The 66,104-nt window shown below is 62.8% G+C and overlaps 4 protein-coding genes across 9 annotated transcripts in view; 1 reads left to right on the top strand and 3 right to left on the bottom strand.

Annotated features, from left to right (window-relative positions):
* Nucleotides 1–4,582, bottom strand: part of MYO1A (myosin IA) — an 18,775-nt gene extending 14,193 nt beyond the window's left edge. For both annotated transcript variants that reach the window (XM_074979567.1, XM_074979568.1), the window contains exons 1-7: nucleotides 4,457–4,582; nucleotides 3,885–4,000; nucleotides 3,364–3,458; nucleotides 2,872–2,976; nucleotides 2,581–2,627; nucleotides 1,277–1,340; nucleotides 484–582 (exon numbers count right to left, since the gene is read on the bottom strand). In XM_074979567.1, coding sequence (XP_074835668.1) covers nucleotides 484–582; nucleotides 1,277–1,340; nucleotides 2,581–2,627; nucleotides 2,872–2,976; nucleotides 3,364–3,458; nucleotides 3,885–4,000; nucleotides 4,457–4,582 — 652 coding nt within the window. The remainder of the gene's footprint in view (nucleotides 1–483; nucleotides 583–1,276; nucleotides 1,341–2,580; nucleotides 2,628–2,871; nucleotides 2,977–3,363; nucleotides 3,459–3,884; nucleotides 4,001–4,456) is intronic.
* Nucleotides 4,583–9,010: 4,428 nt separating this feature from the next.
* NEMP1 (nuclear envelope integral membrane protein 1) lies at nucleotides 9,011–21,690 on the bottom strand. Its single transcript, XM_074980411.1, has 9 exons — nucleotides 21,594–21,690; nucleotides 17,672–17,793; nucleotides 16,043–16,262; nucleotides 15,328–15,400; nucleotides 14,312–14,405; nucleotides 13,630–13,744; nucleotides 12,479–12,704; nucleotides 11,407–11,580; nucleotides 9,011–10,833 (listed from the first exon to the last, which is right to left on the bottom strand). The coding sequence occupies exons 1-9, from the start codon at nucleotides 21,688–21,690 to the stop codon at nucleotides 10,647–10,649; spliced, it is 1,308 nt and encodes a 435-aa protein (XP_074836512.1). The 3' UTR covers nucleotides 9,011–10,646.
* Nucleotides 21,691–30,567: 8,877 nt separating this feature from the next.
* On the top strand, nucleotides 30,568–37,677 carry NAB2 (NGFI-A binding protein 2). 3 transcript variants are annotated; one of them, XM_074979499.1, is made up of 7 exons: nucleotides 30,568–30,879; nucleotides 32,714–33,519; nucleotides 33,768–33,901; nucleotides 34,595–34,646; nucleotides 34,945–35,077; nucleotides 35,240–35,422; nucleotides 36,535–37,677. In XM_074979499.1, exons 1-7 carry the CDS (start codon nucleotides 30,798–30,800, stop codon nucleotides 36,627–36,629), a joined length of 1,485 nt encoding a protein of 494 aa, XP_074835600.1. In that variant the 5' UTR covers nucleotides 30,568–30,797; the 3' UTR covers nucleotides 36,630–37,677. The 3 variants fall into 3 exon arrangements, with proteins under 3 accessions (XP_074835600.1, XP_074835599.1, XP_074835601.1); XM_074979498.1 differs by having other exon boundaries at nucleotides 30,569–30,879; nucleotides 35,240–35,440; XM_074979500.1 differs by lacking the exon at nucleotides 35,240–35,422 and having other exon boundaries at nucleotides 30,569–30,879.
* Nucleotides 37,678–58,793, bottom strand: STAT6 (signal transducer and activator of transcription 6). Of its 3 annotated transcripts, XM_074979495.1 has the most exons (20): nucleotides 58,548–58,785; nucleotides 52,184–52,322; nucleotides 51,801–51,939; nucleotides 49,472–49,555; nucleotides 48,833–48,962; nucleotides 47,494–47,555; nucleotides 47,155–47,303; nucleotides 46,723–46,854; nucleotides 46,049–46,237; nucleotides 45,865–45,952; nucleotides 44,063–44,185; nucleotides 43,485–43,577; nucleotides 42,874–43,080; nucleotides 42,564–42,658; nucleotides 41,940–42,076; nucleotides 41,690–41,836; nucleotides 40,827–40,890; nucleotides 40,192–40,344; nucleotides 39,441–39,527; nucleotides 37,678–39,077 (listed from the first exon to the last, which is right to left on the bottom strand). In XM_074979495.1, exons 2-20 carry the CDS (start codon nucleotides 52,297–52,299, stop codon nucleotides 38,759–38,761), a joined length of 2,514 nt encoding a protein of 837 aa, XP_074835596.1. In that variant the 5' UTR covers nucleotides 52,300–52,322; nucleotides 58,548–58,785; the 3' UTR covers nucleotides 37,678–38,758. The 3 variants fall into 3 exon arrangements, 2 of the variants coding, with proteins under 2 accessions (XP_074835596.1, XP_074835598.1); XM_074979497.1 differs by lacking the exons at nucleotides 52,184–52,322; nucleotides 58,548–58,785 and adding an exon at nucleotides 52,041–52,169; XR_012642754.1 differs by lacking the exons at nucleotides 37,678–39,077; nucleotides 40,827–40,890 and having other exon boundaries at nucleotides 58,548–58,793.
* Nucleotides 58,794–66,104: the final 7,311 nt, after the last annotated feature.

Genomic DNA, 66,104 nt, shown 5'->3' with positions numbered 1-66,104 from the left:
GGACCCTGGCCGGGCAGAGTGTGGGCCTGAGCCTCGGGCCCCAGAGTGCAGTGCCCCACCTGGCCTGGCTGATGGGGCCTATACCTCATTCCCCCAGCGCCAGCCCCACAGGGCCTGAACCCTGTCCCTCCCCCAGCCCCACAGGGCCCAACACCACCCCCCACAGCCCCGTTCCCCAGCCCCGCAGGGCCTCAACCCATCCCACACAGCCCCAGCCCCACAGGGCCCAACACCACCCCCCACAGCCCCGTACCCCAGCCCCACAGGACCTCACCCCCATCCCTCCCCTCCCCGGCTCGGCAGGGCTTCACCTCCATCCTCCCACCCCACAGGGCCTGAACCCCGTCCCTTTCACAGCCCTGTGCAGCATGTACCCCATCCACCCTCAAACCTGCTCCTCCGTCCTACGGGACCCAAATCCCTCCAACCCCACCCAATGGGGGGCCCACATCCCATCCCCCCTGCCGAGGGTCCCAGCCGTACTCAGGAGCTGGTCTGATCCTCCGTCCAGGAGCTGGTAGAAGATGTGGAAATTCCTCTCCCCTTTGATGTGCCTCACCACACGGGACTTCTCCAGCAGGTCTGCAGGGAGGCAGGGAGTGGGGTTAGGGGCACTTGCTTCCCTTGCCGGAGCTGGGGGCCAGTGCTGGGGAGGCTGCTGGGAGGGACGGGGCGCTCAGGGACCCTGCAAGCAGGAACAGTTATGCCATGAGGGCTCTTGTGGCTGGGGAGAATCGGGGGCCTGGGAGGGGCCGAGGGGGGCTGCTGGGCCTGGGCACAGCACAGCCCCAGGTGGTGCTGGTGGGGGCGGGAAGCTGGTGGGGGGCGGGGGGGGCATCAAGGGCTGCATGGTCCCATTATGTGGCACTGGGAGCGGAACTCCGCAGGAAGCCGCAGCACCCTGGCCTGTGTTGCTGGGGGGCACGGGGCCCACACACTGCCCAGGGGGAGAGCCCTCCTGTGGCCAGCCAGCACCAGGCCTGAGCCCGGCCGTGCCCTACGTCCATGGGGAGGGGGCTAGGAGCAGCATTCTCTGTCAGCATCTCCCAGACGGCAGAGGTGGTGCACATCCACACAGGCCTCGGTGCACGTAGCAAAACTTATTCCACACGCGGGAAGCATTCGGGGGAGCCCTGGCTGGCAGCTATGTGAGTCTGGCTGCCCGCAGGCCACAGAAAGCGGGGCTGGGACCAAGGGCTGCGTCCCTGCGTCCGGCTGCCTGCGGCCATGGAGGGGAGGGATTGAGGCGCTGGGGAGGGGGGCGAGAGGCACTTACAGTTACTGATGACACCTCCCAGGGGTTCACCCTTGAAGTCAAACTCCACATCCATGTACTTGCCCTGGGGGAGGCAGAGATGAGTCGGGAACAGAGTGGGTGTGATGGGGTTTGGGGTCCCCCAAGCTCTGCACCCCGTCCGGAGGCAGGAGTGACTCTCACTCAGCAGGAGAACAGCGGGTTTATTAGCCGACAGGACACAGTATTGTACAGAGGAGTCAGAACAGCCGGCAGAGACAGCCAGTCCCATCCACGTTGGGGAGAGGAGGCCCCGAGGGGCTCCCAGAGCCGGAGTCTTGCCCCCTCCTTGGTCTCACTCTCTCTCAGCCCAGACTCACTGCTTCCCAACTCCCAGTTCCAATTCAAACCCCTCAGGCTCCACCTCCCCCTTTGTCTGCAGTACAAAGGTGTTACCTGGTCGTCAGGGTTACCCTCAGCAAGAGCCCCACAGCCTCTGTGAACCACACACACACACACAGGTATCCCCCACTCCATCACAGCGGGTTCAGGGGATGGGGAGGTCACTGTGGGCGATGGAAGTCAAGAAGGTGGGGGGCAGATGCTGGGGGAACAGGAGTTGAGGGGGAGGGGCACTGGGGGAACAGGAGTCGCAGGGGAGGGGGTGTCAGGGTGACGGGAGTCGCAGGGGGGTGTCAGTGGGGAGGGGGTGTCGGGGTGGTGGAAGTCGCAGGGGAGGGGGTGTCAGGGTGATGGAAGTCGCAGGGGAGGATGTTTCGGGGGAGGGGATGTTGGGGTGACGGGAGTCGCGGGGAGGGATATCGGGGGGAGGAGGTGTTGGGGTGATGGTAGTTGCAGTGGAGGGGTGTCGGGGTGAGGGGGTGTCAGGATGATGGGAGTCGTAGGGGAGGGGGTGTGAGGGGAAGGGGTGTCGGGGTGATGGGAGTCGCAGTGGAGGGGGTGTCAGGCAGGGGGTGTCAGGGTGAGAGGAGTCGCAGGGGAGGGGTGTTGGGGGGAGGGGGTGTCAGGGTGATGGGAGTCGCAGGGGAGGGGGTGTCAGGGGGAGGGGGTGTCGGGGTGACGGGAGTCGCAGGGGAGGGATGTTGGGGGAGGGGGTGTCGGGGTGACGGGAGTCGCAGGGGAGGAGGTGTCGGGGTGACGGGAGTCACAGGGGAGGGGCGTCGGGGGAGGGGGCGTTGGGGTGACGGGAGTTGCACGGGGGGTGTCAGGGTGACGGGAGTCGCACGGGGGGTGTCGGGGTGACGGGAGTCGCACGGGGGGTGTCGGGGTGACGGGAGTCCCAGGAGCAGAGCACGGGGGGCCGGGCTGGAGGCAGAAGCACTCACGAATCGGGAGGAGTTGTCGTTGCGGATGGTCTTGGCGTTGCCGAAGGCTGCAAGGACAGCAGGAAGCGGGGGGTCATTATTTGTACCTTTTGAGGGCTCCACGCACGGCAGTGCCGCCCCTGGGGAGGGGTCTGGGGCTGTGCATGGGGACAGCCAGAGGAACGCGGCCTGTGGGGGAGCAGCAGCTGGACGCCCTATTGCCTGGGTTTCTGCAGCCCCCCCAGGCCGGGCCGTAGGCACTGGTGGAAGAACGGGGGGTGGGGGGGGCTCTGCTCCGGCCAGGGGACCCACCTTCCAGCACCGGGTTGGACTGCAGCAGCTGCTCCTTCACCTGGTTCACCTGCTCGCCCTTGCCACACACAGCTGCCACGTACGACATCACCTGCTTGCTGGCCTCTGCGGGGACAAGAAACAGGGGCCACTGGGGCCCCGTTGGCCCCTGGCTGCTGGGGGGTGATTGCAACAGGGCCTCCCCAGGACCTCCCCCTGCAGCACCCCTGGCTGCCCCAGCCCGGGCCCTGCGCCCTGTGGGAAGGACTCAGCTGAGGACCCCTCCAGGGCCCACCCCTGCCGCAGCGCTCTTGTTCTCGGCACGCGAGGAATAAACTTTCTTATGCGCACCAAGGCCTGAGCAGCTGCGCACCACCCGGACCCCAACGCTGCCGGCTGCGGGTGCTCGGCTCATCAGCTGGGTGGCCCCCAATTCCCTCCTGGACCGTCGCCCCAGCCCCGAGCTTACAGGAACGGCCCTGCCAGACCCGCTGCCCTGTGTCCCCTCCTCACCTGTCTTGCCCGCGCCACTCTCGCCGGTGATCAGGATGCACTGGTCCCTGTCGCGGTCCCGCAGGGAGCGATAGGCATCGTCCGCGATTGCGTAGCTACAAGGGGAGGCAGCCCGGGGTCGGGGGGGGGGGCGGTTAGAAAAGGGCAGATTCCCCCCGCCCCCACTCCCCAGCCCAGCTACAGGCCTGAACTCGGGGTCTCAAATGAATTCCAGGGCAGGGGCTGCGGGTCAGGAGTGAGGGGCACCAGCAGGGTTAGGGTGAGGGCCCCACTCCCGGCCCCACTGAGCCAGCCAGCCTCCCACCCTGGGGGCAGATCAGAGCTGGCAGACAGACCCTAGAGGGGACAGGCCCCTGCCCCATTCCCTGCCCCACTGCACTAGCCAGGCCCTGCCCCGGGCCGGGTGGGAGCTGGCGCCCCCTAGAGGGGACAGGCCCCTGCCCCATTCCCTGACCCCCCAGCACTTCCCCCTCCGGGCTGGCTCAGCGACGGCCCCACCAGCCTGCGCCCGGCCCACTCACATGTGCGGCTTGAGGGCGTAGAAGCTGCAGTTCCGGTACTCCTCCACCGCCTGCGGCGAGTAGATGGGCAGGGGCTGGTAGGGGTTCACGGAGATCACCACGTTCCCAATGTAGGTCTAGGAGGGGCGGCGAGGCCGTGAGGGGGGGATGGGGCAGGGCCAGGCCACGAGGGGCTGGGTGCCAACTCCTGCCAGACCCAGGTACAGGGACCCCCCCCTCCGCCTGACGGGCCCCTGGCCAGGCCCGCGCCGGTTCCTCCCTGAAGGGGCCACAGGAGCTCCAGCCCCACTGCGCCCCCTCGTCCCACTTCCCCCCGCCCCACTGCGCCCCCAGCCCCACTGCCCCTCGCCTCACTGCCCCCCCGTCCCACTGCCCCCTCGTCCCACTTCCCCCCGCCCCACTGCGCCCCCAGCCCCACTGCCCCCCGCCTCACTGCCCCCCCGTCCCACTGCCCCCTCGTCCCACTGCCCCCCGCCTCACTGCCCCCCAGCCCCACTGTCCCCCCTGCCCCTCCACTGCGCCCCCTCGTCCCACTTCCCCCCCGCCCCACCGCGCCCCCCTGCTTCACCTACATAGATCTCCTTGTGCTTGAACCGCTCCTTGAGGTTCTCCAGCAGCGATTCCTCCGACAGGGGGTCCACCAGCACCAGATCCCCGACCCCGACGGTGTCCAGCAGCGGGGACTGCTTGGCTTCCATGGCCCCAGGGGGGGTGAGAGCTGGAGGGAGAGAGCAGAGCCGTGAGTGGAGGGGTCCCTGCTGCGGGCGGACCCCCCAGGGAGCAGGAACGCCCCTCCGGACAGGAGCCGTCCCCAGCCCCCGTGCGAGCCTCTGGTGCCATCAGAATCCATCCAGGAGAGCCCAGCTCGCTGGCGAGTGGTTGGGGGCTGGGGGCCAGGACTCCTGGGTTCTCTCACTGAGGGGAAGAGGGGGCCTGGGTGCCAGGCTCTGGGCTTGTCTGTGCTGCCGGGCTCAGCTCCCCTGCGCCAGGAGCCTGGCTGCCCCGCCCGGCTGCAGGGAGCTGGACGATGGGGTCTGGCAGGCGAGGACCCGTCCTGACACTCGTGTCCTGCTGAGCTGTCTGCAGGGGACCGCAGTTTGCATGTCCCAGTGGTACCAGAACATCCGACCCCAGCCCGGCCAGATGGCGAGGGGAGGGCAGAGGTGCTGGGCAGCAGGACCCAGGCATGTGGGAGGTCAGGACAGCAGGGCTCCGTGTCCTTCCCCCACCCTGGTACCCCACTGTCCCCAGCTGTTGACTGCAGTAGCCAGCCGTGGAGCTCATTTGCTCTCCGGGCACAAGTGAACCACTGAGGGTTTCAGTTTCCCATCCGTGTGCAGAATGAATTTTATTCTGTGCAGCAAAGCGTGTGCAGACGCGCACCACCCTGGAAGCAGAGGCTGCCGGCTGGGGGACGCTCTGCTAACCAGCCGGGCGGCACCTCCGTCTCTTCTAGGTGGCCGCCCCGGGGCTCAGCTGTTACCCCACTGCCCGGCCCCGAGGGAAGACCTGCAGCAGGAGGCGGCGGATGGGTGCGGGGAGGGGGACTAAGGGCTGGAAGAAAGCGAGGGGAGATCCCACCAGAGCAGGTGGGCAGGGCTCCAGCGGGGTTAAGGGCATCCGGGACAGGAGTGATTCAGGGCAGGAAGCCAGCTGGCACTGGGCAGGATGCAACCTGGAGAGAAGAGGAACCAGCTGCCGGTCGCTGGCTCTTCCCTTCCAGCTTCCCCACCAAGCGAAGGCTGGGGGGCGTGGGGGCTCCTACAGCCAGACAGGCCCTGTTCTCCCGGCCTTTCCAGTGCCCCCCAGCCTGCTCCGGCCCTGACCCTGCAGCCTGTCCCCCGCCCTATCTGCTCCCTCCCCAGCACCCGCAAGATACCCGGCCCCAGGCCACTGGCCGCCCAGCCCAGCCCAGAACAGCCCAGGCCCCAAAGAGGCAACTGACCAGACCCTGAGTTCTGCCCGTGCCCCCTAGAGCCTCCCATGTGCCCAGTAGAAGTTAGGGGTCCACAACACAGCCCCAGGTTAGCAGACGGCTCCTGGCCCAGCTCTGTGTTTGCAGCCTCTGCCCCGTCCCCTATTTTAATCCCGCTTCGCCTTTTATAGGGAGGTTCGAACAACCCAACCTTCACCTTCGATTTACAGCCTCCCCCGGACTCTGCCCCCAGCCATAAACTGCAGCAGCTGTTATCAGGCCTGCTGGAGAAAGTTCATTGGGGCTCCCAGCCACCCCCAGCCACGGAGATGCAGGGGCAGAGCTGGGGCCTGTGTTGGGGGGGGGGGCCACAAGTGGGGCTCAGCTGCCACATCCTTCTTCCCATTGCCTGGACTCAGGCTCAGCCCAGGGCGTTCAGTCCCTTGCCAGAGTGGGACCCTCTCCTGTCTCGCCAGGGCAGAGCAGGCCCCATGAGCGTCGGGGATGTGCCATTCAGGCCCACGGCTCCAGGACCAGAACTGGACCAGCCCAGACGCAGACAAGGCCTCCTGCTGGCCCAGCTGCAGGCCCCCCACCCCCTGCCCCCACTGGCAAGGCCCCCTGCTCCCCACCCCCACTGGCCCAGTGCCAGGGCCCCCCATACCTGTTGACCTGGCTGCCAGCCCCCCTCAATACCCACTGGCCCAGATGCCAGCCCCCGCAACCCCTAGCCTGGCTGCCGCTGCCCCCTGCATCCCATGGAAACCCATGAAGGAAAAGAAGCTTCCTGGACTGCCTTGGGAGCAGGGGCCAGCCAGGACATGGGGGTTTTCCTCCAGCTGGGAGGAGGGCGGTGGCTGGTAGGGATGAGAAGATGCCCTCCCACTGGGGGCCAGCAGCAGTGCCGGTGGGCAAAGCTGGCCCTGGACTCACCTCCACAGGGACACGGCCCTGCTAGCACCTCGGTGCGACGGGTGGGGTCTGCGGCAGAAAGGAGGTGGCCGTGCCAGCCTGTCCCGGCTCAGCTGGAGCTGTCCATGATGGGCCAAGCCCCGAGGCAGGGCCACCCTGCCTCCTCCTTCGCCCCACCCACTGCCTGCCCAGGCTGCCAGGCAGGCCTGCCCCCGCCACAGCGCCACTCTCCGCTTCTTTATCAGGATCATTACGGTAGCACCTTGCCTTGCCCGGGGCACAATGCACAGCTGTGTTGGGGCTGTAAGAGGGCCCCAGGCACTGTGCCCCGTCAGCAGGCAGGAGCGACTCTCATTCAGCAGGAAACCAGCGGGTTTTTTCGCTGACAGGGCACAGCCTGGCATAGAGGTGTCAGTGCAGCCGGCAGGGACAGCCAGGCCAGTCCTGACGGGTGCCTGCAGCTGGGGTGTAGCCTCCCCTGGCTGGCTCCTGCCAATTCCCACGTCCAGTTCAAACCTCTCAGGCTCCCCCCCACTTTGCAGCCCAGAGGGGTCACCTGCTTGCCTAGTTACCTGCAGCAGGAGCCCCCCCTCCTTCTGTGAGTGCCCTCCCACCCCACATCACAGGGGCACCGCTGGGTCTTCACATCCGACCCCAGCCTCCTCCAAGCCCTGCTCTGCGGAGAGGAACTGCGATGTGACAGAGCTGAGCTGGGAAAGAGCCATTGGAGTGGCCAGGGAGCCATTTACCAGGCAGGGGCCCACCCCAGGGCCGCACGTCTGTGTCCGAATTTCTGAGTCGACAGGACCCAGGTTTCAGTCGTGTGTGGGTGAAGGTTATAAACTCATCTCTGACCACTGAGCCCCACCACTGCAGCTGGCGGCAGGCACAGGGGGTGAGTTTAAGAGTACTACATAGCGCCCCACAATCAAAGTCAGGTCTCCCCCACTCCCAGCCGTCTGGTACCCTCACGCCTGCCCCCTGCAAGCTACCCACCCGCCGCAACTCTGCCCAGCGCCTGGCCTGCAGCAAGGCACCCTGCTCATCCCCCAGGCCGGACAGGCTCCGGAGAACAGACACTGGGGGACACCCCCTGCCTCGCAGACATGGAAGGATCCACAAAAGGGCCTCCCCCAAGTCCACCCACCCTGCTGAGGCAGGAACCAGTGCTCCCTGCCTGCAGAATGGCACAGGGCAGAGAGGTGGGCTTGGCTCAGAAGGGCGCTGGCCCCACTGCCCTAGGGCCCTGCCCACCCTCCGCAGCCACCCCCCAGGGCAGCCCAGTGCCGCAGCTCAGGGTTCACGCAGCCACAGCAGACCTGGCAGTGCTGCACCCTGGGGAGATCCCCGCTGCAAATGACACCCCAGGGCATCTGGGGGCTGGGCACTGTCCTGGCAGGCAGCCTGCAGAGAAGCCAGGACAGCTCCGCTCCTCCTGGGTGCACTGGGGAGACAGGCAGGTTTTATGATCCACTTAACAGCTGGGGCCAGCTGGGCAAAAACCACCGGAGTGAGTCGGCTGAGGGCACACAGGGCACCAGCCTAGGCCAAGCCAGATGATCCCAGGCCGTGGCTCTGCTGCTTGGCTACCAAGCTGCCATGCCACGAGGGGATGAAAGCTGACTGCCAGGTGCTGCTGGGCAGGGCACAGGGGCTGTGGGCCCAGAAGAACAGGCTGCCCGTCCAGCCTGCTCCTGGTGCACCCCCAATGCCCCAGAGCACTGCCAGGAAGGGCTCTCTGCAGCCTCTGATCACTTCTCGCAAGAGCAGGGCAGTGCTGGGACAAGGTACACGGCCTTACGGCTCACACAGGAACCCCTGGCAGCTGCTGCTCAGACAGGGCCCCTTGGCGGGCAAGGGAACCCCCGATGCTGAACCGCTCCACCCCGCCACGAGCTCGTTCACCAGCCCTGTACAAGCCTCGTTCTCACCGCCCAAAACTGGCCCCTAAAGCTGTGACCCACCCCACGCAGGCCGGCTAAGAGCCAGGCCTGTAATGCTGTCACTGGGGGTAGGAAGGGAAATGGCTTCACCTCATTGAGCAGGAGGCAGGATCGTGCCTGGCAGTCTAGCCAGCGCTCCTGGGTCCTGCCAGCACCTCTTACCCCAGCCCACTTCCCCCCAGCTTGGCTGGTCCTACACTTGCCCCAGCTGAGAGTAATCCAAGTAGCCAGTGCATTAGTCCACAGGGCTCTCCTGCTTGGGGCAGGGAAGGACAGTGGGGGGCTGTAACAGGCTGGAAAGAAACAACTGGTGAGAGCTGAGGCCAGTGCGCAGCCCCAGTTCCTGCCAGCCGAAGTGGGGTCCCGCATGCCCGTCAGCTACAAAACCCGACTTTATTAAAACTCAAAACATTAACAGCATTAACACTGGCGAGAAAAAGAAGTTCAAATGAAGCAGCTGGTACGGGCACCCCGGAGGGCTAAGGGGGTTCTTCACCCAAGAGAAACACTGACAATTAACCCAGGAATTAGCCCCTGGGGACATAACCTCAGGCAGCGACGTGACCTGTGGTCACCACCAGGCCAAAACACAATGCACGGCCTTCCCTTGGGCTACCAGGAGCAGGCCAGCTCCCCGTGGCTCCCTCGCTTGGTGGGGCAAGCTGGGCCCGGCGGGGCCACGCAGGGCAGTGATGGCTCAGAGAGTTGCATAGAGAGTGAGGGAGCCCCCCAAGGCTTGTGCCACAGCCCGGCCCAGTCAGGCCTGGGGGAAGAGGCTGGCAGAACTTTGCTGCCAGTTCAGAGCTGGAGCGATGGACGGGACAGGCAATTCGGCCAGCTGCAGCATGCCCGCCCCATGAGAGCAGCCACCCCACTCCGCTCGCAGGTGCCCATGTACAGGGAACAGCCCAGCTCCGCTCAGCCTACCAAGCAGCCAGCCGGGGGCTCAGCGCGTGGAGGCCACTGGTCTCTTTGGCATGAGTACAAACAGGAGCTGAACCTGCCGCTACACCCATTACTGATGGGGGAGGCACCAGCAGCCCTTCCTAGCAGAACAGGAAGTCAGCTGCACGACCACACACCTGTCAGGGCAGCAGGTCCAAAGTCCCGCTCTTGTGCAAACAAAGCCCAGCTCCCCCAGGAAGAGATCAAATTGCTGTGCCCACGGGAGAGCTCTTCCCACCCCCACGCTCCTAGGGCAGCAGGCTCGGAGCTGGGGCCAAAGGACGGTGTAGTGGGGATTGGGGGAAGCAGGCCGGGAAATAAATGGGGGTGTTTTCTTCCCTGCTGGGGGACAGCAGGGGCAGATAAAGGGGCCAAGCTGTCCAGCTGGGCTTAAGAGGGGGTGAAGCTGCTGCCCAGGAAACCACACTGCTACGGGCACTGGCAGCACCTGAGTGTGCCAGCTGGATCCAAAGCAGCAGCTCTTTGCCCACAGCTCTGGGTGGAGCATGAGCCTGGCCAAGGCCTGGCTGATGCCCGACTGTGGCACAGCTCAGCCCGAGGGGAGCGGATGAACAAAAGCCACGGGGCTCATCTAGGCGGCTGGACACAGCCAGCGCACTGCAAGCAGGGGGGAGAGGGGAACTCCCCCAGCACTAGGAGAAATACAAGTCACAGCAGGGGCCTGCATAGAGCCCTCCAGCTCCAGGCCCAACCAGGGTCCTGCCCCCATGGTCACTGACCCCCAGGCAGGACAGGACAGGACAGGCGGAAGCCCCGCTGAAGGCTGCAAAGCAATGTGCCAACTTCCCAGAAGGAAACCGCCCCCCAGACGTGCACACGTGCCGCCAGGAGAGGGGCCGTGGCTGGGTTGGGCTGGTCTGGGCTAGGCTGGCAGAGTTCAGTGCCAACTGGCCCCCGTGCGCCCCACCTGACAGCCGGGCTATTCACACACAGGTTCATGGGGGCGCCCAGAGCAGCAACTGGGCCCCAATGCGGGCAAGGCGCCTCCGCCACCAATTCAGTCTGTGCAGCTCCCGGACTGCTGCCTCAGTCGGCGCCCAGGTGGTTAAGGGACAGGGAGAACCCCGGGTGCCCCTCCCCTTCCAAGGACTCATCTTCATCTTCCTCGAAGAGCTGGTCCTCTACGAACGAGCCCCCCAGCCCATACTCCTGCTCGTGCACCGAGACCTCATTCGGGGTGAGGTGGGAGGCGCCACCCACAAAGTCAGCAAACCTGGAAATTAACGAGGAGCGGGAGCAATTAGCAGAGTCCCCCCCGTTTCCCAGAGGGAAGACAGGATACTGGGCTAGAAGGATAATTGGCCTAACCCAGTGCCTGTTTGTTTCCTTAAAGGCACGATTAAACCCATTGTAGAGATGGGGAAACTGAGGCGCAGAGGTCGGGGGGGTGCGATCTGCCAGAGAGCAGACAGAGCTGGGACTAGAACTGGGGAGTCCAGCCTTGCTGTCTCAACCACCAGGCCAGCCCAGCCCACTCTGGAAGTTTCATCATGAGGGCAGGCCAGGGCGTCCGCCACCCCGGCCTCTGGGCTGCAGACACACGCAGCCGGTCCGGGACAGCACAGCCAGTTCATAGGTAGCTCTGGCCCCAGGGGTTTATACAGCCCCCGGGCAGGTCCCGAGCTGAGCTGCAGACTGCTGGGCTGAGAGAGGACAGATTGCCACAGCAAGAGCACAGCGCAGCCCCAGGGGAGCTGCAGAGGTGTTCCCTTGGAGGGGTGCGGAGCCACGGTCCCCCCCAGTGGTGGACCTGTAACGGGCTGCCGGCACCCCGGGGGCGTTTTACCTTTTCGGAGTCTGGATGCGGGAAACCACCGTCCAGGCGGGGAACTCAGGGCTGCTACAGTAGCCTCGCAGCTCCTCCAGGGCCCGGCGTGTCTCCACCTCCCCCTGGAGCCGGTACTCCTCCTCGGTCAGCAGGCGAGGGGGGCTTGGCTTGGCTGTGGCTTTCTGCACCTTCCTGCCAGCAGAGCAGTGGCATTAGCAGGGGCTCCCTGCCTAGAGGCTGTGCTCAGGAGCCTCTACCCCCGGTCAGCGCGAGGCCTGAGGAGCCAGAAGGCCGGGGCGGAAGTTATGGGCTGGAGGCACCGAATGGATCGGCGAAGCTGATCGCCTGTTTCACCCCGCCGGCCCTGGTCACAAGCCGGCTTCCCTGCCCATGCCAGAGGAGAGCTGGTCGCTGCTCTCCACAGAGAGGGGGTCCTGCAGCACCCCAGAATATACAGGCAGCACCAAGGGGAGGGAGGGGAGGAAACTCCACGCGCATCCCCGAGCAGCTGCTGGCGCCACACAACGGCCGAGCTGGGTGCGACAGTTTCGTGGAGGCTGTAATTTTCAGACACCCCCCCATCCCCCAGCAGTCTAACCTGGGCACCCAGGGCAGTTTCAGCCTAGACAGAAGAGCTGGGCCCAGGCTGGGAGCCTGAGAAAACCCACTTGTGGCCAGACAGCCCTGGAAGTGCAGCGCCCGAGCGCACACAACTCTACACAGCCCCGGGCTCAGCCAGGGCCCAGCTGAGCCCTCCCTCGTGTTCAGGCTGAGACAGGCCATGGGACTGAGCAGGAGGCACCAGCTGCCCTGTTAACAGGAGCACCTGGCAGATTTGGGGGCTCACCTCTGAATTGCAGCCCCGCAGTTCCCCTTCGAGGGCCCAGACCCCCCCACGCCGCCCCGCACTGGCCCTTGTTTGGCTTTTGAGCTTTCCCGTTGGTGGAACACGCCCAGGGCCCAGCACCGCCCACGGCCGTGGAGTCACACAGCAGGGGCATTGCCCTGCTGCTACCCTGGGCCAAACTCCTGCTGCTTGACTGCCGGCTGTCCCCCAGCTCCGGCTGGCTGCGACCCACGGCGGAGTCACCTGTAGGTGGCGTAGAGCCACTGGACGGGGTACTCCAGGTTCTTGGTGCAGACTGCGATGACGACCAGCGCCAGCGCAATGGGCCGGATCTGGATGCCCGAGTACAGGAGCAGCAGGCCCAGGAGCTGCAAGGACCACGTCAGCAGGTTGATGTTGCGCTCGTTCTCCAGAGGGCCGTAGCGGTAGCACACGGCGAAGCTGGTGAAGCCGACCAGCAGCACGTAGCCTGAAGAGAGAGCGGGCACGGGGGCACTCAGCCGAGGCTTCAGGCAACGGGCCGGCACTCAGACACCCGGCTCCTTGCAGGCTGCTGGTCACTGCCAGGCCCTCCGGGAAACCAGCCAGGAATCCCAGGCCTGCCCTGTACCAGGGAACAAGGCAGGATGTGTCCTCTCCATCGGGCCAGCCCAATCCAGGAGGTGCAGAGTAGCACAGAACAGCCCCTTCCCCCTACATTGCACCACTCCTCCAACAGTCCGGGGAAAATGGCTCAAAAACCTACGTGGACCGGGGCTGCTCAGCTTGGCCCAGGTGTCTAAACTGGCCTGATCTGCTGCAGTAAAGTCTGAGCAACTCCACCATCCTGCCACTCCACCGTTCCCTGGAAGCGGCCGCAGACAGCTGGCCGATCGCCCCGTTTGTGGCCACGAAGAACTCCCAGCGTCTCCTGCACAAGCGCCAGACCCAGGGTGAACCCGTGTGATGGGGTGGGGGTGTGGGAGTGTGCGACAGGCAGAGCAGCTCACAGTGGCGGGGGGCGACCCCCTGGGGCTGTAACCTAGGCTGGCAGGTAACACCTCTGACCTGAGCACAGAGCAGGGAGGAACCAGCTGGGTTTGAATGAGAGATGGAAGTTAGAAGCTGTGGGGAGAGAGAGTTGGCAGGCAGCCAGCCTGGGCTGAGAAGGAAGCTAGATCCCAGATGAGGCACCCCTCGGGCTCCTCTCCGCAAAATGGATCAGCCTGGCTGTCTCCGCCTGCTGTACTGACACCTCTGTACGATACTGTGTCCCTGTCGGCTAATAAACCCGCTGCTCTCCTGCTGAGCGAGAGTCACTCCTGCCTGCAGATGGGGTGCAGAGCTTGGGGCACCCCAAACCCCATCACAACCTGCCTGGGGGGAAGGCCGTGGCGGGAGCGAGACTCACTCACCCAGAAGGTACTGCCAGTACGACTTGCAGATCTCGCGCAGGTTTCTGAAGACCAGCTGGATGAGGTAGAGGGAGAAGGACCAGCCTCCCACCAGGATGAAGTAGATGGGACTTTTCTAGGGCAGAAGGGGAGGGGTGAGCAGATGACAGGCGCTTCCACGCGGCCGCCAGGGACCTGCCACCGGGCCGCCACTTGCCACTAATGCAAACCCCTCACTGCCTTCTGCCAGAGCCAACCTGCCGCTGTTCGACATTCTCGCCTGAGTAGTTCCACCCACTACAGAGGCCCATGTCCAGGGGCAGCACAGCCTAGCAGGCCAGGCACTGGATCTGGGCTCTGGTCCCAGCTGCCACTAAGCTGCTGCGTGACCTGGGGCAGGTCACTCCATTCTCCAGCCTCTCCTTCCCCTGCCACTCCCGCACCCCTGCCTGCTTCACACTACGGCCCCGGGAGAGGTTTTTGCCACCTTCTACTTTGCTCAGAGCAGGGGTTAGACCCTCATCTCCCTATGCCAGCGATCCTGCCACTGGCGCATCAGCACCGGAAGGCTCTTACGAGCTTCCCCAGGCCTGAGAGCACAGTAACCCGGTCACAGCAGTTCAGCCAGTGGCAGAGCGGTCCACTGCACCTGAGTACCGCCCTGGTTGCCTAGCACCGAGCAGCACCAGAACCGTAGCCTCACCTTGGGCATCACCTTGGCCATCACGTAGATGAGGATCAGCAGCGAGGCCAGCATGCCGATGCTTATCCCAGCCGAGTAGTAGAAGAGCTGGCTCCTGCGGAGAGCACAGCCAGTTTGACAGACACAGCCTGCCTGCCCGGCAAACCAAGCGTGAAACAGCCATGCCCAGGGCGTGGGGAGCCAAGGTGCCGTCTGGCACAGCAAGCGCTCAGAAGGGCGCTCAGATGGCATCCCCTGAGTCTTGGGAAGAAAGCAGAAACCGAGCTCCATGGAGCTAGAGATGTGAGCCAAGGACACATTCAGTCTGGGGAGCGACCTCCCTGATTTAAGCACCAGGACACCAGGCCATGAATCAGCAGGAGGCCGACCAGGGGCAGATGTTAAAAGCCCTGGGATTATGTCAGGCTAGGCTGGAAAGAGGCACTGCTCCGAGATCCCGGTTGCACCCTGTGATGGAGTGGGGGGTGCGTGTGTGACAGGCAGAGCAGCTCACAGCGGCTAAGGATAACCCCTTGGTGCTGTACCCTGAGCTGGCAGGTTACACCTCTGACCTGAACACAGAGCAGGCAGGAGCCAAGCTGGGGTTTGAATTGGGGGTGGCAGTTAGAAGCTGGAGAGAGAGAGACTTGGAAGAGAGCCAGCCTGGCTAGGGGGAAAAGCTACACCCCAGGTGGGGCACCTCTTGGGCTCCTCTCCCCAGGGTGGGTTGGAATGACTGTCTCTGCCAGCTGTACTGACACCTCTTTGCTGAGCTCGGCCTCTGTCGAGTAATAAACTTCCTGTTCTACCTGCAGAGTGAGAGTCACTCCTGCCTGCGGACGGGGGTCCAGTGCTTGGGGACCCTTAACCCCCAGCACACACCCGCAGTGCAAATCATCATCAGCCTGCTCGAGGTCGCGTTTCCTCCATGGAGCACAGACCGTTAACAACAATGGTGGGGGGAAGCGCCCCGGACAGCAGGTACAGTACCGTGCAGTGGTCTGGTCTTCCAGCACAGGCAACAGGAGGTAACCCACCTACTCAGCAAATCCCCGCAGAAGAAGAGGACCAGGCCCAGGAAGGAAATCAGGAAGAGCTTGGGGTCAAACCCTAGAAGAGAAGAGGGCATGAGCGAAGCCCCAGGCCTGGGCACTTTGTGCTGGATCCAACAAGAGCCACACGGTCCCAGCAGCCCAGGAGGAGCAGCTGGGACGTACCCATCCCCACGTAGAGGCAGAGCCCCAGCCGGAGTTGGGGCGCGTGGATCCTATCTCAGCATAAACTGCCCAGAGACGTCTGGAAACCTGGTGAGTCTCCACCCACAGATTCTAAGGTGGCTTTGTTGCGGGCGGCACCAGATGGCCCATGCTGTGTGAGCGCTGCTCTCCCACCCCGGCCCCTGCCTCACACCTGGCCAGGGCTAATACCTGCAGTAACTCCCGTACCAGACACCACCCGGAGGCTGTTCTAGACTGCAAGCAGCTGGACTGAGCTACCTGCAGAGCTTAGTTCCACTGACTGTCCTGTCCACCCTCCTCAGACCTCCTCCGTCAGCCCAAAGGGCGGTTTCAGGGCGCTAACCCCAACACCCCCACATAGATTCTTCGCACTAACGTGGCACCCAGCAAAGAAGAGACAACACAGCCAAGCCAGGCAGGCCTAGGTTCCCCCAAGCAGGGTGAGCAGCTAGCGCATCCTACACTAAGGCCAAGCCTTGCACCTCCTTCCCCGAGCATCCCCAGCATGGCTTACACCGGAGGAGGACGACGCTGTACGTGGTGTTCTGCTCCAGTATCTCAACTTTCAGGCAGGTTTCCTGGCTGTAGAGGTCCACAGGGACGCAGGTGTCGTTCAGCTTCTCTTTCAAGAATGAGAAGACAAAGTTCCACAAGTTGAATTCCTCCAGCTCCTGCAGCTGCTCCTCGTTCTCCACCTGAGTGACGCGGACCATCTTGGAGCTGACGACGCGGATCTGCGGATGGGAGAGAAGAGGAACTTGCAAGCTCGCACTGCGTGGTAGCAGCGGCCGGGGTCTTCAGCCAAGCCAGAAGGAGATGAGGGTTGAGCTGGCCAGGTTTAACAGTGCTCAGCACCTTGTGAAGTGCTCTAACTCACCCGGCAGGGGCCAGGTTCCCTCTCCTCCCTGATGGGTAGCCTCGGGGCAATGGAATTTCTGCTGCCAGGAGGGAAGGGCCTGGAAATGCTTTGAGAGATAGAAGGTGTGACCAAGGGGGGATCTTATTCCCCTTGTTACGCTGCACGTGATTTCTACTGTCCGACTTTATGTGCCTCAGTTTCCCAGTACTAATTCCTAGATGGTGATGGGAATTTTGCCATGACAGCCTCCCCCATTCACACATGTGCACTGACTCATGCATCTGCTGAAGCGGGTCTTTGCCCATGGAAGCTCATGCTCCAAAATATCTGTTAGTCTATAAGATGCCACAGGATTTCTTGTTGTTCCCCATTCATACAATGGCTGATGACCTTCATGACCTGAGAACCTGGAGCGAGGGAGAGGACCTGGGAAGCAGGATACAGGCAAGAGGGGCCAAGAGCAGCCACTGGGAATGTGTCAGGCTGAGCTGGCTGGGGAGGCAGAGGAAAGGGCCCTGCCCCACCCCCACTCCTAGGACGGATTGTGCTGACGGCTTCTGGTCTCTGTTCTCTGCTGTGTCCCTGTTGCCTGATAAACCTTTTTTGGGTTTTCAGAGATTTTTAGGGGATGAGCTGAAGGATGTAGGAGGATTTTAAGGCACAAGACCATCTGCCCAAAAGTCTAGAGTGTCCCTGTCTTTGCTGCTTGCGTTCTGCTCGCTCTGTTCACACTCAAACACAGCCTGTTTTTTAGCAGAGGTCAAATGACTTGCTCAAGGATACACGAGCGAGTGGCAGCGTGGGAGAAGGAAACCCTGGACTTCTGAGGCTCACCCGTTACTCTAACCACTACACAACACTCCCTCCCAAAGCTGGGACTAGAACCGAGGAGTCTTGAAACCAAGCCTGCTGGCTCTGATCACTGCAATGCGTTCCTAGGACAACCGTGGTCATTCTGCGCTCCCACCTCGCACGTGCCAGCTGCTAACGCCATGGAAACCACAGGATGGGATGGGCAAGGCCAAGGATCAGGACACAGCTGGCACTAGCCCGGAACCAGGAGCACTGAGTCGTAGGCAGGACATTCTGTCACAGCGACCAGCCCGTGCTTCGCTGGCAACCCTCACTGCCCAGCCCAGGCAACAGAGACAAGGGGTTTGGTATTAGAGGCACAAAACCGACAAAGCCTCTTTCTTTAGGACTCTCTATTCAAAGACAAATGAGGCGGAAGCGAGAGACGGGCCGCGAGTCGCAGCAGCGTACAAAGCGCTCGCCGCTTCCTACCTGCATGCGGGTCCATGTGTCGTGCCATCTCGGGGTCACCCTGTTCATGTAGCAGAACTGCTGTGAAGTGTTCTCATTCCGTGCCCGTCCTTCCTCGAGCCAGACCACTGACGTCTTGCGACCTTCGTTAGGCAGGGAGAAAGGAAGGATTGAGCATCAGACCAGGCACGATACAGCTATTCTCATATGAGGGAAGCTGGAGGCCTTGGCATTTCCAGCGGGTGGCCCCTGTGGAAGGGGCCTGTGATCTGTAGGCAGATACCAAGCTCCTGAGCAACAGTTTCAGGCCACCTGCAGACTCAAGAAGGCATCACAACAGCACTCAGCACCTAGCTCATGTTACTACAGGTTTCCTTCATGCTCACCAGGAACAGAAACAATGATCAGTGGCTTGTTTTAAAGGGAGGCTTAGAAGCCAGAGAGGATCCCCGCCAGCAACAGGCGGACCCCGTAGCTAGGCCTGCAGACCTGGGACTCATGGGGCTCTGGCAGTGAGACCTCTGGGAGCAATTCTGTTTAAAGCACGAATAGGTACGTTCCCCCCTGCCCAAGAGGCAGGATTGGGCACCCAGCAATGGTCCCCACTAATCTTTGCCACCCGTGTGCAGAATAAATTTTACATGCACTGAGGCATCTGTGAATGTGCACAACCCATCAAAACCCAAAACCTATCTGTGGGTGCTCTGCTAATCAGCCACACAAGCATTCATCTTACAGGGAACATTGCAAACCAGCTGTCTTGGGAAGGCCACAGCAAAGGGAAACACCAATTGCGGGGGGTCCTCAAACGTGGCCTTGATACTGAACTCATTGGGGCAGCTTCACTGATTCCAAAGCAATTACTCCTGATTTACACCAATGTGACAGCAGGATCCGGGCCCATTGTACATCCCACGACAACCCCCAAAGAGGTTAAATGACAATGGCCGTACTGGGCCAGACCAGTGGTCCGTCTTGCCCAGCTTCCCGCCAGACGTAGCACCTGAGTGGGACTGGAGTGTGAGAAAAAAATCCTTTTCCTGCAGTCATCCCTCTGACCAAGCAGCTCTGAACCCAGTGGTCTGTGGCTCTTCGCTTGTGCTGGAAGTACGCTGGCTCGGTGAGACACAGCCCTGGTGGAATTTATTCAGCAACCAGATCACCAAGAGCTGAAGGCCAGAAGGGACCAATACAGCCTCTCATGCGTAACACTGGCCTTAACTTCCCCATATTTGTTCCTGCTTCAGGCCCCATGTCTGTGGGTAAAGGCCTTGAGTGGGGTGGGATGGTGGGGGGGAATCCCCCATTTACACCAGTACTGAGTCCTATGTCTTGTGAGGCCAATGACAGATTGTTTTCTCGCAGCTGGGAGAATGAAACACTCATCAGTTTCATCTTCACATCCAGAACGAGGCCTGATTTAGCTTTACAATCAACCGCAGCCTTAGATCATGTCTCACTACGCCCTCTCCCGACATAATGCAGAACAGCTGCAGGCAGAGGACAGCAGTGGAAAGGGGAAGGGTACTGGAATTCTGATCAGCTAGGAGGCTGGCCATCACTTTTGGTCACTTTGTTTGTTTAAAAGCTATTCCACTGAACCCCTCCTGTTTTATAACCAACTTGGCATCTCCAAGCACCTTTGCCAAGTCATCCTCTCCTCTGTCTTTCTCAGGAAGGGCCCAGACACCAGATTTTCATCCACACAGACGTGTCTTATGCGGAGGCTCCTGAGATAGTCTCAGCAGGAGCATGTATCTCCCACAGAGACAGCTCAGGCATGTCGATTTCACTGCAGAGCGTGGGTGTTGGAATGGTGCTCTGCGACTTTAAATTATTTACCAACATGCTTAAGTTCACAGATAAGTTTTATTCCCCAAGAGGTGAGATGTTAGATGGACGTTAAAAAAAAAAAAAAGGTGCCCATTTAGCTACCTACATTAGTAGGGACAAACTGTGATTTACAGCAGCAGAGGTACAGTCACAAGCTCGTGCGACCAGACAGCCTGCTGCACTCACAAGAGCTACCAGGTGTTTGCTGACCTCTGTGCTAGGCCATGCTCTCAAAAGCAGCCCGATTTTTAGCAGGGGAGCAGTTGGTGCCTAACCAGAAAGCCGTCATGAAAACAGATCCTTGGGGGTTGCTAATAACACCACACTCGTCTAGAACACGCCTCCATCCACGGACCTCAAAGCACTTTACAAAAAAGGGAAGTCTAATCCACTTTTATAAATGGGGAAACTGAGGCACAGAGCAGTGCCAGGACTTGCCCAAGGTCAGCCACCAAGCTAGCAGCAGAACCAGGTCTCCAAGTCCAAGTTGGTGTCTCTACCCAGTATGCTGCACTGCCTCCCAGTCAATGCTGTATTCTAGCACCTTTAAAAGTGATGGCGACAGATTCAGTAACTCACACCCTTCACCACCACGGCAGGCAGACTGGAGAGCCTGCTAACCCCATGACAGACCTCACTGCCATTCAGTCTGCGCTCGCTCTTCAGAGGAGCAGACAGCCAAACGACTAGACACACACTCCCCCAGAAGCTAACAGCACCCTGGGCACCTCCTCAGGCACTCGCGAGGAGAGAAGTACAAACACAGCCACGACGGGAGACTGTCGCCAGCAGGAACCGGCAGTCTGTTTACAGCTCAGAGGTCAAAGAGCACAGCCCGGCAGCAGAGATTTCACTGTACAGAAGTAACACGCTTTGGGGCTATTCCCCACCACTGTCTCACACACCCCAGTTAGCATCAAACATGATAGATTTCAGTTTTCCTTTCCTCGGGCTTTGACACCTCTTTGTCCTGCCAGCACCCCACCCACCCCACACTGCCTCCCACCTGCTCCGCTCCACCCCTGCCATGCTAGGACTTACTGCCCTGCATCAACCCCCATCCCTACACTGCCTGCCAGGGCTTTTCTGCCCTGCCCTGGCCACCCTCCCCTCCCCATACCAAGCCCCTGGGGGCTCACAGGCTCAGGGATTGTAGACTGCCACGCATAAGTCTCCCTCTCAAGTCACTGCATATGAACCCCAAAGAACAGCCTGACCATGGGGTGGGACGCACACCAGTGCTGGCATTTGGGGGAAGGTGGTAACTTCACAGAGCAGTAGGCAATGCTGAGGAGAGCCCAAGTAGGGTGAAAGAAGGGGCCCCAGTAGGGTGGGGAGATTTAACCAGTGCAGTGTGTGTGTGTGGGGCAGGGGAATGACCGTTCCCCATAGGCTTATAGTCAGCCCCCTCCCACTGGTTGCCGTATTTGACTTTTCAAAAAAGAGGACACCTCTGAGAGGGGGTGTGTGTCTGTACCCAGATCAACCAACTCCTGTTGTATTAACGTAGGATGTAGACTAGAACATGTGACTCTGACACTGGCTGGTAGATTCAGATACAGACGTGTGGCCCTCTCAGGGGCGTCCTCTTTTTTTTTTTAAACAGCAGCCCTGCAATGCCCTCCGGGGATTGCCCCATCCCCTCTACAGGCCTCTCGCAAGTGCTGGCTCCCAGCCTCTCTGGGTTGCCATCCACTGCCTGTGGCACCTGTTCCCCTTTTTCCCCCCACTACCAGTCCCTGCCCCCCCGCAGTCCCTCAGGCTGTCTCGCCAGACTTCAGGTCCTACTATCTACCCCTGGTCCCTTGGGATGTCCCCCTCACAGGACTCCAGTGCCTGTCCCCCACCCTGGCCCCTTGGGGCATCCCCCCAGTACTCCAGTGCCTGCCCCCCACCCCAGCCCCTTGGGGTGTCCCCCCAGTACTCCAGTACCTGTCCCCCACCCTGGCCCCTCAGGGCATCCCCCTAGTACTCCAGTACCTGCCCCCCACCCCGGCCCCTTGGGGTGTCCCCCCAGTACTCCAGTACCTGCCCCCCACCCCGGCCCCTTGGGGTGTCCCCCCAGTACTCCAGTACCCGCCCCCCAGGGTGTCCCCCCGGTACCCCGTACCTGCCCCCCCCAGTCTTGGCCCCGCCCCCAGCGCCAGCAGCAGCGCCAGGGTCGCCAGGAGCCGCCGCGGCGGGGCTGCTTTCATCCCTCCCGCCATCGCTGCTCCGCTCACTTCCGCGCGCGCCGTCACCAGCCCGCCCTAGCAACCAGAGGGCGGGCGAGCCCCGAGCCTATGGGCGCCCGGATCTAGACTGACGCAAATCCCAGGGCCCCGCCCCAGCGTCCTCAATGACCGACAGCCACAAGAGCCTATCAAACAGCGCCGCTCTCCAGAGCCTCGCCCAGTCTCCGCCTACCGTTGGTCATACTGACAACCCAGACAGCCTATCATAGGAAAGATGAGCTGGACGGTTGCATTCCCATTGCAACCCTTAGGCCCTCCCCTAGCAACTGTCTTGACGGACGGCTGCCGCAGTATATGGGACTATAGTACAGCCCACACACTAGCAACCAGACTGATTGACAGGCGTCTCCACCTATAACGAGACTTCTTTGCCCCACGGCGACGTTTGAATTGTCGGGTGTCCCGCCTATGGGCGGGCTTGTTATTGTAGGGTCGCGGGGGTAAGGGCGGGGTAGTTATTGTAGGGTCGCGGGGGGGCTAGGTTGTTATTGTGAGGTTGCTGGGGTGGGCTGTGTTGTTATTGGGAGACCCGTGGGGGATAGGCTCGGTTGTTATTGTAGGGTCTTCGCGAGGCTGGATTGTTGTTGAACACTCCTCACAATGCGGCCTTTCTGAGTCCTTCCAAATCCTGCCCGTGATCAATGCACTGGGGGCAAACTTCTTCCCCCACCTCCCTCTTCTCAGAGCCTCACTCCGCCTTCCCTGCCAGCAGCCCCAGCCCCGTCCTCCCGCCCGCTGCTCACAAACACCTCCCCTGCCCGCAGGCTGGAAGCTCCCCTCTGCGCCACTCACTGCTGGGTCCCCCACCGAAACGTGACGCCGGCGAAAATCAGCCAGCCAGTGCTGGCGCAAGTGGGCTCTTCCTGCATCCCTTTTTGAGCTGACATCCACAGCCTGACAACTGCAGCTATTTATACAGCCGTCACACCCGACTGAATCCCCCCTTCCTCCCACGCGCCCTGCACAGCCCACCTGGCTCCTGCAGCCCTCGACCCAAAGAGCTCACGTGCACTAGCTCCGTGCACGGGAGTAGTCACGTGGACTTGGAAAGAAGCACATGCATGAGCGTCTCTCGGATCAGGGCCTTAGCTGGAGCGTGGGCCGCTGGGGGAGAGAACGAAGCGGAGATTCGGGAAGCTTAGGTTTTATTCCCATGACCTTCAGCAGATCGAGTCCCCTCATTGTGCCTCAGTTTCTCCTCTTGCTAGTTAGACAGTGAGCTCTTGGGTTTCTTAATATTTGCCCCCTCTGGGTTCAGACAGGGCCTAACCTCTGGGGGGTCTGCAAAGGAGGCTGCCAGACCCTGCAAACAGCTGCCAAGCAGCTAAAGAAATCAGCCCTGCAGATCAGAGCAGGGTACAGCTTCTGCCTAGTCCTGCTCAGGCTCCTGGTTCTCTCCCAGCCTTTAATGGAGATCCAGAGTCCAGGAACTCCTGACAGCAGCACCAGCTTGCAAGGCGGCGTGTGGGCGGGCGGACGTGACGCTTTAAGGGAGCTAAACGGTCTCACCAAGCGCTTCAGGCTGCATTCGCCCCCAGCTGCAAACTCCACTGAGCCCAGGGCGGGCTCACCCTGCAGCAACGGTGGCCCCTGGAAAGCTGAGATGCAGTCGACGTCTCTATACCTCCACGGAGAGGCAGCTGGCTGTGTTCCTGGCATGAGCTGTGCTACCCACTGCATTCAGGAGGCTTCTGCTTTCTGCAAAAGGGGCTTTGAAGAAGGACAATTAATTTGGGTTCAGCAGGATCATTCCAAGCATGGCAGTTACTCACTGCCTGCCTTAAGTGTGGAAATATGACTCCTCTGGGCTAAAACAGAGCCAGGGACCTGGGCTTTGTCAAGGGGAGATGTATTATGAAGCTCTTCCTGGGACCTTTCCCAGTTTTCTGGCTGTTGGCGTTTTTATTCTGCTCTCAGCTGCAGCTGCTGGGTAGAACAAGGCACAACAGTGTGCCACAGACCCATGCATGATGGAGCAATGAAACATGGGGCCGCAGGGCGTCTGCTGACAGAGGCGGGGGTTCCCATGCAGAAACGCACCTGTGTCCAGGTCCTGGGCGGGCTTTTTTGTCCTTTCAAGCATCTCTGGGGCTGCTGGACCTCGTGGTTAGAGGGCAACAGGCAGGCTGCTGGGCAGGCCCCTGAGTTGACAAATCCTGCGCTTGCCCCCTCCTGCCACCTCCATCGAAATCTCATCCCAATTGCCAGGAGGGAATGAAAGCACCAGTTGGCCTCTCAGTCGCTGTCACACGGGGGTGATCCCCTGCCAGCCGCCAGCAGTGACAACCAAACCACCACGCGGGACAGCCCTTGCCAGGGGCTCAGCCCTGGACGTAACAATCCTGCTTGAGCCTCCTACAAAGTGAACCTGGGGCAGAGGCATAAAGTGCAGTTCACAAGCTTTTCCCTTGCCTGGGGCCGTTCTCTAAGGGTAATTTCCCTAGGCCAAGGTGCAGCATGGGGGGTGGGCGGCAGGAGGGTTGCGTGTCTTTCTGTCCCTCCCACTCGCTGCTGCCATTTGTGGCTCTGCTCCGGCCCCCGCTGGCGGGGAGATGGGGTGTGGAACACAGGCATTTGCAGCTGGGGTGGAAATTAGCAAGGAGGGCCTGGCCCAGCGCTCACAGGGCCACCCCCAGCAGAGCTGAAAAGCCTGGACCAGAGAGCCACTATCTCCAGCCACACCCATTCAAGTTCAAGTGCTGCAGGGAGAGACAGGCCCTGCCCCAAAGCACTTAGCACTGACAAAAGCCAGGAAGGGAAACTGAGTCACTGAGGTTGTAGGGGGAGGAACTTGACTCAGGTCACCCAGTAGGTCGGTAGAAGAGAGCCGGGAATAGAGGCCAAAACCTGGGAGTCTGAGGCCAGCGTTCTGTCCGTTAGACCCTGTGGCCTGTCCGGAGGATCAGCAGTGTTATGATTTTTGGTCTTCATAGTATCCCAGACCAGGTGTGTAATAAGCACTAATTAAGCACTCCTGTGTGATCCCCCAAATGCCCTCGCTACCTTCGACATAAACTCCCACGTTCCAGCCCAGAAACGTTTCTGCTGCTGAAATGCGCTGCTTCCAGAAAGTGGGGCAGCAACGGGCTGTACAGCAATCTCTTCCCCCGCCCTGAGATGCAGCCACTTCTGGGGTGTGGCATGGTACCTACTTATATGGCTTTTTCCTCCCTCCCCTCCCCGCCCCGTGCTGGAATGCAGCTGCCTCTGGGTTGCAGCGCGGTCGTTGTTTGGAAGAGGAGCCCTCTCCCAAGGCTGAAATGCAGCTGCCTGTGAGGTGGGACAGCAGCCGGAAACGCAGAGGGATGGGAGGTGGGTTCATCTGTGGGTGGGGGGCAGGGGGAAGGAAGGTTGGGGCTGGAGGAGGGAGAACTGGGTCGGGGAGGGAGACATACCAGGAAAGAGAGAGCAGAGGGGGAGGGGCACCCCTTGGCAGATTCTTGGAGATCCTGCTGTGCCCAGCCCCCGCCTGGCACTTTCATGCCAAATATTTTCTTGCTCAGGGAGCTCGCAGGGCTGTGCCCACACACTGCCCACGGGGCTCAGCTCCCTCTGGGCATCAAGCCGGGCCGCCGCTTCCTGCCAGCTGTGGGGCTGCTGAGCTGGCAGGGAGTTGTCCCCCCTTCAGGCCAGGCGCATGGGAGGAGGGGGCTGTGGCCCCTCCTGGGGGCAAGTCCTCCCTACTCACCCCCTACTTCCGCTCCAGCACCAGCGTGAGCCGTGCAGAGTCTGGGGGTCTTCTGGTCCCTAGCTGGGAGGGCCCCATCATCCTCAGGTGTGGGGAGCTTGGGGGCATAGAACCCAGAGTCCTGAATTGCCAGTGCCCCCCCGCCCCCGAGCTGGGAGCTGTGCCTAGGAGTCCTCTTAGTTCCCTGCTCTAAGCAGTAGACCCTGCTCCCCTTCCAGAGCCAGGACTCCTGGGTTCTAGCCCCAGCTCCAGGCAGTGAGTGTGCGTGGCAGGTCTAGAATGATATAGCAGAGGGGCAGGGGGGAAGGCTGGTGGTAGGTTCCAGGGCTCCTGGGCTCCAACCTGACTGCAGGAGAGAGCGTGGTACAGTGGTTAGAACAGGGGTGGCTCAGGGGGGAGGGTGCTGGGAGCCAGGACCCTCTATCTACCTGCTGCTCTCAGAAGGGGGTGTGGCCCAGTGGTTAGAGTTGGGGGAGGGTGGGGGCTGGGCCCCAGGACTCCTGGGCGACTCGGTGGCTCTGGCAGGGTAGTGCCACCCAATGGTCAGAGCCCGAGACAGCTGCATGTGCAGCCGGGGAGCAGAGCGGAGCGGGAGCGGCTCGCGGTTGCAGGGGCCGCTGGTCACCCCCTCTCCAGCTGGGCCCGGCCCGTGGGCGGCAGCCGGGCTCTCGCGGAGCCAGCTCCGGCCGCGTGGGCGGGGGATGTGCGTCATCGAGGGGGCGAGGAGCACGTGGGGACGGGCCAGTGAATTCCAGCCCGCCCGGCCCCAAATAGCTCCCGGAGCCGGCGGGAGGGGGCAGGGTGCGGGGGGACGCTGTGATCCCCCAAGCCCCGGGGGTGGAAGCCCAGATGGGGAGGGCTGATCCCACAGCTTTGGGGGGTGGAAGCCCAGATCACTCAGAGGGGCCCATCCTACATTCTTGTGGGGGGGTGGATCCCCAGATCGGGGGTGGTCTGATCCTACATGGGGGGGGAAGGCTGGAGTCCCAGATCCAGGGGGTGTCTGATCTCACAGCCTGGGGGGATGGAACCCCAGATCACTCATGGGGGACTATCCTACAGCCCTGGGGGTCACACTCACATTTTCCTTTGGGGTAAAACCCCACATCCCCGGGGAGGACTAGCAGCCCTCAGCCCTATGCAGCCGCCCCAATCTCCAGCTGCAAGGGACGGACTGGACTTCTCTGCACTCCAATCTCTACAATGCTTTGGGAGGTCCCAGTCCCACATCCTCCCAAGGGCCTGGAGCAGCTCAGCCCCCTCCACCCTGGACACGTGGGTTCCAGGCCCAGCACTGGGAGAGGTGTGGGAGCTACTGTGTTACAGCACCAGGAGCCAGGACTCATGGGTTTTATCCCCAGCGCTCCCTCTGACTTGTCCTGTGCCTTCTGTCGGGGGGCACAGCAGGGGGAAGAGTCCAGTGCCTCAGTTTCCCTTGCTAGAACACAGGGGTGCTAATGAGAACACAGCTTGGGGGAGGGGCCTATGTGGCTTTTCCATATGTGGGTGCCCATAGCTAATGAGGATGGAGGAGAAGCCACATGGGGCATCACCTAGTCTGGGAGGCAGAATCTGGGCTTCCTGACTCAGCCCAACAGTGTGGTCCTTGCCTGAGAGCGCGACCCCACACCAGGGGCTATTGTTGGGTCTGGCGCAGGGAACTGCTGTTGATCAGGAGTGAGGGGCACTGGAAGAACTGCAGGAGCCCAGAACTGGGCTGCAGGCCAGGCGTGAAGGACACCAATGGACCTGGGAGGAGCCCAGGGCTGGGCTAGCAGGGGCTGTGGGTCGGGATCAACAGGCTGAAGTGAGATGCTATGACAGAGTTTGTTCATTCTGGTACCCAGCTCCCCTGCCAGCTGCTGGTCCCCAGCAGGCCTTATGTCCCAACTCTGGCCTCTCTGAATAAAGTCCTTCCCCTTGCAGTGTCTTCTTGCCCATATTGAAGCTGGAAGCAAGAATCCAACCAGCAGCTCACAGCCCACTCCTTTCCCTGGCCCAAGGCATGGCAGCTCCCGCCCCCAGCCTGGTAAGGGGTGCTGCAGTGATCCACGACATCTCACTGCCCCTGTGGCTGGCTGGTGAGGAGCTGCAAAGCCAGGGGTGGTGAGCCCAGGGCTGGGCTGGCTGGGGCTGCGGGTTGGGAGTGCAGGGCACCACAGAGCTGGGGAGCCCAGGCACTGGTAGAGTGGGGGAGAACCCGAGGCTGGGCTGGCAGGGGGCTGTGGGGTTCAGCATGGGAGCAATTCTGCTCCCCAGAGTCACAGTGAGTCACACTGTTAGTCCATCGCACAAATCCTCCAGGGCCCTCACATCATCCCACCTCCCCACATTCCAGACCAGCCTGCGCTCGGCAGAGGCCCTGGGCACTGGGACCAGGAAAGGCTGTCCCTGTGGCCTGGTGGTGAGGGGGTGGGTTTGGGCAGGTGCCAGGCAGCCCCAGCCCTGCCACCTCACTGAGCCACCAGCCTGCGCCGCAGCCCAGAACAGGGCTATAAATAGCTGCCAGATCATGGCTGCATGCGCTCTGTGGGCACAGTGGAGCAAGGGGCAGGAGGGAATGGGGGATGGGCAGGGGTGGCATAGGGGGGTTAGGAGGGGAGGGGAAAAGGGCGGGGACGTGGCTGGGAGTGGGGAGGGCAGCAGCAGGGAGAAGAAAAGACAACAGTGGGCAACTGTTCATCAGCCAGCTGCTGCTCATCCCTGCTCCCTGATTTCCCCCCAGCTCAGCCCTGTCCTGCAGCCTCACAAGGGCTTCCTGCTCCCCAGCCCTCCTGCAACAACAAGCTGGTGCTCACAGGCAACCCTACAAGAATCACCCAGCAGCAGGTGGGGGCTGCGGTATTATCAATGGAAAAAAATACTTAAACCCAAGAGGAGTCGAGACAGCAGATGGTGGGGGAACGGCAGGTGGTACGGGTGCACGTGATGGGGGGAGCCTGGGGACTCCAAGGGGTTACCAACAAACAAGGGGTTAGACCCTCAGCTGATGTATCATCACCAACTTCAGTGGAGCAGACTGCATCAGCACCAGCTGGGGACCCAGCTCCAGAGACCCCCATGCAGCAATGGCCCACTCACCCAGCGAGATCCAGCCTCATTCACTGCCATGGAGTAATGGCCTATTCACGCCAGCGGGGACCTGAGCCCATTGATCTCCCCCCATGGAGCAACAGCCCATTCAGGCCAGCTGGGGATCTGGCCCCGTTGCCTTCAATGGAGTTGTGGCCCATTCACGCCAGCCAGAGATCCAGCCCCACTGACACCGATGGAGCAACAGCCCATTCACAACAAATGGGGTTCTGACCCCATTGCCCTCCATGGAGGGATGGCCCATTCATGCCAGCCAGGAATCTGGCCTCATTGACTCCAATTGAGCTATGGCCCATTCATGCCAGCCGGGGATCTGGCTGAGCATTTTAGGAGAACCAGATTCACACCCTGGCTGCAGAGACAGCTGCAGATTCCGGAGTGCTGGGGGAGAATGTGTCAGGAGAGGCCATTCCAGAGTGGGGATATTTCTCATGCTGACCAAAAGCGGGTGTCCTGGGGTAGAAGGGGGAGACAGACCAGAACAGGATTCACCAGCACCCTGCCCTGGGCACCAGTGTTTGCACCATGACCCTGGGGTGTGACAACACGACGATGGACTGGTGCCCATGGCTGGCATGTGTGGCAGCATCCTGGGGAGTTGGGCCCCGAGCAGCTGTTCCCGGGAGGCTGCCTGTTTGTGACAAAGCCCCTTTTCTACCCAAACCACAGTTTGGCATCTAGCCACCACCAGTAGCACCGAAACCCACCCAGCCTGAGTCTGCCGACAGTTCTGGGCGGGAGCGTTGACTCTGAAACTTAATGAAGACCACCCTTGTTCCTAGCTGGTGGCGATATGCTACCAAGACTGGGTGCCCAGCAAGTGCTTGATTTCACTTTTGCCCTGGTGCTGTGGGTTCCCCCATTTCTTCCCACCACCCCTCAAAGCAGCAAAATGGGCTGAGGGTGGGCATTGGCCATTCAGCCCTTGCTGTCTGGGCTGGGCCTAGCTGCACAGGTGTTTCTCAGGGCACCGTGGCAACCACATCACCGTGGAGATGATGATGATGATGATGCTCAGGGTTACTATAGCAACCAGGGATGCACATGAGCCAAAGCCTCCACACAGCATCAGTCCCATCACCAAGCCCCTCCTCCCATTCCGAGCCCCTTGTTGTGGAGGCCGCCAGGAAGGGGTGAGGGCCTTGTGACCCTCTCAGCTGCCCTAGCCCCACAGAGGAACCCTGTGAGACCCTCCACCCCACACAGAGGCCTCTCTGGCCTGCGGCAGGTGGAAGGCAGGGCCTGAGCATAGAACACTATGGGCATTCTCTGCAGTCCCAGTGGTGTGGGGAGAGGAGCGTAAGTGACAGCAGCCCCAAGGCTGCTCTAATTGACAGTAAGATTGCCTGGTATGTGAGAGCTCTCCTCACGCACAGGAGTGGAGCCATCCGGGTTGTAATTCTCTGTGCCAGCCAAACCACCCGCCCTCTGGGGGCACTTTCTGGGCCCTGTGCTCGGCTGTTACAGCCAACCTCCCCCGCGCAGGTGCTGCCTCCCATATCTGGCCGCGCCCCCCTCCCGCCCTCCACTTAGGGCGGAGGGAAGGAGGGGGCAGAGCCAGCCCACGCCCTGACCTCTCTGCTAGCGAGATGAATCACTGCTCCCTCCCCGCAGCAGAGCCCGGCGCTCAGACAGTGCGTGTGGGCTGCTTGGAGTGCTGGGCCGGGCCCTGCTCCCGCCCCTGTGGAGGGTCTTACCCAGGCCTATGCGCTTGGAGCCAGGGGAGCAGCACCATTGCCTGGCAGCAGCAGTATAAGGCTGTTATCCAACTAGGCCGCGCCGCTGCTGCAGGGGGTGAGGCGACACAGGGCACCCAGCAGGATGCTGGGGGCTCCTCAGGCACTGCCCCCCACCCACGCGCCACCCCCTGACAGCCCCCAGCCCGGTCACCAGGGCAGGCCCCCGGGGCTTGCTCAGGCTGGGGGTGGGCTCCCCCAGGCCTCCCCCCGGGGAGGCGCCTTGTGACCCGGGGGGGCTCCCCAGCGCTCTGGCTCTGCCCCCGAGAGCTGCCCTACCTGCAACTGCCACTTCCCCGCTGGGGGTCCCCATTGCTCCCCACGTTCCCCGGGGGGGGGCCCGGCCCGGCGGAGGGCGGGCGGGAGGGAGGCGCCGCTGGAACCCGCCCCCGCAGCCGCCCCCGCTCCGCGCAGCTCAGCCGGGCGCTCCTATTTCTCTGTAAATCCGGTGTGGGCGGCGCGCAGAGCGCAGCGGCCGGTGCCGAGCGGGGAGTGCGGCGCGATCCAGTCGGCCCGGGGCAGCGGGGACCCCGCCGAGCCCCCGCCCGGCCCCGCCGCCCTCCATGCCCGGGCGAGGCGCCGCGGAGCTGGGAGCGAGAGCGGCCGGGCGCGGCTCCGGCTCCGGCTCCGGCCCCAGCCAGGCCAGTAAGTGGGGGAGGGGCTGGCACGTGGGGGGCTGGCACAGGGCGGGGCTGGCGAGGGGGGGGGCTGGCACGTGGGGGCGGAGGGGAGCCGGGGGCATTTGGGGGGTTGGCTCAGGGGGGTGGCGGTGGGAGGGGGCTGGCACGTGGGAACAGCAGTGGGGCAGGGGCTGATAGCGGGGAGGAGTTGGGGTGGGGGGAGCTGGCACAGAAAGGGGGGGTCCTGGCTGCAGGGTGGGGGCGGGCGCTGGCAATGGGAAGAGTTAGGGAGTCCCCAGGGGAGAGCTGGGGGCAGGGCTGTCATGGTGGGGGGTGGCGATGCAGGGTCTGCTGGGACGGGGGGTTGGTGCTGGGGGCTGTCACGGGACAGGCGGTGCGAGTCAGGGCTGGCGGAGGGGAGGTTGGCCTGGTTCTGTGGGGATGTGGGGAGATGCCCCGGGGGCAGGGGACACTCCGGGGGTCTCCAGGAATGCGGGAAGCTACCGGTGCCCTTTCCTCCCCCTCTGGATTCCCCCCACGTCCAGGAATAGTATCTGCCCCTCGCTCTCCTGGTGCTGCTGTCGCTGTGGCTGGGGGGCGGGAGGCGGCTGGCTGCCCTGCTGCAAAGAGTGGCACTGGGGGGGCCCTGTGAGGACTGTGCCCCTATGTTACTGCTCTCAGCTTCTTGTGGGGAGGGGCGATGAGGCTGAGCACTGGGGAAGGTGGTGGGGGTGGGGAACTGGGAAGCCGCTGGCACCTCCCAGCCCCAGCACCCCGTCTGTGCTGGGCATTGCCCCCGGGGGGGGGGCGGTGCAGAGGCTGGGTGCCGGAACGTATCTTGGGTGCGCCTCCCCCACGGGCACTGAGACATTGCCACTGCCTCTGCAGGCTACTTGCGTGATGGCCAGAGACCCTCCAGCTTGCAGGGGCTCTATGGTTGAGCTGCCAGGGCCTGTGTGCTGGGGGAGGGTGTGCGTGCAGATCCCTGGAGGAGCCCCCCCCAACCCTGCACACATGCACTCCAGTCCACCCGCGGGCGGCTCAGGTCCCAGTGGCACAGGCAAAAGCAGGACTGGGGCACCACCACTGACAGGGGTCCTGCTGCGAAAATCCCAGGCCCAGGAGGCGAGGGCTGGGCCGCACAGGAACGTGCGAAGGAGGCGCTGGGTGTGGGTGCAGTGGGAGATAAGGCCGTGCTGTGCGGGCAGGTTAGGGCGGTGGGCAGTGCAGGGAGGCTAGTGGAGAACAATTTGGAATGAAGGGGGGGGCAGGAGGGGCTGCAGTCACTCAGTGCAGGAAAGTTAGGGTGCTGGGAGCCTGTGTGCAGTGATGGGGGTGGAGTTTGCAGCCAGGCACTGCAAGGAGGTGAGGGTGCAGTGTGCAGGGTGGGTGGTTGGTGGGGTGCAGTGAGGGGTTACAGCCCTGCAGTGCAGGGAGGTGACGGTGCTGCATAGGTGGGTGCATGGTGGCGTGCAGTGGGGGGTTACAGCCATGCAGTGAAGGGAGGGGAAGGTGCTGGATGGGTGGGTGCAGTGTGGCATGCAGTGAGGGGTTACAGGCATGCAGTGCAGGGAGGTGAGGGTGCTGGGCTCGGTTGGTGGAGCTAGGGAGGCCATGGCACAGGGTGGGAGGGTTGGTGGGGTACAGTGTGAAGTGCAGTGTGCGTGTGGGGGGGGGTTACAGCTCTGCAGTGCAGGGAGGCGAGGGCACTGGGCAGAGCGGGAGCCCTTGGCTCAGTGCCCCCGGCTCTGACCACTCCCGTCCTGGGCTGGGGCCAGCTCGGTGGCTCCAGGGTCCTCGTTGGACTCATGCACCCCACTCCCGGCTCTGGCCCTGACGCCTCCTCTTCCCCCCCGCAGGCCTTCCCCTCACCATGGCCCTGCCCCGCACCCTGGGCGAGCTGCAGCTCTACCGCGTGCTGCAACGGGCCAACCTGCTGGGCTACTACGAGACCTTCATCCAGCAGGGCGGGGACGACGTGCAGCAGCTGTGCGAGGCGGGCGAGGAAGAGTTTCTGGAGATCATGGCGCTGGTGGGCATGGCCAGCAAACCCCTGCACGTCCGGCGCCTGCAGAAGGCACTGCGGGAGTGGGCATCCAACCCCGCCCTCTTCAGCCAGCCCGTGGCCTCCCTGCCCGTCTGCAGCATCCCCCTCTTCAAGCTGGCAGAGCCCGGCGGGCGCAAGGCGCTGAGCAACGGGCACGCCAGCCCCAGCGAGGGCCCGGGCAAGGGGGGCAGCGGGCAGGCCACGCCACCCGCCCGCAGCCCCTCGGAGCCAGGGGAGAAGCTGTCCCCCCTGCCTGGCCCGCAGTGGCCAGGGCGGAGCACACCGGAGTTGGAAGGGGGTGGGGGGGATGAGGACGGGGGGCCGCCACCCTTCTCGCCGGGGGGCGGGGAGCCGGCGGCCCCGGAGCTGCTGGAGCCGGAGCTGGTGCGGGCAGTGGCGGAGGGCGTGGAACGGCTGCTGGGGAGCTGCCCCCGGGGGGGCGAGGCCGAGCTCCGGGCCCTGCTGAAGCTGAACAAGAAGCTGGCCAAGGCCATGGGCCACATCTTCCGCATGGAGGACGGGGACCGGCGCAAGGAGGAAGAGATCCGGCGGCACAGCGCCATCTACGGGCGGGGCGAGGCCCGGCGCCGCGACGGGAAGCCGCTCACGCTGCACGAGGCAAGCCCGGGGAGAGGGGGCTGGGCGGCCCTCGCCTGGCCATGCGATGCAGCCACCTCTGGGGTGGGATGGGGCAGAGGGGCTGGGAGCCCGGCTGCCTGGGTTGTCTCCTGGCCCCTTGCCCTGCCTCCCTGGCGCTGCCTGTCCCTGCCGCCTTTACTGGCCTTTGGCCCCTCTGCCCCTCGCTGTGGTACTGGGGCTCCTCGGGTCCCCTCCCCCCCACTCACAGACCCGTCTCTGCCCCCCAGTTGACCATCAACGAGGCGGCGGCGCAGTTCTGCCTGCGGGACCAGACGCTGCTGCTGCGGCGCGTGGAGCTCTTCTCCCTGTCGCGCCAGGTGGCCCGGGAGAGCACCTACCTGTCCTCGCTCAAGGGAGCGAGGTGAGCCCCTCCTGGGGGGGCCCTGCCAGGCCAGGTGTCTCCTGGCAAGGAGGGGGCAGCTGGGGCTGAGCAGAGGCTGGAGAGGGGCTGGGGGTGCAGGGGCACAAGGGAAGAGGGGAGGACAGTGGGGTGATGAGCCGGACACAGGGGACATGTAGGTCTTGGGGGGCTGCAGGCTCTGCCCCACAGCCCTGCACCTGCCCACAACACCCAGCAGAGCTGCTCTGCCTGCTCCCTCCAGGTGGGTGGGACGGGGACCTCCCACCTCTTCCCAGCCAGCCACCTGTGCCCCTCGCTGTGCACCTGCCCCCAGTGCTGCTCCTCGGGTGGGGATGATTCCTACCCAGCTGCTCACAGCCTGAGCTCCCCTTTGGCTGGGGCTAGTTTCCCAGGTGCAGTGTTTCAGGGTGGGCAGGGGAAGGTGTCAGGAAGGGCCGGGGGAGCCAGGTTGCAGGCATCAGCGTGGGGCTGTCACGGCTGGGGGGGGTGTTAAAATCCCCACGGCCCCCCTGCAGGGTGTGGCTCAGGCCCCTGGCTTAGTCCCTCCACCCTGGCAGAGGAAGCGACGGGCAGGCAAGTCGGAGGAGTCCCTGGCCGGTTGGCTCTGCTGTCCTTTGCCCCAGGCTGCAGGGTCTGTGCACCGGGGCCTGAGCCCTTCTGCCCCTAACACCATGTCCTGTACCTTCCCTGCAGGCTGCACCTGGATGAGAGCGGAGCTGTGCAGCCCAAGCGGCTGAAGCAGGAGGTGGGTGCTAGGCCCAGACCTGTGCCCTGGGCGTGCATGTGGCTGAGCGCCGGGCAGGGGGGGACAACCGCAGCTTTGGTGGTGCAGGGGAGGCAAAACGGAGCAGGGAGCTGGCACGGCTGGGGAGTTGCTTCCCCAGGCTACGAGCTGCCGGCTGCCCCAGCTGTCCCCAGCAGCCAGGGCTGTCGGACAGCGCAGGGCCAGCAGGAGAGCGCTGCCTGGCACCCCTGCCCACATGGGACAGGTCTGGCTCAGCTCGTGTCCCCGCTCCCCACTCTAACAGCCCCCTCGCCTGCAGGTGGGGGAGCAGAGCCGCCCCGAGCCCTTGCAGCTGCCGGGGGCGGCGGAGGCCTACGCCCCCCCATACAGAGCCAGCCTGGAGGAGGATGCAGCTAGCCTGTCTGGAGAGAGCCTGGACGGGCACCTGCCGGGTGAGTATCGGGGGCAGGATGTGGCTCCTTCCTTCTGCCTTGTTATGAGGGGTAGGGGGGGGGCTGCCCAGGTTTCCATCAGCTGTGGGGGGGGGCAGAGACACCCCCCCAGTGCCTGCTGCGTACCTCCCGTCCCCCCACTGACACGCTGACTCTCTGCAGGCGTGGGACCCTGCCCCCGCCTCACGCCGCCCCCCAGCGCTGCCCCTGACCTGCCCCTCAGCCTCCCCCCCCACGGGCTCTGGAGCCGTCACATCCTGCAGCAGACGCTGATGGACGAGGGGCTGCGCCTGGCCCGGCTGGTGTCCCACGAACGGGGGGGGCACCTCAGCCCCTGCCTGCCAGGCAAGTCCCCGGGCCCAGGTGAGCTCCCCCTCGGGGGGAGGACGAGGGGGGTCTCGGGGCCTGGGAGAGTGGGGGCACGGCAGGCTCCAGGCAGCCCGGGGGAAGAGATCGGCCCCGCCCAGCATCTGTGTCCACTTGGGCTGTTCCCCTGCCCGGGTCAGGCTACGCTGCCCTGGCGGGATCAGATGTGCTTTGGGCTCAGGGCAGGGCCGGGCTGTGGGTCGGGAGTGAGGGGCAGGGCCAGAGCTGAGAGGGTGGGGGGTGTAGGGGCTGTGGGTTGGGAGTGAGGGCACTTGGGGGGCAGGGCTGGGCTGCAGGGCCCAGGGCCAGGCTGGCAGAGGCTGTGGGTGGGGAGTGAGGGTCACTGGGGGGCAGGGCCGGGCTGTGGGTGGGGAGTGAGGGTCACTGGGGGGCAGGGCCAGGCTGCATGTGGGGAGTGAGGGGCATTGGGGGGTGCAGGGCCTGGCCGGGCTGGGAGTGACGGGCACTGGGGGGCAGGGCCGGGCTGCAGGTGGGGAGTGACGGGCATTGGGGGGGGCGCAGGGCTGGGCTGTGGGTGGGGAGTGAGGGGCGCGGGGGGCAAGGCCGGGCCAGGCTGGGGGAGGGGAGTGAGGGACACTGGGGGGCAGGGCTGGGCTCTGGATGGGGAGTGAGGGGCACTTGGGGAGCAGGGCAGGGGATGGGGCTCTGCTCTTTTCTTTGCTCTCAGTCTCACTAGTTACTGAGTGGAAAAAGGAAAGGACGGGGGAATTCCCCCTGCCGGGGTGGGAGGAAGGAGGGGGTGGTGGGCAGGCGTGGGTGGCTGACGTCCTGGGAACCCCATTCAGCCAGGTCGGGGTGGGCAGGCTGAGGCGGGGGAGGGGGTTTCCTCCAGAGAAGGCTGTTCAGTGGGGGCGGGGGGGGGGGCTGCAGGCCATTTACTGAGGGGCTGAGGACTGGGCAGCCCCCCCAGGAGTGCTTGGCGGGGGGGGCCCAGCTCTCTGCATTGCAACCCAACCCCCGCTACCCTGTCAGGGAATCCCTGAGGGTGAACCTGCAAGCAAGCGCGGGCTGGGGGGTCCGAGGAGGGGAGCTGCTGCTCACCGGGCTGACCTTGGCCCTGTCTCCCCCAGAGTTCGAGGACGGGCTGGCAGAGAACGGCCCCCCGGCCCAGCCCGAGTCCCGCCGCAGCAGTGTGAAGGTGGAGCCGGAGACGAGCCGGCAGTGAACGGCCCCCAGGATCCCCTCTGCACTAACCAAGCAATAACGTTTCTGGACACGTCCTGGCTGCCCCAGGGGCCTCTCGCGCCCCAGGGCAAGTCACAGCCCAGGGCTCGGGGAGAACTGGAGCAGGGACCCCGCGTGGAGCCAGAGCCTCCCCTGCCGGTCGGACCCCGGCGAGCCAGGGCTGAGAGTGCAGTGCCCATGGGCCCTGGCAGCAATATCCCCAGTCGTCTCCCCTGCCCCCGGCCCCTCGCAGCCAGCTGGTGGAAGGAGGGTGGGCCCCCATCTCCCCCACCAGCCCCCCTTTCCCCCCCCGGGGAAGTGGTCAGTTCAGGGGGAGCAAAGGGAGGTGACTTTGCCATCCCCCGGGCAGGGTGTGGCCAGGGCAGCAGTGGGCCCTGCCCGGCAGAGAGCTGCAGGCAAGCACAGTGGGGCTGGGGGTGCAGCTGTGAGGGTCTGAGGGAAGGAGTCACAGTCCAGACCATCGTCGGGGTGGGGCCAGCTGGTGGGGGGGTGCCAGGGCTGGGCCGAGCCAGGCTTTCCCCTCCTGGCCTCTGCTAATGCCGAAAGAACGCTGCCCCCCGCGTCTCCCCCCCCTTGCCATTGCAGGGGGGGTGCGTGCAGTTGGGGGGGTATCTTTTACACACCTGCCCTGCATCACACACCCAGGCGCCAGCTGCCCCCCACCCTGGGGACCTGGTGCCCCTTGCAGTGCAGACAGCTCCCTCCCCCATGTGGGAAGAAACAGGTGCCCCCCCCCCATAGCCCCACCAGGGATGCGTGGGGCAGAACAGCTTTAAAAGCCTCCTGGGCAGCACCCCCCAGCTGCAAAGGGGAGGGGGAGACCCCACCCCTGAGCACCAGTGCCACTTCCCTTCTGCTTTTTCCAGGGCGGGCAGGGCTGTCCCCTCCCCCCAGCTCCCAGCAGCACGGGTTTGAGCCCCCATCCCAGCAGGGGCACCAGCTTAGAGCATTAGTGCCGTTTCCTTTGCGCGGTGTACAGTAGATTATTTATTTTGTTATTTTGGAATAAAACTTTATTTTATGGCTTACGCTCCTCTCCCAGCTGCTAGGCTCCGAGGGGGCAGGAGGGGGCACCAGCTGGGGGTGGGGGCAGCAGGAGATGGGCACCATAGTGAGGAAAAAGAAGAATCTTCCTGTAACGAAGTAGCACAGGGGGCGGGAGGGCGCTGCTGGCCCCTCTGCAGTTTGGGGGAGGGGGGCTGAGGCCCCTGTAAGGCGGGGGGGGGGGGGCCCAACAACTGAATGGGGAGGTGAAGGCAGGAGTACAAGTGATCAGGGATGGGGCAGGGAAGTCTGGGGGAGGTGTAGGCCCTTTAACCTGATGCCCAGGAGGGCCCACCCAGCTCCTCCAGGAGGGTCTTGGCTCTACCCCCACCTCCAGGGAAAGAGGGTGTCTGCTGCCCCCGCAAGCTCACCACACAGCTGGGGTTTATTTTAGCACCAGCCAGCCATGACTGGGGGGGGTCGGTGCATTCCATGCTGTGGTGTTGGAAGTGAGTGGGGGCAGGGCGAGCCCCTCACCGCTACGCAGCCCCCCCACAAGCCCCCCCACGGCCACAAGCGCAGGCTCGGGTCTGGCAGGCAAACCCCAAGCGACCCCAGGGCCTTACCAGGCATCTCCTATGTGGGCGCAACTCCCCCAGCAGCCTGCCCTCGGCCAGCAGGGTGCCTCCCTCCTTCAGCATCCAGCAGGGGGCGGGGGGCAAGGCACCATTCTCCCAGCGTCCAGCAGGGGGCAGGGCACTGTTCTCCCCCTAGTGCCCAGCAGGGGGCAGGGCACCGTTCTCCCAGCGTCCAGCAGGGGGCGGTGGGGGGCAAGGCACCATTCTCCCAGCGTCCAGCAGGGGGCAGGGCACTGTTCTCCCCCAGTGCCCAGCAGGGGGCAGGGCGCCATTCTCCCAGCGTCCAGCAGGGGGCAGGGCGCCGTTCTCCCCCTAGTGCCCAGCAGGGGGCAGGACGCTGTTCTCCCAGCATCCAGCAGGGGGCAGGAGGCTGTTCTCTTCCTAGTGCCCAGCAGGGGGCAGGGCGCCGTTCTCCCCCAGTGCCCAGCAGGGGGCAGGCAGGGTGCTGTTCTCCCAGCGTCCAGCAGGGGGCACTCCTGCCATGGGGTCACCAGCTGGGGTTGACCATGGGGTCGTCTAGGAAGCTGGAGGGCGGGAGCGCCTCCTCCATCTGCGTGGGGTGCAAGAGCCGTAAGAACTCTTCCTCCGTGGGCAAGTCCACGTTGTTGCCAGGGGAGAGGAGAGGCGGCAAGTGGGGGAGGGAGCCCCGGCCCGGCAGCAGGTGAGGCGGCTGCAGTGGGGCCTCGAAGGGCGAGACATGGTCGAGGAAGGGGGGGATCTCCAGCATCTCCTCGTCCGTGGGCTCAGGAGACAGGCCCTCCAGCTCCGGGAGCATGAAGTCCTCTGGCATCCAGGGCTGCAAATTCCTATGGGGTACGGAGGAGCAGGTGGGGGGGTGGACACCAACTCCCAGCTGGGCAGGTCCTGGCTGGTTCAGGGGGACAGGGAATGGGGCACAATGGCTGTTCCCCATAGGGGGCATTGGCCCCGATCCAGCCCCTAGAGAGTGACAGGCTCAGGGGATGGGGAGTGGGGCCAGGGCCTATCCCCGATAGGGGGCACTGGCCCCAATCTGGCTCCAGGACAGAGCCTGGCTGGCTTGGTGGGGCAGGGGAATGGGGCACAGGGCCTGTTCTCTGCAGGGGACGCTGGCCCCGATCTGGCCCCAGGGTTGGGGGGGTCTGGGGAGCTGGCAGGGGCCGGGGAGGGCTGGGGGGCCCGTGTCTTACTGCTGCAGAAACTGGCTGGCGAGTCCAGAGCCGAGAGACAGCGGTGGGGCTGTGGCACTCACAGATGTTGGGAGCAGCGGTGGGGGGCTGCGGCGGGGAGAACAGGGGGAGCTGTTAGAGGGGCTGCGGGATGCAGGTACGCTGACATTCACCCCTTCCTCTCCAGGGACCAGGCAATGCCCCTGCGCCCTTAGCAAATGCCCCTGCCCAGGAGGTACATCTGCCCCCCGCAAGCTGGGCTGGCTGGCTCAGGAGGGTTGGGGGAATGGGACAGAGCTTGCCCCCTCCCTGGAGGGGGCCAGCCCCGATCCCACTCCAAGTGGGGGACTGGCTGGCTAGTGGAGGTTGGAGGGAGACACTGGGTCTGCTCCTAGGGGCGCTGGCCCCGATCTGGCCCCCCAGGGTGGGGGACTGGCTGGCTTGGGGTGGTGGTGGGAGACACAGCGCCTGTTCCCAGGGGCACTGGCCCTAATCCAGGCCCCAAGGTGGGAGACTGGCTGGCTGCGGGGGGTGACTAGGGTCTGGGGCTTTCCCTCTCCCAGAAGCTGTGGGGCTGGAGGAGCCGCCCACACCTGCTTTGCTCAGGACACAGCTCATGCACCCGCTCGTCCCTGGAGTGGGATACAGCTCTGCGTCCGCACCCCACAGCCCCAGCCAGCTCTGGGCCCGGGTCTGTCGCCATCTTCCCGCAGCAGCCCTGCCCTCAGTGTGGGGCAGGCCCAGCTGCCCCCAGAGCCTGGCTGGCACCTACCTTTGGAACGGGGAGGTGCTGGGGACGCTGCCCTCCTTGGGGGCCCGGAAGTGGGGCACGGCCATCAGCGGACGGAAGCCCTGTCCCAGGCGCTGCTCCGGGGGTGGCCTTGGCAAGCTGTACGTGGGCGCCGGGGTGGGCAGCGTCTCATCCCTGCAGTTCAGGCAGTGGCGCAAGGGGCGGGGGGGGTCAGACACCAGCCTGGGTTTCATTTGTCCTGGGTGCCCCCCACCCCTCCACATTGTACCCCTTCCCTGCGACCCCATCCTCTCTCTGCCTGCCCCCCCTCCCCAAACACCTCCCCCCAGCGGCCTGGGAGCCCAGTGACCAGCTGTGCCTGGGGGGTGCAGGGCCCCGACCCTCCCCAGTGGGGTGGATGCCTCTGGGTGTGCCTGAATGCGGGGGGGTGTGTGTCTGCCTGAGCCCCATGCAGCAGGGAAACAGAGCAGGATCTGGGGGGTGTCCTCTCCCTGGAGGTGTTTGCCAGCTGCTCCCATGACACAGGGACCGGGGTTGCGGGGTGGGGGGGGGGACGACGACTAGGCGGTTGCTGTCTGTAGGACCCCCAGGTGGGGCCACTCCAATGCAGCGGGGGTGGAGCGGGGCTGCCCTGACCCCCCAGCCCTCCCACCCACCTTTCCACTGTCATCTTGATGGTAGTGGAGACATAGCCTCTCCCGTCCTTCCCTGTGTGCTCCTCTGCAGGGGGAGAAAGCAGGTGAACACCTCCCCCTTAGCCCCCCAAGCCAAACCCCTGGGAAGGGGGTGGGGCCTGCGAGCAGGGGTCCCTTAAGCTCTCCCCCCGCCCAGGAGAGAGTCAAATGCCGCCCAGCATGTGTTTCCCTGGTGGTGCACAAAAACCTCCGTGCATCTAAAAGAATTCATTCTGCACACGAATGGGAAAAACGCAAGGGGACCTTGCTGCAAGGAGGTTCAGGGGTCCCCAGTCGCTGCCCCCGTCCGCAGGCAGGAGCGACTCTCACTCAGCCGGGAGAACAGGAAGTTTATGAGTTGACAGAGACGCAGCTGAGCACAAAGGGGTCAGTGCAGCCGGCAGAGACAGTCATTCCTACCCATCCTGGGGAGAAGAGCCCGAGGGGTGACCCTCTGGGGTGTAGCTTCCCCCCTCGCCAGGCTGGCTGCTCCCAACTCTCTCTCCCCCTTCTAACGGCCGCCTCCCATTCAAACTCCAGCTTGGCTCCTCCCTGCTCTGTGCTCAGGTCAGAGGTGTTACTTGCCAGCTTAGGTTACAGCCCCGGGGGTCATCCTTAGCCACTGTGAGCTGCTCTGCCCGTGACATCCAGCCTAAGACTCTCTCACACACACACACACATACACCCACCTACCCACCCACCCACCCCACTCCATCTCACCTGTCTGCCACTGTGGGTGCAGGGGGGGCAGGGCCAGGGGACCTCCTCTGCCCCCCAAGCTCTTGTGGTCTGGCCTGGAGGAAGGCCCTGGAGGTGTGCGAGACCCCCCGCCCCCGGACACTCACTGTTATAGTGGATGCCAAAGGCCTGGTCCTTGGGCTTGTCTGGGTAGAGGTTGCGCAGCTTCTCCAGGTCCCGGATGCGGTCACCCAGGGAGCGGATGTGGAGATCCTTGGCGGAGAAGGGCTGAATATTCTCCACCTGGCTGGAGCCTGGGGGGCAGAACGGGGCGCCTCAGAGCCGGGGCTGGAGAGCCTCTGCCCAGCCACTCTCTTGCCCCACGCTGGCGGGGGCTGAGCCCAGCCCCCCTCCTACCATCCTGGCCCCGGAGAACGTAGGCGATGGTGATGCCGCCGATCTCCGAGTCGCTGAAGCGCAGCAGGAAGGTCCCGTCCGGCGCCGCGCCCAGCAGCTTGCTGACGTACTGCTTGCTGATGAAGCCGACGATGAGCCTGACGGAGGGACGGACGGATCAGACAGATCCCAGAGGTAGCTGCACCCGCGGTCCCTCTCCCCTCTTGGTTCACTGGGCCAAGAAAGGGATCACCTTTCCTGGGGGGCCAGGGAACCTGCACCCCCGGGGCTCTGCTCCCCCCAGCTCCAGGAGTGCAGTGAGCTCTAGTGGTTAGACCAGGGGGCTGGGACTCAGGATGCCTGGGTTCTTTCCCCAGGGCTGGGAAGGGAGGGAGGTTTGGTAGTTGAAGGAAAGGGGGCAGAGGAGCCGGGATTCCTGGGATCTAGTCCTAGCTTTGGGAGGGGAGTGAGGCCTAGTGATTAAAGCACGGGGAAAGGGCTGGCAGGCAGGACACCTGGGTTCTGCCCCCAGCTCCCAGAGGGGAGTGGCACCTAGTGGTTAGAGCAGGGGCCTGGGCTCGGCCCCCAGGCTTGTGGGACACCTGCCCTCTGACTCAGCCTGTGCTGGGAGACCGGGGCACGTACCTGTCTGACCAGTAGCTCTTGAGGCACCGCTTGGTGAGGTCGAGAACCCCGTCGAACCATTGCCAGAAGGTGAATCCCCGGCCAGGCAGGATCTCCTGCAAGCACCCGGAGAAAGAGGATGAGCCCCGTTCCTGAGGGCAGCGCCCAGCCCCTGCAGCCTGCCCAGCCCCCGACCCCACTCCCTACCACCTGCCCAGCCCCCCGCCCCACAGCCTGCCCAACTCCCGACCCCACTCCCTACCACCTGCCCAGCCCCCCAACCCCCCAGCCTGCCCAGCCCCCTTGCTGCCCCCACCCCCCTGCCCCGCACCTTGTTGAACTGGGCCCAGGAGACGCTGCGGTTGTGGAATTCCTCGGGGCTGGCGCTGTTGGTGTTGAAGATTTTCTGGGCCAGGAAGAAGTAATGTTCCTGCAGCAGCCCCTTGCTGGTCTGCACCTCCGCCATGAACCGCAGGTTGAGCGTCTCGCACATCTTCTCCCAGGGCACCCGCTCTGCCACCACGAAGGGCACCCGCCCCTGCCCAGGCCAGGGAGGGAGGCTCAGGCGCCAGGGCCCTGCCTCGCCAGTGACCCGTCTGCCCAGGGAGGCAGCGCCGGGCAACCAGCGAGGTGGAGTTCAACTCCCCTTGTCGTTATTCATTAGCCCTCCCAAGGCACGCTCTAACCACTGCACCCCACTCCCCTCCTAGGGCCAGGGATAGAACCCAGGAGTCTGGGCACCCGGCCCTCCCCTCCCCTCCCCACCCATCCAAAAAAAAAAAAGCTATGAATTTAAAGAACCCAGGAGTTCTGACTCTGGCCTCTCTGCTGAAATCTGGGAGCCCCCTCTATTCCCTTCCCAGCTCTGGGGAAAGAACCTGGGATGTCCAGCCCCTGCCCACCCCGGCTCCCCAACCCCCCCGCCATCCCCATGGGGCTCACAGGCTCAGAGAAGGCGTTGTCCCACAGCACGGTGGCCTTGGCATTGTTGTCTTGGTTTCCATGCACGATGACCACAATGGGCAGGGACAGGGCCTGAAGCGGGAGCACAGAATGCCTGCCTGTCACAGGCGGCCCAGGGGGACCCCCACCGTGGCATGGGGCTGGCGACATCCCAGCAGCCGGTTCCCTCTAATTTCTTCCATAGGCGGAATAAATTTTACGTGCCCCAAGGCAGGTACAGATGGGCACCGCCGATGGGAGCCCATGCTGCCGGCTGGGGTCGCGCTGCTCATCAGCTGGGTGGCCTCTGGCCCTCCCCTGGGCAGCTGCCCCAGCGCTCAGCAGACAGGGAACCCTGCCCAGTGAGCGCACGACTTGGCCCAGGGTAGGCCCCGTGCCCAGGGAGATCTGGAGGGATTAGCTGCTGCTCCCAAGCCCTCACTGTGAGACCCCTGGCCCGTCTGTGTCCTTGTAGGAACGGGGCTGAGCCCATCACCGATGTAAACGGACCCAGGAGTCCTGGCAAGGAACCCCCAGATCTGCCCCACCCAGGCTCCCCCAGGGCAGCAGCCACCTACCTGCAGGCGGAAGACCAGGTTCCCGGGGCCCAAGGTGACGTCGGTGCTGAAGAGTACGGCGCATTTCTCTTCCGTCACCGACTCGGAGCCCTTCCGCTCACAGCGTTTGATCCTCTTCAGCAGCTGCCGGGACAGAGTCACTGGCACCTTTGCTGGGTGTCACCACAGCTGCTCCCGACCCACAGCCCCCCCAAGCCCTGTGCTGCTGGTGCCCCTCGCTCCCGACCCACAGCCCCCGCCAGCCTGGCCCTGCCGGCTCCCCTCACTCCCGACCCACAGCCCCCCCAAGCCCTGTGCTGCTGGCTCCCCTCACTTCCGACCCACAGCCCCGCCAGCCTGGCCCTGCCGGCTCCCCTCACTCCCGACCCACAGCCCCCGCCAGCCTGGCCCTGCCGGCTCCCCTCACTCCCGACCCACAGCCCCCACCAGCCTGGCCCTGCTGGCTCTCCTCACTCCCGACCCACAGCCCCCGCCAGCCTGGCCCTGCCGGCTCTCCTCACTCCCGACCCACAGCCCCCCCAAGCCCTGCGCTGCCAGTGCCCCTCACTCCCGACCCACAGCCCCCGCCAGCCTGGCCCTGCCGGCTCTCCTCACTCCCGACCCACAGCCCCCCCAAGCCCTGCGCTGCCAGTGCCCCTCACTCCCGACCCACAGCCCCCGCCAGCCTGGCCCTGCCGGCTCCCCCCACTCCCGACCCACAGCCCCAAGCCCTGCGCTGCCAGTGCCCCTCACTCCCGACCCACAGCCCCCGCCAGCCTGGCCCTGCTGGCTCCCCTCACTCCCGACCCACAGCCCCCACCAGCCTGGCCCTGCCGGCTCCCCCCACTCCTGACCCACAGCCCCCCCAAGCCCTGCCGGCTCCCCCCACTCCCGACCCACAGCCCCCCCCAAGCCCTGCGCTGCCAGTGCCCCTCACTCCCGACCCACAGCCCCCGCCAGCCTGGCCCTGCTGGCTCCCCTCACTCCCGACCCACAGCCCCCGCCAGCCTGGCCCTGCTGGCTCCCCCCACTCCTGACCCACAGCCCCCCCAAGCCCTGCGCTGCCAGTGCCCCTCACTCCCGACTCACAGCCCCTGCCAGCCTGGCCCTGCTGGCTCCCCTCACTCCCGACCCACAGCCCCCCCAAGCCCTGTGCTGCTGGTGCCCCTCACTCCCAACCCACAGCCCCCGCCAGCCCGGCCCTGCTGGCTCCCCTCACTCCCGACCCACAGCCCCCGCCAGCCTGGCCCTGCCGGCTCTCCTCACTCCCAACCCACAGCCCCCACCAGCCTGGCCCTGCCGGCTCCCCCCACTCCTGACCCACAGCCCCCCCAAGCCCTGCCGGCTCCCCCCACTCCCGACCCACAGCCCCCCCCCAAGCCCTGCGCTGCCAGTGCCCCTCACTCCCGACCCACAGCCCCCGCCAGCCTGGCCCTGCTGGCTCCCCTCACTCCCGACCCACAGCCCCCGCCAGCCTGGCCCTGCTGGCTCCCCCCACTCCTGACCCACAGCCCCCCCAAGCCCTGCGCTGCCAGTGCCCCTCACTCCCGACCCACAGCCCCCGCCAGCCTGGCCCTGCTGGCTCCCCTCACTCCCGACCCACAGCCCCCGCCAGCCTGGCCCTGCTGGCTCCCCCCACTCCTGACCCACAGCCCCCCCAAGCCCTGCGCTGCCAGTGCCCCTCACTCCCGACCCACAGCCCCACCCCCAGCCCAGCCCTGGGCTCCCCCCAGCTCCACCGGATCCCCCTGCTGCTGCTCCAGCCCGTCTTGGCTTTTGGCGCCAGCGCTGGGGCCCTTTGGGGGTCACCCCGCTGGACTCGCCATGCTCTTGAAGGTGGCGGAGGACGTGGCGCTGGCGGCGTTGGTCTCCAGGGCAACCGTGCTGTGCACAATCTCCCCTGTGCTTTCGCTGGAGCAGGGAAAGGGGGGAGGTCAGCGAGGGGTTAACGCCCCCCCGGGGGGGCAGGGCAGGTGGTACAGCAGAGGCCCCTGCCCCCCAGCTCACCTGAGCAGGGTGCCATAGCCCCCCAGCGCCAGCTCCCGGGCCTGCTTCTCCGTCACCATGTCAGCCTTGACCATGACGGGCTTGGCAGAGGCCAGGAGCAGCCGGGGGCCCAGCAGGAAGCGCACGCTGGCCTGGAACTTGGTCTGGGTCTTCAGCACCTGGGGCGGCTGCTTCTCCACCAGGAAGGAGCTGGGGGGAGGGAGCCACGGGTCACCCATGGCTCAGCCAGAAGTTGGCAGGTGCTGGCCCTGCCTGGCCCAGGCATTTACCCAGCCCCGGCCCTGCCCGGCCCAGGCATCGCTCCAGCATCCCACCCCTGCTCTGCACCGAGCCTCCTGACCCTGAAAGGGCCAGACTGGAGCCCAGGGTTGGGGCCACATTCACCCTCCTGGCTGGAGGGGAGCAAGGCTGGATGGCGAGTTGCAGGTTGCGGGCGCTGGGAGCCAGGACTCCTGGGTTCTCTCCCCAGAGCTGGGAGGGTAGATGGGGCTGGTGGTTAGAGCGGGGGTAGCAGATTGTCAGCACCCTCCTGCGTACAGAGCCACTCGGCTCCCCTCTCTCCGTCACAAGGGGATAACCTGCCAGGCTGGAGGGGACCCTGAGAAGCTGTCAAGTCCAGCCCCCTCCACTGCAGCAGCCCCCAGGGATGCGCTGCGTCCTGCCCCCGCTGGTACCTTTTCACCAGGGTGTTCAGCACAGCGTTGAGTTGCTCCAGGAGCTGGGAGAGCAGGTCGGAGCCTAGCTCCCCACCAGCCACCGCCAACAGCTGCTGCAGCTGGAAGTACACCTCCACCAGGCTCTCGCACCTGCCGAGAAAGCAGTCGGCCGGGGCCGTGTCTGAGCCGCTGCCCCAAGCCCTGGGCTATGGGCCCCACCCCGTCACAGGCACCCCACGGATCGGGGGCAGTGGGAGCAAGGCAGGAGCTGGTCTCTGCAGCATTGTGCTGCAAGCAGAGACCTGGTGCCCGTCCCAGCCCTGGCCTGGCACAAGACCAGTTCGGTTCCCAGCAGCAGAGATGCACCCAGGGGTTGCTGGCACTGGCAGAAGGAGGGAGACCCCAGGGTCCCTGTGCCCCTGATTCCCCCCCACCCCCACCAGGGCTCACCTCTTCTGGAGCGGAGCCAGGTTCTCCTCGAAGACGGCCCCATTCCCTGCCAGCTGCTGCTGCCGTTTCCAGATGTGCAGCCTGTTCAGCACCTGCAGCTTGGCGTCATCCAGCTCCTTCACAGCCCCTCGCAGGAGAGCGAGCAGATCCTGGGGCGAGACAGGGGTGAGCTGGGGGGAGGGCACCCCCGCCCAGAGCCAGGCATCGACCTACACCCCGCCCCCCATGCTGGTGCACCCCTCTCGGGAAACGGGGCTACTCTGCACCCCCATCCCTACAGCCGGATCTGCACTCGGCTGTCAGTCCGGTCCCTCCACTGCCCCAGCCTTCCCGACTCACATTCCCCGGGAGACTCCCCTCTATCTTCAGCTGTGAGTCCTGCAGACTGGCGGGCCGGCAGCCTACGGGGAGGGATGTAGCTGGTTAATATCCCAGCCCAAAAGGGCGTCTGCAGAAAGCTGCTGCTTCTAGACCCCCCGCCCCCGCGTCGGGTGCTGGAGGATTGGTGCTGGGAGCACCTCTCAGCCCCTGGAGCCGATCCTGCTGGCTTGGTCCCAGCACCGGCCCAGGGTCCTGCAATGTACTAGCTTGGGCAGAGCTGGGGAAGAGCCTGGGAAGGGGGCCAGAGGTGTTTGGACGGGAGGAATGGGGGTAGCGGGCATGTGAATTTTGGTGTCCACGTGCCAGGGCCCTGCACATGGGTGTGAATTTCAGTGCCCATGTGCAAGGGCGTCACACAGGAGTGTGAATTTTGGTCAGGGACGCGGCGCAAGGGAGCCAGGCCCTGCTTATGGGCTGGACCTCCGGGCTGAGCAGCGCATGCCAGGCTGGGTTGGGGGAGGTGTGCTGAGGGGCGGAGGGGCTGGGGGCCCTTCTGTGCCAGGCAGGGTGAGTTGGGGAGGGGACAAACCCAACCCAGGCCCACATGGGTATGGTGGGGCTGCGCCAGCTGTTGCCACGGTGACTGCATAATTAGCCTGATCGGCAAAGTTTGCCTCAAGGTCAGAGCTGGAGAGAGAGGTCCTGGGGCACCCGTGACTCCGCCCCCCTTAGCACACCTCTGGCCCCACCCACCTGTCCCACCAATGCCCTTCCAGCTCTCTTTAACCCCCCCACCTCCAGCCCCACCCACCTGTCCCACCAATGCCCTTCCAGCTCTCTTTAACCCCCCCCACACCTCCAGCCCCACCCACCTGTCCCACCAATGCCCTTCCAGCTCTCTTTAACCCTTCCACACCTCTGGCCCCACCCACCAATGCCCTTCCAGCTCTCTTTAACCCCCCCCACACCTCCAGCCCCCCCCACCTGTCCCACCAATGCCCTTCCAGCTCTTTCACCCCTCCACACCTCCAGCCCCCCCGTCCCACCAATGCCCTTCAAGCTCTCTTTAACCCCCCCCACACCTCCAGCCCCACCCACCTGTCCCACCAATGCCCTTCCAGCTTTCACCCCCCCACACCTCCAGCCCCCCCCACCTGTCCCACCAATGCCCTTCCAGCTCTCTTTAACGCCCCCCACACCTCCAGCCCCACCCACCTGTCCCACCAATGCCCTTCCAGCTCTCTTTAACCCCCCCACACCTCCAGCCCCGCCCACCTGTCCCACCAATGCCCTTCCAGCTCTCTTTAACCCCACCCCATGGGCACACCTCTCTGCTCCCGCCCTCACCCCTGCTCACCTCTGGTCCCCTCTTCCATCTGCTTCCACCGCTCCTGGATCTCCCCTACTTTGTGCCGAAGCCTCTGCAGGCCCAGCCCGAACTTCAGTTCCTCCTGCCTGCGGTGGAAGCTGAGGGGCAGGCGGTGATCCTGGGGGGGGGGGCGGTAAACGGGGGGGGGGGAAATGTAAGCTGAATCTCCTCCCGCTAGACCTGAGTCAGCAGCACCCCCTGGGCCCCCAGTGGTTTTTTCAGTTCACATGCTGCAGCTGCAGCACCTGGCAGAGGATACAAGGCAGCTGAGGGAGCAGGGGCTCATTTACTCAGTGGGGAGTAAATGCCCCATAAACCTCATGCATTGAGCTGCTCCTGGGACCATTGAGGAGACCTCTAGGGCTGACATAATGCAGACAGCCTCTCCCTAGCTGGGCCCCTGCTCTGCCTTGGGAAGCCCCACTGCACAGACCCCTCCACCGGCCATCTGAGAGCAGGTCTGCGGGGCACCTCCCCATCTACAGCCCACATCCTCTGCTGGCAAGCAGAGGCCGCCAGGTGCAGCGAGGCTCAGGGAAGGCTGCAGGCCAGGATGAAGGACAAGGTCCAATTGCAGAGGGTGGGTGTTTGCATGCAAGCGTGTGTTCCTTCCAGTGAGTCACTGACCTGTTTGAGTAAGACCGCCCTCTCGCCCTCCAGAATCCCTTTCACAATTGCCACCAGCCTCAGCGGGTCTCTCCGATACGTGTTCTGTAATGGGGGAGGGCAGTGTTTGCATTCATAGCAGGAGAATTCCCATGCTCCCCAGACTCCAGCACCCCGTATCCTCTTTTCGCACCTGTGCAAATTGGTGCAAAACAGCCCCTGTGCCCTGCTCATGGGGGTGAGTGGAGAATTCTGTGGCTGCTGTAAAACCACAGCTACAAGCCCACGGATCATTGCCTCCCTCAGTTGCTCATGCAAAGTGGGAAGCTGCTAAGACCACTTTTGACACGCAAACTTCAAAACAGCAGAGGCTCTGGGTTTGATCTCTCTTGGTTCAAGTTCAGCTCTCCGCCCAAGTGGGGTTAGTTAAGCTTTAGGTGAGAAATAGTTTTCCTGTCCCACAAGAGTTTGAGATTTTGGAATCTCCCCACCAAAACACAAACTGGGATAAAAATTAGAAATCTTGAACATGTTTGCAACCCAATAGTACAGAGAAAAAAAAAAAACATTTGGAGAGGCTCAATTGGAAGATTTTTGTTTCAACAGTTTAAAGATGTTTTGTTTCCATTGGATGCCTTTATCAGCCCCCATAAGAGAACTAAAAGCTGCAAAACCCAAGGCTTGTTTTGAAAGGTGACAAAAAAAATTAAAAAAAAACCTTATTTTTGGTAATTTTTCAAATCTCCCCCTTTCTCATGAAGTACAGCAGTTCTAAGAAATGGGTGGGTTTGGCCCAAATCCCTTCAAATCAAAATGACTGACACTGCCTAGCTGATTATACAAGAGACGTATCTGATGCTCTGTGAATGTTTCAGACAACTCATAGATGAAAACAGAAAGTTTGGTATGAAAGTTCCAAGACTGGCCACGTAGCAGCTGTGATTGGAAGCTGCTAGCACAAAGCAGATGATGTTAGCTCTCAATTAGGTCAGATGTGTAAGACAAAAGGGGCCAAAATTTCAAAATGCATCTTTAGAAAAGCCCTGCTGCTGTTATGAAAGTCGAATGTTCCCACACCCTAATAGGCCACTCAGGTCTTAAATTTGCTCTAGAAAAAGTGATTCAGTGAGACAAACTGATCTAAGATTTACTCCCCTCTTTTTATTTAATAGAACAGCTTGGAAAACATCAGTTTTGTGCTGGGGAAATTTCAGAGACTTTTTTTTTTAAATTTTCCTGGGGGGGTCAGGGGGAGATGTCATTTGATGGATGAAAGAACAAAAAGTTGCCAAATATTCCGTAAAAACCACACACAGCCAGCCCACCTCCCCGACATTTTAAATCAAAAATCCTGCAACTTTTTACTCCCAACATTGACTATCATTAGTAACAAAAACAAGAGAGACGCCCAATGTGCAAAGTTCCTGAAAAACATATTTGCTCCTCTGCCCCCAGGAAAGTCATTTTGGATGGAGGTGGGAGGGAGCGGTTGGGCCAACATGGAAAATACCTCCCACTGCTGCTATGTTCCCCGTAATCTGAGCTGTTGGGCAGCTGCCTAAAGGACATTCAGGTGATGCCCAGCTAATTAGCAAAGTGCCCACTACATCAGTTTCTACTGGTGGTGCACATTCCCACCTGCCTTGGTGCAGATAACAAAATTTATTCTGCACAAAGGTGCAGGGGGGTGGGAATTAGAGGGAACCCTGCTCGCCTGTAAGATTTGATGCTGCAGGCCAGTGATCCTGCTAATATTTTCCACCCAAGTGCAGAATAAATTTTGCTACATGCGCTGAGGCATGTGTGGATGCGTACCACCAGTAGGAACATATGTTGCCAGCTGTGCGCGCTCTGCCAGTCAGCTGGACAGCATTTGAATCTCTCTTTCTCCCTCCCAAGTGCTCAGCTAACAGGGAACGTGGCTGCAAGCCGGGCGGGTGCTGAGCATGAATATTCAATGGTATCTGGGACCAAAGCCATAAAACAGGGGAGGAGGTGGCTGGGGATTTAAAAACCTCAAATCACTACAGTGCATCTGAGCAGAGGTGACCAGGTCCCTCTTGCTTGAACCCGTGCCCCAGAGAGGGCACATTTATTCACTCATTCAGGCTGGGAGGTACCTGGCCTGTTCAGACCTGAGCTGAGGCCTTGCAGACTCATTGCACCACGAACAGGAAGGCCCACCCAACAGCTGTCAGGCAGCAGGTTTTAGGGGCAGGTTCCACGGATGGCGCTCAAACCGGCATCCTAGGCCGAGCATCGTCCCCCCGACTCCCTTTGCAATGCAACCTGCTTGATGCCGCCTCCCCCCTGCCCGGCAATACCCCGACCCCCCGCTTCCCGGGTGTACCTCCAGGTTATCGATGCGCTGCAGGAGCTGGACCTGCTGCCCGTTGCCGGCGGAAAGGCCGCGGAGCTTTTCCACCATGGCGGAGAGCAGCGTGCCGGCGGTGCTGGTGCAGAACGCATCGGTGCCTGTGATGAACTCCCTGGCGGCAGAGGAAAAGAGCAGGAGAGAGACAGAAGGGGAGATGAAGCCATATAAAAGGGCCCAGCCCTCCCCCGGCCGGGCCGACCATCAGAACCCAACCTCAGCTGCAAAGATCTCGCGGTTTTCAGTGCCTGGCTCAGGATTTTCCAAGCTGCTGCACCGCTCCCCCAGGAGGAAGAGCCGGTTGGGGGGCGGAGCGAGGACTCTGCGCTCAGGGGCACAGCAGACAGCGTGGGACTCACCAGGGCTGGTTCTCCAGCCAGTCCGCCAGAAGCCTGCGCAGGCTGTGTGGGAATTCCCCGAAGAGGCCACTGAAGTGCTCCGGAGGCATGGGAGAGATGAGGCTCCACAGGGACATCTTGGAGCCGGCTGCCTACAGGGCTATAAATAGACAGGAGAGGGGCCCGTGAGCAATCCGCCGTTCACCCCTCCCTGGCAAACCGCCCGCGTCCCTGGCTTCTCCCCAAGGAGGAGCAGCACGGCCTCGAGCAGAGAGCCCTGAACTCGGCCTCCAAAAACCAGGGCTGGGTCGCCAGCCTTCTGCATGGCCTCGGCAGGTCACGGTTCTGCCCCGGGCCTCGGTTTCCCCATCTCTACAACAGGCAGAATAGCACTGCCTCACAGCTGGGGGCGGAGCAGAGAAGTACCTAAGCTGGGACAGAGCATTTCTAGAGCAAGCCCTGCAGCAGGAAGAGTTGCAGCTGTGTTGTAAAATCTCATGCTCCGGGACCAGCACCCCCTGCCAGCTCTCCACCGGCAGGCAGAAACTTCTGCCCAGAGACAGGTTATTCCAGAGCTGCTTCTGGCAGAACCTTCCACCCCTCCCCTTAAGCCTCAGGCCTTCTGGTGCAGACAAGCTCCAGTCCTGAGTTCCTTGTGTCCCTGAATTCCTGAAGGGTCCAGCAATGGGGCCCCGCCGCAGGAGACACCATTTGCAAGCAACAGAGGGGAAGATTTCAGACTAGGGCCTGTGGAACAGCTTCCATCCCACCACTCTGGCCCTGTTATTTGTCCCCAGACAGACAGCTCTTTGAGGCAGCGAGCAGAAAGGCTGGGACCGAGCCAAGGAATGAAGCGGACCTGGGAGCTGTATGCACAGCATGGAGACGGAAGAGGCGGCCTCCGGGCTCTTTCCCAAACAACCCCAGAGGCAAAGTCCAGGCAGAGCCAGGGCTGCGACGGCCTCGCAAACCAGGAAACAGTCCCAGCTCCCGCCACTCGGCAGCACCCAGGAGCAAACAAGCACAGCAGCCAGCTTGCCCGCTTTGGGGAAGTGGGTTCGTGCAGCCCACTGGCGGCAACAACAAAAAACCCAGGGCCTTTTTCCTCCCCTGCTGCTCCTGCCACTGGCCACACGCCCACAGAGCAAGTGGAAAAGGGTATGGAGCTGCTGGCATCTGCCACCCCCTCAGCACAGTGGGCGGGAATCCATTCCAGCCCCCCAGGGCAGCAGCAGAGCCCTTCTGCCCCAACTGTTTTCCCTGAGACCTCTGGCAAATTCAGCTGGCCCCCATCCCCGCCCGCTCCCCCCACTGCAAAGCTGGCAGTGCCAGGGGGTTCCCACAACAGGTTAACTTTTGACCAAGAGATTCTGGCTCGAATGCAGCATTGTCAGATAAGGCCGATCTCGCCGTGCCTCAGGGAAGGGAGCCACACAGGTAGATACCCCACGGGCTCACCCCAGCTGTCTCCTCACCTTTGGCAGAGCTCATTTAACACCAGGCAGTTTGCTCCGGCTATGCCTCCCCCGAGTCCCTCCATCCCACAGGGCTTGGGCAGGTTCCCGCTAATTTTTTTCCCCACCCATGGGTGGAATAAATGTTGTTCTGCACACCAAGGCCTGGGATGACGTGCACCACCATAGAAACACCGGCTGCCGGCGCGCTGCTAATCAGCTGGGCAGCAACTGTACCTCTCCTGGGCAGTTGCCCACGCGCTCAGCTTATGGGGAACGCTGGTTTTAGGGGCAGAGAATAGCCATAGGGCAGTGCCCCCTGGCTACAACCCCCATCCACCCCCTAAAAGCCCCGGCAGGCAGAGACTAAACAGCAGCCCAACGTGCGCCAGCGCTGGCCTGTCTATGCGGGGTGGCTGGGGGCAGGAAAAGAGACCGTGGCACAGGGCCTGTACGTCAATGTCACGCTAAGGACAGCTCCCACCTTGGGCAGAGGGGATTCTCCGATGGCCAGGTGTCTCCAGAGTGGCACTGAGGGGCCTCAGGGTGAGAATCGGAGCGGATGGGGCCCAGATGCCATGGAGATGGGCAGGGTGTTGAACTGCACCGAAGGGGGAAAGATGGGTATCTTGTTCCCCATGTCCCTGGAAAGAGCCCGTCCCTTTCCAGGTCACGCTCGAGCACGTGCTCAGAGCTGGCTCACGCTGCAGGCTAGACCCCAGCCTCCCAAGGGGGAATCAGCCCTTCGGCATTCTGCTCCTGAGCCTCGCGGGGGCGAAGACGTGCCAGAGAGCGGGACCCTCCCTGCCGGAGTTTGCAGAGAGCTTGAAACGCTCAGCTCGGCTCCAAAATCTACGGCCTTGCCAATGGAGGAGGGCTAGGGGGCAGGGTACTGCACCCCCTCCAAGGGGGTTGTATCCCACTCCTCAGTCGGTAAGCCCCACGAGCGCTGTGCCTGGACACGTCAGCCAGCGTTCAGTGTCGCGAGTCCTTTTCCCCACCCTCTGCCGCGAGCCGCAGGGAACGCCGCGCCCTGGGGTCTGTGGCTCTGGGGCCGGCTCAGGCACGTTCGCAGCTCAGACACACCTGGGCCAGTGGTAACTGCCATGGGGGCAGGGAATGAAGCATGGGGCAGAGAACAGCCCCAGCTCAGTGCCCTAAGGCTGGGGGGGAACTCTGCCAATCAGCTGGGTGACAGCTGGATCCCTCCTGGGCAGCTGTTCAAGTTCTCAGCTTGAGACACACTTCAGCCAGCAGGCAGAGGCTCTGCCATTCCCAACCTGCCCCGGCTGGAATCTGCCCCGTCTCCCGGCAGCGTGCTGGCGCTAGGAGGCAATCCGCCATCCACAGAGCACCGTGCAGCTGTCACAGGCACCATCTTCCTGCAGCTTCCCAGGTCCCTGCGAGGCGGTGGTGGCCCTCTGTCCCTGCCCACCGGCCGGCCATTCCAGTGATGACTTAGCTGGTGTTACGTGTGCAGACGGAGCAGTCTGTGTCCCCCTTTGGGGGCGTCGGCAGAACGGCCCAGGCAGGGATGAGTCAGTTTCACTTCCCTTACAGGGGAATGGCAGATGTTGAGAAGATCATTCTACTCTCCCCTGGGGCAAGGGGGGACATTCCCTGACCCCCAGGGGACGGGAGAATGAGGAGGGAAGGACGACAGCCTCTGGGCTTTCTAGTTAGTCATCAACAGCGGGAAGCAGAGGCTGCAGCCAGCTGCCAGGGGTTACTCACCATGTGCGCTGTCATTTCCTGGCAGCGCAAGATGCAAACGGACACCACCCCCCGCACCTCACCTTCCAATCAACCTGTGGGCAGGAAGGCACCTGCTCTGCCGGGATGGAGGCGGGGAGCCTGGGCTCCACCCGAGCTGGGCCTGTCCCCACCCACAAGGGTCCCACACCCCCACAGCTTCCCGCACCGGGAAGGCAGCTCCTAGCTCGGGAAGGGTATTGGGGCAAGCCAGGAGCCAGCTCCAGGCACTCACCTCTTAGCTCTCCATTTGGGTCCCCAGGGTGGAGAACAGCTCACCCTCGGCTGGAGGAGAGACCCCAACAAGATGCCAGGAGAGTTGCTCCCGGCGGAAAGAATGCAGCCCAGGAGGTGTGGGATCTAGTCCTGGCTCCACTACCAGCAGGGCACAGCATCCTCTCCTGCCTCAGTTTCCCTCTCCGAGCTGCCAGCAGAGTGACAAATCCAGCCCCGCAAGGCTCTGCTTTCAGGGCAGGAAGCGCTGCAGGAAAGCCACTGGGCCAACGTCCCTCTGGCAGAGTCCCACCCCTGGCCCTGTGCGAAGCAGATGGGAAGCCACAGCCAGCTGTCCCCATGGCAGTGAAAGCCCTGCTGATTCAGAGCATGCAAGAGAGCAGGGCTTCCCCAGCTGACCCCACTGGGGCCTGATGCTCAGCGGGGGATCCCCCTGCAGCAGGATCAGGGCTGTTTGTACCCAACAAACCCCAGTGACGGGGAGAAACGGGTGCTCAGCACCCCACACTGCACTTGCTGCGGTTTGAACATGCCCCCATGGGGCTGTGGAACTCATTGACACAGGATTTCACCAGGCCAGGCAGGATTTCTAGCGAGCACCTGGCAGGATGCTCTTTGGCTGGATAACAGGAACATCAGACCACCCAGGTGAGGGCTATGAACTCCCTGCCCGGCCGAGGAAGGAACAGCCCCCAAGGATGGGCAAGTCCCTTGCTGTACCAAGGGCTGGGCGGGGACGGCCACGGTGAACCACAGCAGTGCCCACTTGAGAGCCCATGCAGAGCCAGGGTGGCGCACATTTGCAGGGAGTGCGGGAGAACAAGGCGGGCTCTGTAGCTGCTCCCGAATTGGCCGCGGATCCCCCGGGCAGATGCCACACTGCCATAGCTCCCAGCCCTGCGTGGGAGGTTTATTGGGCAGACGAGTAACTAGGGAATTCCACCCTTCACCACCTGGGCACAGCCGTTAAACTCTGCCACTCCTGGGATTCCCGTAGCAACAGCCACCCTCCACATGCCACAACAAGCCACATCCCCTTCCACACCACTGCATCGGACTCACTTGGGAACGGGCGCAAGGGGCAGAGCTAAGTGCACAGGCGTGGACCGCTGCGCCAGGGTCCCTCACTGCCAGGCCCAGGGTCACCCACCCAGCTCCTGTCATCTTCCCACTCCTGCTACGTCTGATCTCACCTGCCGCTCGGATGACCTGGCCACTGAGCATCACCCCCCTTTGGAGCTGGACTTTGGCCCCCAGTTACCCTACATGCCTTTCCCCAGCTGCCCCGTCCCAGCCCTGTCCCCCACACCCCACCCCAGAGATGGCCACCCAGCACCTGCCATGCCTAGACCCGCCCGAGGCTCTTGCAGCTGCCCTCAGGGGAATAAAGGGGCATAGTTCTGCCTCTTGCTGGGGCAGGGGGAGGTATATGAAAGACTGGGAGGCAGAGATACCATAAAGGACCCTGGAAAAGTGCTGGATGCCTGCCCGCCCCCAGCTAGGGGGATGCTGCTTTCAGGAGGGGCCCCCCGTCCCATGGAGAAGAGCGGGATCAAATGCACAGCGATCAACTCAACTTCTGCCAGGCTCTGAGAGATCCAAAGCCATTTCCCCCTCCTGCCTTCCGGCCACACCCCAGCCTTCCTCTTTCTTAGCCACCACAGAGAGCTGGGGGGTGCAGCCCCCTGCACCAATCTCCTGTTTGCTTCCTCGGCCACCGCCGTCACCTTCCTCAATAGCTCTCCCCTCTGGGCCCCGGGAAGGAGCCTTGGTGCACATGGGGGCAGGGGAGAGACGCCAGCTGCTCCAGCCCTGCCCAGCCCAGGGCCCCGCCTCTGCTCCAAGGGCAGGATTCCCCCTACACCACTACAGCCACCAGCTGGGGCTGGGTTTGGCCCCCAGCTGCAGCAGTTCTGCCCCACATGACAAGTCCCCTTTAAAGCTGCAGGTGCCACCAGGGAACACAGCGCTGGGCCTTTTCGGGATCAGACCTGCACAGCACCAGGCACAAAGTGTTTGGGAGCAGAGGGACCATATCCAGCTGCTACCAGTGGAGCAGGTCTGTGCCACCACACCCACAGGAGCAGAGACACCTCCTGCCATTTGTCCTGGGCTTAGCTTTCCCTTTTATAGACCTGCTCCCTTTCCCAGCATGCACTGTGCCAGCCTGCCACGCCCCCGGACTACAAGTCCCAAGATCCCTTGTTTCCCTGGTCAGAGCCCGACCGTGACTTCCCTTAAAGGGCCGGCCACGCATCTCCCCCGCGTGGGGGACGCTCTGCCGGCCTCTTGCGGTCGGTGTAGCCCAGCAGAGGCGTCACCCGGCTGCATCCACGTGATCGCAAGAAACACCCACGGGGCTGCCAGCTCCAGGGAGACTCCGGCAGCTGCGTTGTGCTTCGCAGAGCTCCTGGGGTGTCCAGCTAGGGGGGCCTGGCTCCCAGCCCCACATCACCCCAAAGCTGGGAAGAGAACCCAGGAGTCCTGATCTCCCCCTTCCCCCACATCACCCCAGAACTGGGAAGAGAACCCAGGAGTCCTGATCCCTCCCTTCCCCCACATCACCCCAGAGCTGGGAAGAGAACCCAGGAGTCCTGATCCCTCCCTTCCCCCACATCACCCCAGAGCTGGGAAGAGAACCCAGGAGTCCTGTCCCTCCCACCCCCCACACTCAGCGGGCGGGTAATGTTTGTAAACAAAGCCGCGAGGCCATATCCAGGCGCCCCCTCCGCCGGCCGCCCGCTCGGCGGGGCCCCCGGGGAAGCTGCGAGTTTCCTTCCCGGGCTGCAGCTCTCAAGCGCCGCCGGCGGCCCGGGCAGCGCTCCCCGGGCAGGGCTCCAGCCCGCTCCTGGGGCGCAGGTCGGACCCGCTCGGCTCGGCTCCGCCCGGCTGGAGGGGCTGGTCCCCTCCCTCCCGTCCCGGGGCTTCACTCGGGGCCCCCTTACCTCGTGCCCGGCCCCGTCCGTGCGCTGCCTCCCGCCGGCGGCTGCGCGGCCTCAGTCCATCCTGCCCCGGGGGGCTGGGAGCCGGCGGGTGGGGGCCGCGGGGCCGGGGCTGGTGCGTCCCCCGCCCGGCCTGGGGCTTTGGGGCGCGGCGGGGTCCGACGGGCGGCGGCGCTGCGGGGAAAGGCCCTCGGCCGCTGTCATCGGAGGCGCCCGACTGTAACTGAAAGTAGCAAGAAGCAGGAAGAGGGAGGAGGCCCCGGGGGGGCGGGTCGTCCTGGGCCCCGCTTGCAGCTCCTGCCTTGGCTGGCGTCCCGCACAGGGCGCCCCACGTGCGCCTGGGGGGCCACTCGGAAAGGCTGGGCTGGGCGCAGGCCTGGCTTCGGATCGGGGTGCCTGCGCCCCCCTAATTGTGCCAGGGCGTCTGTTGTGCCCCACAGCCCCCGCCAGCCCGGCCCTGCCGGTGCCCCTCGCTCCAACCCACAGCCCCCGCCAGCCGGGCCCTGCCGGTGGCCTTCGCTCCGACCCACAGCCCCCGCCAGCCCAGCCCTGCTGGTGCCCCTCGCTCCTGACCCACAGCCCCTGCCAGTGCCCCTTGCTCCCGACCCACAGCCCCCGCCAGCCCAGCCCTGGGCTCCCCCATATGACCCACTGCCCCTCACTCCCAACCCACAGCCCCTGCCAGCCTGGCCCTGGGCTCCCTCCCTTTCCCTGGCCCCCTCCCCCAGTCTGGTGATGCCCCACACTCCCTTACAGCCCCCTGCTGCCCCAGTAATCCTGACTCCCAACTCTTCCCAGGCTCTCGACCAATGGCCCCGACTCCCCCACCCCCCGCAGGCTGCCCCTCCTCTGGTAGGGCAGCTCCTGACTCCTGCACCCCAGAGCTCCCCCAGATCCTGCTCCCCCCAGGCAGGGGTGCACCAGGAAGAACATTGCTGTCATTTTCCACCAGCCATGCAGGAGCTGCAGGCTGGGAGCCAAAGGGCGCAACTTGCAGGAATGCTGGAAAGCAGCTCCGCTCTGTGCTGAGCTCTTTTGTTGTGTTCCTCTGCTTATGGGGGAGAAGGAGGCATCAAACCAATCTGGTCCCCAGGAGCTTGGCTCAGGGCCACTCTGGCACTGCAGGGTGCACCAAATGGTCCCCCAGCTGAATCCCACGGTTCACCCCATGTTGGCCCATGATGGGGCCGGCAGCCCTGCCTGTGCGGGCGGTCCAGAGGCTCCCTGGCTGGGCCATGTGGCAGCCTGGCCCATTGGCTGACCCCTGACGCCCTGGCCCCCATCTCTGCTCACATTGCTGCCAGGAAACAGAGCAACCGCTGGCAAGGAATCAAGGGGGTGTGGCAGGGACTGTGTGCTGAGAGCTAGGGGGCTCGGCCAGGCCAGGCCCTACTGAGGCTTCAGAGGGCCGAGAGCCCCATGTGTGTGCGGCCTGCATACCCCATGCACACATGCAGCCATAAGTAACACACACACACACACACACACACACACACACACACACACACACACACGAACAGGGATAAGTATGCACACATAGGCGGTGTGATGGAGTGGGGGATATGTGGGGGGGGCTCACAGAGGGGGTGGGGCTCCTGTTGAGGGTAACCTTGGCGACCAGGTAACACCTTTGTACCACAGACAAAGGGGGAGGTGAAGCCTGAAGGGTTTGACTTGGAAGTGGGAGTTGGGAAGCAGTGAATCTGGGCTGGGAGAGAGAGAGACAAAGGAGGGGGCAAGGCCCCGGCTCCAGGGGCCCCTCGGGGCCTCCTCTCCCCAACATGGATTGGACTGGCTGTCTCTGCCTGGTGCACTGACACTTCTGTGCTGAGCTGGGCCTCTGTCGACTAATAAACTTCCCATTCTACTGCTGAGTGAGATTCACTCCTGCCTGCAGACGGGGGGGCAGTGCTTGGGACCCTGCAACCCCATCACAGTGGTGGCAGTGGTGGGATGAACTGCATCCTGAGGATGGAGCATCCAGCAGTAAGTGATGGGGGCCCAGGAGGAAGAAGGGAGGCCAGCGAGACCCAGGTGTGCTGATGGGCAGTGAGGTGCAGTTCCCCAGGGTGGAGGGGCCTGTGGCTGAACCCGAGCAACTGCGGTCGTGGTCGTCACGGGGGTGTCACAACCGAGGAGGGGTTATTCCTGGGAGTCCCTTGGAGTCGGTCCCAGAAGGCGAAGGGGCTGAGGGCCCAGCCCCCAGCAGTGAGTGACCTGCGAGGAGGCTGAATGAGTTCTTCCCAAGAGAGTGTGGTCGTGGTCCTTGAGAGTGGGGGTCACACTGAAGAAGGGGTTCCTCTGGGAATCTGTTGGAGTCAGTTCCAGGGGGCAGAGGGGCCTACGGCCTAACCCCAGGGAACGGGTGACCCACAAGGAGCCTGGCACACCGAAGGATTCTTCCGGGAATCATGGGGTGCAGAGGGCATCAGCCTGTGGGTCTGCAACCCTGCTCATCAACTCCGCTGTGAAGCGGCAACATCTGGAAACTGAACTGAGATTAAAGGAGCTGGACAAGGCAGCCTGGATGTACAATGGCAGAGCTGAGGGTTAAGGAAACTCCTGCAGGGGTGAGCCCAGATCGGGGCAGGGAACCCTGGACTGCATGGACCTCGGAACCCAGTGGCCTGCCACAGCTCAAGGAGGGAAGGAGCAATTCCAACCTATCATCTACTAATGGCCAGGACAGGCCTGTGAAGAGTTTTCCAGGCCTGGGCCGGCGAAGGTGCCTGTGTGTCTGCAGGAAAGCAGCTTGTCCACTGGGAATGGCAAGTTGTCTGTTGGAGAAGTTGCCTCACCAGCCAAGGGAGTGAGACAAAGGAGAGAGTGTCTGTGATTGTCTGTCTGTGTTGAACAGCAGCAGCAGCCTGGGGAGAGAGCAGAGCCTGCATTTGAAAAAGGTGCCAATGAGGAAACTAGTCCATTGTCTGAGGAAGATTCCCCAGCCTGGGGTGGCTGGAGAGGGAAGCTGGAGAGAGAATTCCAGGTGGGACTCTGAATCCAGCCATGGGGGCTGGAACAGAGGGAATATCTCCGGGATGGGCAGTGGTATCCCTGTTAAGGACGCTGGTCCCTGGTTCAAGAAAGGTGCTTCTGCTTCCAAGGAAGTGAATTCTTTGTCTGAGCCTCTGGGGGCCGGAGATGGAGCCAAGATCCCAGAGCTGGATTTGAGTGCAGCTGAAACCCAGATGTGAAGTGGGCCTGCCTCTGTGTCTCTCAGGGAGGATGATGCTTCGACTCCATCTGATCCATTTAGTATCATCAGGGAATCCCAGAGACCAGACGATTCTAGTACTTGTTCTTTGCCTGATGCTGAGGTGTTACTGGGAGGGGTGAGAGGGCTCTGTCTGACCAGAGTCATCCTCCAGCCAGGACACAGAAGGAGCAGACTGGCAATGGAGTTATACTGCCTGATGAAGATAAAGAAGCTGGTAGCAGAAGGGAGGAAAGTGACCCTAACCTTTCATCTAGTGGTACTAGCTGTCTGCCTGTAAGTGGATTATGTGGGAATCCGCCTGATGGGCCAGAAATGATCCTGGGCGTAGGTGAAACCCAGAAGGAGTTGGTTGTGGCTCAAGGGAGCAGTGCCCCTGTGGGGCAACAGCAGGGTGAGTTGTTGTTTGGGGAAAGCCTTGAGGAAGAGAATTTCCCTGAAACTTTTCCTGAGCCATCTGTGGGGACCACAGAGAATGGGAGTGAGGTGAAGGAGAGTGAACAGGAAAGGTGCTTGTCTGTAGGAGCCAGAGCAGCCCTTTGCCTGTGGAGAAGTTTGTTTCAGTTCCTGATGGCCAGGACCTGCCTGAGTGTGAAGCCACTGGCTGTGCTCTGCAAGGGTCCAAAGCAGGCAGGGTAAAGGTTTCTCAGGAATTGGAAGTTGGTCCAAGTAAAGTGAAAGCTACAAGGGAGGAGCTGCGTCTACACGTGCACGCTACTTCGAAGTAGCGGCAGTAACTTCGAAATAGCGCCCGTCGCGGCTACACGTGTTGGGCGCTATTTCGAAGTTGAAATCGACGTTAGGCGGCGAGACGTCGAAGTCGCTAACCCCATGAGGGGATGGGAATAGCGCCCTACTTCGACGTTCAACATCGAAGTAGGGACGTGTAGACGATCCGCGTCCCGCAACATCGAAATAGCGGGGTCCTCCATGGCGGCCATCAGCTGGGGGGTTGAGAGATACTCTCTCTCCAGCCCTTGCGGGGCTCTGTGGTCACCGTGTGCAGCAGCCCTTAGCCCAGGGCTTCTGGCTGCTGCTGCTGCAGCTGGGGGTCCGTGCTGCATATACAGGGTCTGCAACTAGTTGTTGGCTCTGTGTATCTTGCACTGTTTAATGAAAGTGTGTCTGGGAGGGGCCCTTTAAGGGAGCGACTTGCTGTTGAGTCCGCCCCGTGACCCTGTCTGCAGCTGTGCCTGGCTCCCTTATTTCGATGTGTGCTACTGTGGCGTGTAGACGTTCCCTCGCTGCGCCTATTTCGATGTTGGGCTGAGCAACGTCGAAGTTGAACATCGACGTTGCCGGCCCTGGAGGACGTGTAGACGTTATTCATCGAAATAGGCTATTTCGATGTCTCTACTTCGAAATTAGCTATTTCGATGTAGCGTGCACGTGTAGACGTAGCCAAAGTGAGCAGCCCTGTGATAACCAAGTGACTGGGTATGACCAGCATACTGGAAGTGTGGTCCTGAGCCAGGTCACTTCCAGGAGTGGGCCAGCAATTCCCCATCTCCAGATGCTGGAAACACTTTTGTTCTTGTGATGGGACTCCACTTTCTAATTCCATGGGAAGCAGAAGTTGGAGGTGGAAGGACAAAGGAGCTGTGGGTCTGGTGGGCCAGTAAGGGGTAAACAGGGATTCCTTCATGTGGATTCTGAGTCTGTGACTCACGAAACAACTTTCAGAAAGCAACAGAGAGAAAGCTGTGCTAGTCTATGTACTATCAAAACAAAAAAGCAGTCAAGTAGCACTTTAAAGACTAGCAAAATAATTTATTAGGTGAGCTTTTGTGGGACAGACCCACTTCTTCAGAGAGATCAGATTTCCACCCCAGGGGGCAAGAGAGACGATTAGAACTTGATGGTGCAAAGAAAGGCCTCAGCCATTTAGCCCCAAAATGCCAGATTCTCCAGGATGTTACACAAATGTTGTGGTCTACCAAAGAGCAATGTAAACATATAATTGCAATGGGTTTGTCTTGGTACTTACGCTGACTGCTGTAACCAATGGGTGCTCCTTCCAAAAGCTGTAGAACTGTACCTTGTACTGAATGTTTGGAAAGAACCATGTAACATGATGCCTTTGATGTATAAGCAGGAATTGTATGTTGAAGGAATTTGTAATTCTGAAACGTCACCGTAGTTCCCTGTAACTAGTCTTGCAACCTCTCACACGAGGAGAAACATTCCAAACCTATTGTGTGGCATGGAAGGGGAAACTGAGGCACGCAGCCATTTTGGTGGTATGGCTAAATGCCAAGGGTGGAAGCATTTGTACCCTCATTTACTGGACAGTGACTGAATTCCAAACATTTGCTGGAGCAGCTGTACGGACTGGTGGGACGATGGGGCAGGACCCAGACCAGAGAGGAACTGTTTGATCTGCTGGTGCTGCAGCAGCTGTGTGGGCTCCGCCTGCCTGACTTGAGAACGTGGCTGATGGACCAGAGGCCGAAGCAGGGAGACCAACCAACCTGAGGCAACTAAAGGGACTTGCCGGGCTACACCACATGAAAGGGGCCAATACCAAGTTCCTGAAGTGGAACCTCTCCCTGCAGGTTATGACATGGAGGTGGTGCACATCAAGGGGAGCACCGAGGGTACAGCCGAGGTCCTGTCACGCAGGGAGGGCCCCAAACTTCCCCAGGTCACCAGTTAAGTGACCTCATTCAGTTCGGTCTGGAAGGGGGGAGAGATGTGATGGAGTGGGGGATACCTGTGTGTACATGAGGGGCTCACAGAGGATGTGGGGCTCCTGCTGAGGGTAACCTGATGACCAGGTGACACCTCTGGGTTGCAGACAAAGGCGGAGGTGGAGCCTGAGGGGTTTGAGTTGGAACTGGGAGTTGGGAAGAAGTGAGTCTGGGCTGAGAGAGAGAGACAAAAGAGGGGGCAAGGCTCTGGGGGCCCCTCAGCCTCCTCTCCCCAACATGGATTGAACTGGCTGTCTCTGCCGGCTGTACTGACTCTTCTGGGCTGAGCTGGGCCTCTGTCGCCTAATAAACTTCCCATTCTGCCTGCTGAGTGAGAGTCACTCCTGCCTGCGGACAGGGGGCAGCACTAGGGGACCCCTGAACCCCATCACACATGGGGACACATAAGCACACGTGTCCCCAGACATACACGCACAGACACAAACTGGTGCACACACGCAGGCAGACAGGCTCTGACGTGCTCACTCACCGCCTTTGGGGCAGGGCTCCGCACACGGCCCCAGGCGCTTGCTATATGTTGCACCAGCCACCCCAGCACTGTTTGTCCCGTCTGTAGGAGGTCAGTCAGAGCCAGCTCCTGCATTGACAGGCTTAGAGTCAGCTCCACCTGGCCTGGCCTGGCCTGGCCTGGGGAGCCCCTGGCCGCGCAGCCTCCTGAGATGGTGTGGCCAATTGGGTGACTTTGTGGGTGTGTGTTGCAGAGTTTGCCTGCAGGGAGGTTACTCAGAGTCCCCGGGGACTGGGGGGAGAGGGAGGTTCTGGTGTAAAAAGGGGAGTCGAGAGGGAGGGGGTGGTTGCAGGGACCTGCACAGAACTGAGCCCCCGGTGGTGAGAGCAGAGCCAGCTCCAGCCAGAGGGGGAGAAATGGGCTCCAGAGGGAGGACCCCGGTGCCCTGCAAAGGCCGGAGGCGGGGAGCAGGGAGAAGGGAAGGATACAGCTGACCTGGTTACCTGGGGCGGACACAGGCCAAGGGCAGAGCTCGGGGGATGCTGGAGCCTCGGGGTCGTGGGACGGGGCAGGGCAGAGATCAGAAAAAGCCCCTGGCCGCAGGGCAGACTCAGCCGTACTGGGGCTGCGGGTCCAGGCCGATGGGCCGGAGAGATCCTGCACTCGGTCAGTGCTCAGCAAACCTCCTGTGTGACACCGGCCACTAGTCGCTCCAGGCTGGAGACCAGAGCTGCACCATTCCAGCTGGGAGTGGGGCTCTGCGGGGGGCAGAGCGGGAGGCTCCCTGGGTGCCCCAGGGCAGAGCCAGGCAGGGGGATCTCTGAGAGGTGGGGGCCTACAGGCAGAGGGGTAGCCTGGTGAGAGTGGCCCCCCCCAGGAGGGACTGTCACACTGGGGAGGGGGGCTCCCCTCAGGGACCATACAGCCAAGGGTGGGCACCACCACAAGCCTGTGGCAGAGGATCAGTGGCAGCTGAGAAGCAGAGGCTGCGTTTCCTATCAAGGGCCAGGGAGAAGGGGGTCTGTGGTTGGCCCAGGTGTGAAAGGCGGCTGGGTCCTAACAGCCTTTAATTGTTCCTTTTGTGTTCCTTTGCAAGTCTGAGAACAACAAGAAGTCCTGTGGCACCTTATAGACTAACAGATATTTTGGAGCGTGAGCTTTCGTGGGCAAAGACCCGCTTTGTCAGA

Source organism: Carettochelys insculpta, chromosome 29 (genome assembly GCF_033958435.1).
Source record: "Carettochelys insculpta isolate YL-2023 chromosome 29, ASM3395843v1, whole genome shotgun sequence".
NCBI classification, from domain to species: domain Eukaryota; kingdom Metazoa; phylum Chordata; order Testudines; family Carettochelyidae; genus Carettochelys; species Carettochelys insculpta.
This window is presented reverse-complemented; position numbering and strand designations above follow the sequence as displayed.

Excerpts from the sequence above, each read along its gene's own strand:
- NEMP1 (XM_074980411.1), bottom strand. The coding sequence starts at position 21,690 with ATGGCGGGAGGGATGAAAGCAGCCCCGCCGCGGCGGCTCCTGGCGACC. Across the intron at positions 13,745-14,311 it reads TGGCCAAGGTGATGCCCAAG|AAAAGTCCCATCTACTTCAT; the intron begins GTGAGGCTACGG and ends CTTCTGCCCTAG. Across the intron at positions 10,834-11,406 it reads CGCATCCAGACTCCGAAAAG|GTTTGCTGACTTTGTGGGTG; the intron begins GTAAAACGCCCC and ends GTTAATTTCCAG.
- NAB2 (XM_074979498.1), top strand. The coding sequence starts at position 30,798 with ATGCCCGGGCGAGGCGCCGCGGAGCTGGGAGCGAGAGCGGCCGGGCGC. Across the intron at positions 34,647-34,944 it reads CCAAGCGGCTGAAGCAGGAG|GTGGGGGAGCAGAGCCGCCC; the intron begins GTGGGTGCTAGG and ends CCTCGCCTGCAG. Across the intron at positions 35,078-35,239 it reads CCTGGACGGGCACCTGCCGG|GCGTGGGACCCTGCCCCCGC; the intron begins GTGAGTATCGGG and ends GACTCTCTGCAG.
- STAT6 (XM_074979495.1), bottom strand. The coding sequence starts at position 52,299 with ATGTCCCTGTGGAGCCTCATCTCTCCCATGCCTCCGGAGCACTTCAGT. Across the intron at positions 47,304-47,493 it reads AGGGGAGTCTCCCGGGGAAT|GATCTGCTCGCTCTCCTGCG; the intron begins GTGAGTCGGGAA and ends GTCTCGCCCCAG. Across the intron at positions 42,077-42,563 it reads AAGAGCTACTGGTCAGACAG|GCTCATCGTCGGCTTCATCA; the intron begins GTACGTGCCCCG and ends TCCCTCCGTCAG.